This window comes from Schistocerca americana, chromosome 2, assembly GCF_021461395.2.
Source record: "Schistocerca americana isolate TAMUIC-IGC-003095 chromosome 2, iqSchAmer2.1, whole genome shotgun sequence".
Lineage (NCBI taxonomy): Eukaryota > Metazoa > Arthropoda > Insecta > Orthoptera > Acrididae > Schistocerca > Schistocerca americana.
This window is the reverse complement of record NC_060120.1, coordinates 275,106,918-275,179,006: the sequence shown is the minus strand read 5'-3', so window position 1 is coordinate 275,179,006 and position 72,089 is coordinate 275,106,918. Positions and strand designations below refer to the sequence as shown.

General features: G+C 40.3%; 1 protein-coding gene and 1 pseudogene across 1 annotated transcript; both read right to left on the bottom strand.

Moving 5' to 3' along the window:
* Positions 1 to 12,797: 12,797 nt before the first annotated feature.
* LOC124596444 lies at positions 12,798 to 14,526 on the bottom strand (annotated as a pseudogene).
* A 9,300-nt stretch (positions 14,527 to 23,826) lies between these two features.
* On the bottom strand, positions 23,827 to 52,037 carry LOC124595219. Its single transcript, XM_047133863.1, has 3 exons — positions 51,784 to 52,037; positions 51,538 to 51,673; positions 23,827 to 24,622 (listed from the first exon to the last, which is right to left on the bottom strand). The coding sequence occupies exons 1-3, from the start codon at positions 51,804 to 51,806 to the stop codon at positions 24,314 to 24,316; spliced, it is 468 nt and encodes a 155-aa protein (XP_046989819.1). The 5' UTR covers positions 51,807 to 52,037; the 3' UTR covers positions 23,827 to 24,313.
* Positions 52,038 to 72,089: the final 20,052 nt, after the last annotated feature.

Genomic DNA, 72,089 nt, shown 5'->3' with positions numbered 1-72,089 from the left:
AGAAGGAGACACCGACGACCCCATGGCTGCAGCCAGACCATTAATGGCCACTAGAAATAAGGAGACGGTCAACACCGAGCCCTGCGGGACCCCATTTTCCTGTATATAAGATGAACTAGAGGCGGCACTGACTTGCACCCGGAAAGAGCGGCGCAATAAAAAGGTTTGAAGAAAAGCCGGGAGCTGACCATGAAGACCCCACTCATGCAACGTAGCAAGGATGTGATGCCTCCATGTGGTGTCATACTCCTTCCGCAGATCAAAAAATACAGCAACGAGATGCTGACGTCAGGCAAAGGCCGTACGGATAGCAGATTCCAGCCGTACCAAATTGTCCGCAGCAGACCGGCCCCGACGGAAGCCACCCTGGGATGGAGCGAGGAGACCGCGCGACTCAAGGACCCAACACAAACGCCGCCCCACCATACGTTCGAGCAATTTGCACAAAACATTGGTGAGGGTAATGGGACGATAGCTGTCCACTGCCAGTGGGTCAGCACCGGGCTTCAAGATGGGGACAATAACACCCTCTCGCCATTGCGACGGGAACACGCCCTCGCTCCAAATGCGGCAATCGGCGAGGGCAGCGAGGAATTCCCTCTCGCTGAAAGGAGCATCGTATTTTTCAGAACGACGCGTGTGGAATGATAACGGCGTCTGCTCGGCTCGCCCCTTTAGAGAGCGAAAGGCGGGGGGGTAAGTGGCAGTCACAGAGCTCGTAGCAAAGTGCATGCAAGGTGTTCAGCAATGGCGGCAGCGTCCGTGCAAACAGCTCCGTCCAGGGAGATCCCAGGGACACCCATAGGGGTCCGGTATCCATAAATCCGTCGGATCCGGGACCACACGAGCGAGGGAGAGACACGGGAGCCCAAGGATGAGATATACCTCTCCCAGCACTCCTGCTTACGCCGTGCAATAAGACGACGGGCCAAGGCACGGAGCCTCTTAAAGGCGATGAGGGTCTCCAGAGATGGGTGCCGCCTATGACGCTGGAGAGCCCGCCTACGGTCGCGAATAGCCTCAGCAATCTCCGGCGACCACCAGGGTACAGCCTTCCTCCGGGGGAGACCAGAAGAGCGGGGGATGGCAGCCTCGGCCGCAGAAATGATTGACGTGGTCAAGACACGGACCACCTCGTCAATGTCACCCTGTGGGGGAGACGCAATGGTTGCAGCGGAAGTAAAAGCCGGCCAGTCAGCCCTGTTGAGAGCCCAGCGGGGCAGGCGCCCAGAAGAATGATACTGGGGCAGTGACAAATAGATGGGAAAATGGTCACTACCACACAGGTCAGGATGCACTCTCCAGTGGAGGGATGGGACAAGTCCGGGGCTGCAAAGAGAGAGATCGATGGCCGAGAATGAGCCATGGGCCACACTGAAATGCGTGAGAGCACCGGTGTTCAAGAGGCTAAGGTCGAGCTGAGCCAACACATGCTCCACAGCACGACCACGGTCATCAGAGACAGTCCCACCCCATAGAGGGTTGCGGGCATTGAAATCGCCCAGAAGCAGCAATGGTGGCGGGAGTTGAGCCAGCAGCGCAGCCAAGACATGTCGGGGCAGCTCCCCATCTGGAGGAACGTAAACAGAGCAAACAGTAATAGCCAGCGAGAGCTCAACCCTGGCAGCGGCTGCCTCTAAAGGTGTCAGAAGGGGTACTGGCGAGCTACAGACAGAGTGGTGAACAAAGAGGCAAACCCCACCAGACGCTCGTTGACAGGCAGCGCGGTTCTTATAGTATCCCCGATAACCACGAAGGGTGGGGGTCCGCATTGCTGGAAACCAAGTTTCCTGCAGAGCAATGCAGAGAACAGGGGAAACACTCAGAAGCATCCAGAGCTCAGGCAGGTGGCGGAAATAACCGCCGAGTTCCACTGGAGAATGGAAGCAGGAAGGGACTGGGAGGGCGTGGAGGCGACTAAGAGGCAGACGGCGCCTCAGAGCCAACTGCCGCCACCGGGGGAGAGAGAGCTGTGTCCATAGAAAAGGCCCCCGAGGGTTCTGTGAGGGCGAGATCCGCGGCAGAGGCGAAGATCTCCACCTCATCTCCGGAACCAGAACTATTTATAGCAGGCGGTACTGAAACCGCCGGAACGTCCTTCTTCTTGGACACGTTCCGTTCCCTCTTCTCGCGTCTGTCCTTAGGGTTAGAGGGCTGGGAGAGCTTCTCTGAAGGAGCGTTGGAAGCTGACGACGACGCAGAAGCCCTACGACCTGCAGGTGGCGGAACCTTCAGCCACTGGCAGACATCCGGCTGAGTAGGAGAAGAAACGGAGGAAGGGAGAGCCTCTAGGGACCCCTTCCACAAGAGAGGAACCGGCAGAGTCAATGCCGGCGGAGAAGAAGGGGGAGGGATCAAGCCCCCCGGTTTTGGAGCAGATGTCACTCCCGAAGCAAGCGTGGGGGGAGCGACAGAAGAGGGTTTGCCCCCAACTGCTAAGGGGGCAACAGAGGAAGGCTTGCCCCCAGACACGATGGGGGCAGACAGAGATGCACGGCCCCGAGGGCCCACTGAAGGCGGCACAGATGAGGCGACAACCGCCGCTCACGAGGGCGACGATAATGTGGCTGCAGCATAAGATGTTCGAAGGGAAGCAGGATACAACTTTTCAAATTTCAGTTTGGCCTCTTGATAAGTAAGCCGGTCCAGGGTCTTAAATTCCATTATCTTCCACTCCTTATGAAGAACGGGGCAATCCGGCGAGCAAGGAGAGTGGTGCTCCCCACAGTTGACACATAGGCGGAGTCGCACATGGAGAATCGGGATGAGAGGGGCGTCCGCAATCTCGACATGTGGCGCTGGATGGGCAACGGGAGGACATATGCCCAAACTTCCAGCACTGGAAGCACCGCATCGGGGGAGGCACGTATGGCTTGACGTCACAATGGTAAACCATTACCTTGACCTTCTCAGGCAAGACATCACCCTCGAAGGCCAAGATAAAGGCACCGGTGGCCACCCTGTTAGTCTTGGGTCCTCTGTGTACACGACAGACAAAATGTACACCACGTTGTTCCAAGTCGGCTCTCAGCTCGTCATCGGATTGTAACAATAGGTCACGATGGTAAATAATCCCCTGGACCATATTTAAGCTACTGTGGGGAGCGACGGTAACAGGGACGTCACCCAGCTTATCAGACAAGAGCAACGCTCGTGACTGGGCTGGGGAGGACGTCTTGAGGAGGATGGACCCATTCCTCATTTTAGACAACCCCGCCACTTCCCCAAACTTATCCTCCAGATGCTCCACAAAAAACAGAGGCTTCGTCATAAGAAAGGAGTCACCATCAGTCCTGCTGCAGACAAGGTATTGTGGGACATAAGGCTCCCGCTTGGCACTAGATCGGCGTCCCTCCCACGGCGCAGCCAACGAAGGGAACGACTGAGGGTCATATTGCGCAGCATCAAAGTCAACTCTGCCTCGCTTAGAGACGCTGGTGGCCGTGCGACCACCAGCTTGGTGTGATTTATTGTGCTTCATTGCGCCACATCCGCCCAGATGCCACCTACTCCGAACGAGGGCTCTCCCCAAGGGCGCCACCCAGCCAAAGCAACGGGTACCTGGCCAATATCCCGTTGCCTGGAGTCCCCGTGCCCCAGACAAGATAGGCACATACTCCTTGGCATGCGTGGGGAGGAAACAGCTCTGGCATCTGTAGCGCGATCCCTGCGTGGTCAGGGGGCTACCACCAAGAGGGTACATGACGACCCCACCACAACGGACTGGCTACCGTGCTGGATTTTAGGTGTTGAAAGGGTTCACTGTTGTCGGGGGCACTAAGAAGGGGATTGCGCACAAGATGAGAAGGAGGCAACCCAGAAGACATTGGGTGTAAATCCCGCCACACGACAATAGGTAGCAAGCAAGATGGTGGTGCATGATAGACCAAGAGAAAAACACCACGTAAGGTGTCCTTCCCCAAATGGCACACACTAACAACAGAAATTTGGAAAAAGGGAGGTCAAACCCAAGAGGGGACCATTACATTAAGGCCGAAACGTTGGAAACTCCTTTTAGTCGCCTCTTGCGACAGGCAGGAATACCGTGGGCCTATTCTTACCCCCGAACTCACAGGGGGTGTAGGTCAGTCGGTCCAGGGTCTTGTACTCCATGATTTTCCTTTCTTTCTGGAGAATCCTGCAGTCAGGCGAGCAAGGTGAATGGTGCTCTCCACAGTTGACACAGATGTGAGGCGGGGCACATGGAGTATTGGGATGTGATGAGCATCTGAAATCTCGGCATGTGATGCTGGAAGTACAGTGGGAAGACATATGGCTGAACTTCCAGCACTTAAAGCACCACATTGGGGGAGGGAAATAGGGCTTTACATCACATTGATAGACCATCACCTTGACCTTCTTGGTCAATGTATCTCCCTCAAAGGCCAAGATGAAGGCACCAATGGCAACATGATTATCATTTGGATCCCGGTGGACACACTGGACGAAATGTACACTTCACCGCTCTAAATTGGTGCACAGCTCATTGTCGGACTGCAAAAGAAGATCTCTGTGAAATATGATATCCTGGACCATATTTAAGCTCTTATAGGTCGTGATGGTTACAGAAACATCCCCCAGCTTGTCACAAGTAAGTAACTCCCGTGACTGGGTGGAGGATGCTGTTTTGATCAAGACTGACCCAGATCTCATTATGGACAAGCACTCCACCTCCGCGAACTTGTCCTTTAAATGCTCAACAAAAGACAGGTTTCGTTGCCACGAAAGATTCCCCATCAGCTCTCGAACATACAAGGCACTGGGGCGAATAAGATCTGCTGCCATCCTTAGCCTGACGTTCCTCCCATGGCTTGGCCAGGGAGGGGAACGATTTGGGGTCATACTTCTGTGTGTTGAATTGAGCTCATGATCGCGTAGAGACTGCTGGTGTTTCACCACCAGCAAGAGACAATGGACTATGCTTCATTGTGCGTCATCCGCCCTGATGACACCCACTCTGACCAGGAGCCCTCCCCATGGGCGCCACCCAGCCGCAGCAAAAGGCTACCTGGCATGATGGCCATTGCTGGGAGTCCCGATGCCCCAGGGGGATGGGCATCTACCCCTTGGCGTACATGGTGAGTTTGTAACAACAACAATGCTGTACTATTGTACATATAATAATTTTTTCTTCTGATTTTCGATAAATTAGTGTAATCGATGTTCTGATTTCATTTCTTTTTTGTCTAATGTCATTATGTTAAAGAAACTGTAAACAATTTTCGATGTGAATATTAATGTTTATGTCAAATTTCAAGCAATATTATAACAGAATTGAAATGTAAGAAACATTGAAACTATTGTAAGATGTTAAAATTGTAATTGTGCGTCTGGTCGATACATAGGCAATGTATTAGGATATGTAGAATGCAAAACCTCGGGTGAATACCCTGTCTGTAGGGGTGCGGTAAAAGGTGGATGGCAGGCGAGCGCGGGAAAATGCACACGGGCACTGCACGGCATAACGGGCTCAGCAGTAGTAGTCGGAGTTGGGCATTGGTCTGAGCAACACGTTCTGGATCGAGGAGGCTCTCCTGGAAGACGTAGTTTCATTGAGCCTCGGATATGCCGTTCCGACGCCTATACAGCATGGCAAAATTCCATAGGCACTAAATGGAAAAGTATTGCGACGCTATAAAGAAGTAAAGTGCCGATACATCAAGAGCCATTGCTGTGGTTGCATGCGTGCTCTGTGCCTCGCCGCCCGCCAACTGCCACATCGATACAAACAGGTTGAAACTTTTAGTACTGTATTCGTGTGGACCAGTGTTACTTTTGTTCCATACTGTTCAATAACAACTTAAATTTTACCAGAGCAGTCCTATCATTTAATTATCCTCACAACTAACCTAGACAGGGTCCTTTCCAAACGTTGCGCAATCCGAGTGTCCCGAAATGAAGAATTAAAGTTTATGTTAATAATAATTACCTGCAGACCTAGCTATGTTAGAATGATGTTTAAAGAACTTTTTTTGTTAATGAACTAATAGACGAATAACAAAGGTCTGACAAAGTTGGAAGATAATTTTGATATTGATTTAGTAATGAAGCTTAATTATTTCGAGACAGATATAATGGTATTTAAATGAGTAGGAAATAAGACAAAAAGAGTAGTAAATCATATATTGGAAATCTTGAGGGCATAATGATTTCAGTAATTAATTGTTTTAATACAGTGATCATAACAGTTTCAGGGCCCCCCCCCCCCCTCCCCTTTTTTTATTCATTTGAATTCTGAAGTGTTCTAAACTGATTTGACCAGCAAAGTCAAAGCCAAAATAGAAACCAAAATTTATCAGTGTTTTACCTTTATCAAAATTGACATTGTGTGTGTGTTTCGAAAGTGCTATTTCTAGGGTAACCTATGCCTGATTTTAATCAGATCAATAGACAGTACGGAGTTTTGTAGTAAACATTATAGTGTAATGTTATGTATTTATGGTTTATCCATATTAGTACAGAAAGTGAAATTATCAGTTCAGTAGATTTTCTGGTTCTAAAATTTACCATATTATGCAGTGTTATTACATGTTGTTTTGTATGAATGTACATCAACTTGTACAGGGAAGAAACTCAGTTAATGCCTAATTAGGCTGGCGACCATATTATTAGCAAATTGATAGCATATTCTGTGTTGTTTCTTGTCCATCCTGACATGTAGTTGCATTTCGGACTTGCTTGACGTATCATAGTTATTACAGAGTGGGTGTAAGTCTGATTTGCCTCCATTCAGGTACACGTGGTCAATTTCTATACAAAAATCCTTTCTCATAAGGTGAAGCCCGTCAACTTACCATAGTACAGGCTTTAATGAGTATCGTGCCCCAAAGCGCAGTGTTACAAGTTAACAGCACAGGCATCAGCAGAGCGATCCCTGTGTGGTCAGGTGGCCACAACCAACAGGGTACATGGCGGCCCCATCACAATGGACTGGCTACCGTGCTGGATATCAGGTGCAAAGAAATCCGTGGTCATTGTCAACACAGAAATCGACACTGCACAGTGCATCGTGGAAAATTCACCCAGGAAGGTGTCCCCACCCAAGAGATGGAGAATGGTTGGGACTGCAATGCGATAATGAGAAAGTGGGCTAAAGATCTCAATGCACAATGGACACGATGCACCTTGTAAGGGGCCCTTCCCCAATTGGCTTGCTCTTCGGGAATATTTTGAAGAATGTAGGTCAAACCCTACAGGGGACCATCACATGAAGGCTGAAACATGTGAAACTCCTTTTAGTCGCCTTATACGACAGGCAGGAATACCTCGGGCCTATTCTAGCTCCTGGACCCGCAGGGGGCGAAGGACAGGTATGTGGTCCAGTGATTGAAATGTACCATTCCCAGCATTCTTGCTTCCATCGTTTTATTAGGTAGTGGACCCAGACAGGAAGCTGCTAAAAGGCAATGAGGTGCTCCATCGACAGGTGCCGCTTATGGCATTGCAGAGCCCGCCTACGATCTCTAATAGCCTCTGCGATTTCTGATGACCACCAAGGTACTGTCTTCTGTCGGGGCTGTCCCGAGGAACAGGAGATTGCTAAATCAGCTGCCAAAAGAATAGCTGTAATTGTGTTCTGGACTGCCTAATCGAACTCTCCATGTGGCAGGGAGCCAATGGCGACAGCAGAAGTGAAAGGACTCCAGTCAACACTGTTGGGAGCCCATTTGGGCAGGCATCCAGGGAGTGATGCTCAGGGAGTGACAGGAAATGGTCACTACCACAAAGGTCATTGTGGCATCTCCAGTGTATGGATGGGAGAAGACAAGGGCTACAGATGGACAGTTCAATGATCAAGAAAGTTCTGTGCGACACACTGAAGCATGTGGGGGCATCAGCATTCAAGAGACAGAGGTCAAGTTGTGCCAAAAAGTTTTTGAGGTCTTTACCATGGCCAGTGATTATTGTTCCACTCCACAAACGATTGTGGGCATTGAAATCACCCAAGATTAGGAAAGGTGGGGGAAGCTGTAAACCGCTGTAGTCAATATGTTCTGAGACACTTCACCATTGGGAGGGAGGAAACATTGCAGATTGTAATATCCTGAAATGCACTTACCCAAACAGCCACAGCCTCTAAAGCAGTATTAAGAGGCACAAGTTCATTATGTAGTGTGTCCAGAACTTATGGGCAAACACTGCTCGACATCCACCATAGGTAGAACAATTCTTACAATATCCCCAGTATCCACGTATGGCCAGGGTCCAGGGTGATGTAAACCAAGTCTCCTAAAGGGCTATACAGAAGGCAAGGGAAGCTCAGCTGGGTTGTGGAAAACACTGCAACAATACCACTGAAGAATAATGTTGTCAGTGCACTGTGAGACCATGAAAGGATCCAGGAGGCAGGCATGCCCTAGGGTCACTTGCTGCCACTGATTGAGATGTTAGTGCATCAACACATAGAGGTTCTGGGTTTTGTTGTGTGGTACAACCTGGGGCCTCGAGGGGTAATGATGATAATTGTGAAGCCCTGCGACCAGCAGCTTGTGGCTCCTTCAGCCACTGGTTTGGTGAACAGTTGGAGACTGGGAGATACCTTGCAAGGAAATGTCCCAAGGGACCCTTTCCTGGACAGAGAAGCCAGAGGAAGGTGATTTGTCTCTGGCTGGGAAACTGGGAATAATGTCCCCAATGGGTGGGAAACCAATGAACCTAAAGTAGGTGTGGGGGAAGCAGCAAGAGGAGAGTCCGCAACCATCAGGGGGGCAGCCACGGTTGACCAGCCCTCAGAGCCCACTGTAGGAGGTATAACAGGTATGAGTGCAATTGGCGAAGGGGGCGACGTCATCATAGCTGTAGCAAACAACACTGTTACACATGATGTGTGCAACATCTTGTATTACTTCTTGGCCTCTTAGTAAGATTTTTTTTTTTTTAATCTCATTTTGTTTGCTTTTGTTCATTGCATCTGCTCGGGGCGGATGTCGTAAGACATCCTTTTAAGTTCGTTGTTGATCAATTAACTCAGTTTTTTTTTTTATTACAGAGGGCAGCTAACCCTCTGACCGAACACGCTGAGCTACCGTGCCGGCTGTAAGTTAGTTTGTCCAGAGTCTTATATTCTTGTAGTTTCTTCTCTCTCTGGAAAATGGTGTAATCTGGCAAACAGGGAGGAGTGGCTCTTTCCACAATTGATACAGACGGGGGGAGGGGTATATGGAGCATTCACATGCATCTGTCGTGCACAATCTCAACAGATGGGGGCTAGCATTGTAACATGTAGACATGTGCCTGAATTTCAAACACTTGAAGCACCACATGGTGGGGGGAAGGGAGGGTGACGTAGTTTCACACTGCGTCGGTATACCATCACAGCTATGTTTTCAGGGATTGAATCACCCTGAAAGGCCAAGATAAAGGTGCCGGTAGCAACCCTATTTTTCTTTGGCCCCTTGTGGACACAACAGACAAAGTGTACATCCCATTGCTTCAAGTTCGCACGTAGCTCTTCATCAGCTTGCAAGAGCAAGTTTCAGTGGAAAATGACACCCTAAACCATATTCAGACTACTATAGGAAATGACAGTCACCAGTATGTTGCCCAGCTTGTTACAAGTGAGTGGCACCCATGACTGGGCGGGGGATCCCCATCAGTCTTTGTGTAAACCAAGAATTGGGGGGAGTATTTCTCTGCTTATTGCTTAGCCCTATGTTCCTCCCACAGTGTGCCCAGGACAGAGAACATTTTAGGGTCATATCTCTCTGCATTAAATGAGGACTTTCCTTCCATAGAGACTGCTGGGGCCACATGACCACCAGTGGGAGATAACTTCATCTGCTTTGTCGGTTGCTCATATGCCATGGTGCCACCCACTCCAGATAGGGGCTCTCTCCATGGGCTCCACCCAGTCTCAGCAACGGCAAATCAGCCAGTAATCCGTTGCTCAGAGTCCCCATGACCCGGTCATGATGGGCACATACTCCCTGGCATACATGGAGAGCTTTCAGCTCAGGCACCAACAGTGTGATTCCTTTGTGATCAGGGGCCTACCACCATGCCGGTACTTGCCCCCCTCCCCCCCCCCCCCCCCCCCTCACCCACCCACCCACACACACACACACACACACACACACACACACACACACACACACACACACACACACAAAATGGGATGGCTACTGTGCTGGGTTTTGGGTGTACTCCCGTATTAAAGGGAAGGGTGCAAAGATGGAAAGGCACAAAGGTGGAGCATACATTGCACTGAGCGACCTCCCCTACATGATCCACACTTGTGGAGCATTTTGAAAATTTGTGGCAAGTCAAACCCAATAATGGGGACCATTAATGAAAAGTTGTAGAAAATGCCAGAAGTGGCAACTTGAGTACCAAATCATAAACCGGGTCCAAGAGGGGTCTGTATCAAGAAAAGTATCCAATGGAGAGGCAGAGAGATAGTGGAAGTATATACTTGCAGCACGGAAAGTAAGTAATCCTGCAGAGGCTGGGGCCCCATGGTAGTGAAGAACTTACTCACAAAATAGCTCTGAGTCACCTGGAGTGCAGAGAGAAAGGACAAGGGTCAAATTTACATTGGGATGGTGCTAGAAAAATGAGATCTTGAGTGATTTTTTATCCTGTAGGCAATATGGTGTGTGCTAAGGCAAATTTCTGTGGTTACTGTTTTGTCTCCTAACACTGGAGACCTCATCAGATGCTACAAGATCTCAGTTAGCAGTTCTAATTTTAAATAAGTTCAGTAAGTTGAATTGTTTAAACTTATAATACAACAGTCAGGTTATAATGTCTTCACAGAGCTTCCTAATATTCTGAGTCACACTGAAGTGCCATGAATCTTGTATAGTGGAAAAGTTATTGATGTTTGCTTTCAAAAATACAATAATAATAATTGCTGTCTGAGCAACACAGACAAATCGGCAGTAGATCATGCAGTGGGACAATTGAACCATCAACTATGTTTCTTCAATCCCAGAGTTTTATTAAGGTCCGATTATTACTATGCTAGTATGTACATAGAGGCCCTAGAAATTCAAAGCTACAACAACAATTTTAACAGAAAAGGAAGAGGACTGAAATTACACAAGCTAATGGCTTTAGTTTTATGTAAAGCAAACATCATCAATTCTTCTGCACTTAAGTTCCACAAAACACACTGGCATAATTCCGCAGTCTTAGGGATCACTCTGACAATGTCACAACCAGACTATTGCATGGATATGTATAAACAATTTGGCTTTCTGAGCTTGTTCCAGTTTGGAACCATCGAGTTTCTATAGCCTCTGATGATGCCTCCAGCACTAGAATACAAAATATGAGGCACAAAAACAGTGCACTGAATTTTATTTGATCCTGTAGGATCACACTGTTTGCCAGTAAATGTGCGGGGTATGTCCATATAATGGATAACACCAAAGATACAAAAAAATGGGGAGTGAAAGTCTGCACTGTGCATCAACTCATGTTTTATGACTGTGGGCAGCCACAAAATGCACGGTAAATTCTGTGCTGCCTCACTCCTTCCACAGTCCAAATGAATGCATATCACTCGTTGCAAAGAAAGGGTGGTAAAAATTAAGTACATACATGATTGGTAAAAGTGGACTGTATTTGTAGACTACATCGAGAAACGCAGTTACAGAAGTGTGCTTGCTGCTTGGCGGTCACGGCCCGTCTCCCCTTGTCCCGGCCAGTTCGGCTGTGCATTGTGTGGACAGGTGGGCAGAAAAAATCCTTACCTGCAGCGAGCGTCCGGTCGCTGCTGCACCAATAGAGAGCATTCCGCATATAAATTGCACTAAATACAAATAGCCACATCCAGCACAAACAAGGAAATAAAATGAAGAAATTGTCCACTGTAAACAAAAGAAACACTTCAGTTAGTAATTTGATATTGATGTGCACTAGAGTCTATGTTTCTTGTGGAACAACACAGATCTTCGACAGTGGTCGTTAATAAGTTCCCATTGCTGTGTGCACTGAAACAACTCATACCATACCATCAGGACCAGGATGTGCACCAACAATGACCCCAGACTGCCACACGACAGGTGGCACATTGTCTTCCTTCAGTAGAACCAATGTACCTGGCTGTAGATTGTCCTTTGTTGATCACCAGTCAGTTCTCTATTGTAGTTGTGATAGGTAATCCCTTGACCACCATTTCCAGATGTGCTGCTTGCACTGTTGGATGAGCTGCCATCTTGACAACCTGGATGATGGCTCTGAAAGCAAGCCTGGCTCTGGGACAGTTGTTTACGGTTCACCAATAAGAAAATGGCATGGAGTAAGGTACGAGAATTCATCTAGGTTGTCAGGAGGCTTGCTAACAGCAGCTGAGATTCTGTATGAAACAAACGAAGATGCTCGTTCATGACTATTAGTTTAGTGACATGACGCTTATGAAGAAGAGTCATGGGGTGCTTTTGTATGGAACATCAAGGTCTGAAGAAACTGATGGGATATAACTTCTCTGGAATATTACATTAATAATAAGCTTCTAAAATTTATCAGTAAAATGAAAAAGCTTCCGCTAATAAAAGTAATTTAAAATTGCTCTTAAAAGTATACAGTTCTATTAATGTAGAATGTTGAAGCATTGAAACAAACATGCACACTTCAGTACGCACCTGGACTCATTCCCATGGTATTTCTATTAAAGTTTTTTGGTTTTATAGCTGCAAGAGATTATTTATTGCTACTTTATAAACCAAATCAAATAACCAAGTCAAATAACATTCTCTCTCTGTGGTCATTTTTATTTAAAATTGCATAATATTCTGCAAGATGTATATGAATTGCAAGTACAATAATCACTAAAACTTGCAGCAGCATATTCTTCATGTAGATATCAATGATTTTACATATACTTTAATGAATCCTTCTTGTGTGCCAAGTCAAAACATGGATAATGAGCATATACTTGGTTACAAACAGTCTTCATTGTTATTTCTTCGAGGTTAGCTCACTCCAAAAATTCTTTGACATACAACTTTATTTCTTCATCTGTAGGTGGTGCCTTTGTCTTTTTTGAGAGGGGTTCGTCTTCAGATCAACCCGACATCACTCTTAAGAGAGGATTTCTGTTTTTTAGCTGAATATTTCTTCTCCGCCTTTTTGTTTGGAGTCTTTTTAGCATTGGCCTTCTTGGATGTCTTTTTTAGATTGGCTTCTGTGACCTTCCTTTGATTTTGATTTGGATTCTAAATCATCACTGCTAGCTTCTTTATCAGGTTCATCTTTTACATCTTCCTTATCCCTTTCCTTTTCTTTGTCTGTTACTTTATTTTCTGATTTCGGAAGGTCCTTTTTTCTTAATCCATGTTGTCTTCGCCATCCGATGAATCTCCCCTTAAGCTCTTTCTATGCGCTTTAGCCCTCTTTGAACGTGGTGTTCGTTTCTCTGTTTCATTTTCCGATTCTGAATATCTCTTGTTGTTGGCCTTTTGGGCTGTAGAGCGCTTTGGTCTGCTGTCAGGAACAGGTGCTCCAGGGCCTTTGGGCTCTAACAAAAATGTTAAAATTCTCTGTACAAGTTCATCACATTTTCCTTTTTTTTTTTTTTTTTTTTTTTTTTTTTCAACGTCTAAAATACAACAAATTGTTTTCAAGACACTCACTTCAATCTTGCTCAGAATGTGTTTCTCCTTTTCATACTGGTCCGACCATTTTTCAAAGTCAAACCAATAGAATTTCCGTATGTTGTTTCCCACAAGAGCGACCTTCCCAACTCTGTTGAACAGAATTCTGTGAAGCTGCTTTAGAGCATCAGCCTTGAATTTCTTGAGAAATGCATCAGTTCTTGGTATTTCACCCAGGGGAGTTCCTTTGCCTTTTGGTATTTCAATTGCCTCCGTTTCTTTAAGCTCATTGAATTCTTCTGTGAATCTTTCCACCTTTTCTCTCTCTTGCACCTGATATTTCCAGGGTTTGATACAGCAATGGAACTGTTTCATCCCCCGACTTGCCGTTTTCTCCGTCAAAATCCTCGTCATCCTCACCACCATCCTCTTCTTCACTTTCTTCTTTGTTGTGCACAGAAACAGACTTCGTTTTTTCTTGCTGCCAGAACCTTTCAACCTGAATGTTAAGGCTGGTATTGCATGCAAGGCACGACAATACTCTTCGAGTATTGGACTTAACTGAATGAAGAGGTATCTTTCCTGACACAATCCAACCAAATGATGTTTCCTGTAAGGTTGGGTGGTTATCTCTTTTCAGTTGACCAGGCTGCAGTGCATCTCTAAGCAGAAGAGCAATCTCAACAGGTTTGTTAAATGATGGGTCTGCTAACCTTACGTGCTTAGGAAGCTGCCAGGAGGTGGTTTCAAGAGATGTTGTTGGCAGTGGCCCTATTATACACGGCAGTAATGCACAGACAGCATGTGTGCTATAGTCAGCAACTCTTGAAGAAATGTACACACTGCAAATGTGCGACGATTCTGCCATTTGAACGTCGCTGATGCCACTTATTGGTATCGAATGCCGACTGAGCTTTAGTCCCATCCAATCTGCTAAGCTCCTAGATATAAAGTTCATTTGTGAGGCACTGTCAAGAAGTGCCCTGCATTTGTACAATTTCCCAATTTTGTTGGCGATGTTTACAAGTGCAGCAGATAATAATACTTATGCATGTTGGTGGTCTCCTTTCACTGTGCAGTATGTCTGCTGATGTTGTACATCCGTTTCTTGGTTTCTACTGTCACTATTACTGGCTTGTTCCTTGTGCAATAATGTGTTGTGGTGCTTGTTACAAATGCGGCAGTTGCCAGCACAGCATTCCTTCAGCTTCTGCTTCATGCCCAGACAGTTGAAACAAAGTTTTTGTCTGTTCATGAAGTCTATTCTGCTAGCAGTGTCACTCTCTTTGAACTTAAGATACCTACTTAGCTGATGCGTTGAGTTGTAGAACGTACAGTCGGGAGCAGTCGCGAGAAATGGATGTCAAGAACTGTTCCCTTCTGCCTTAGTATGCTTCGCTGCCGGCTGCTGGGACTGGGGCAGCATTTTGTCTGGATGAATAAGCTCTAATGTCTGCCACCAGATCTTTCAGACGCAGAAACGTGGTGTCAGCTGTTTTACATTCCCACTGTTTCCTCAGAGTCACACTAATATGATCCAACAAAATGTGCGAGGGCAGTATTTCATGTAATGGAATGCCAACCTGCATTATGTCAATCGCGTTCAGATTTCTCATTATCTGATTAATTAACATCCGTAGGTCCTTAGCAGATTCAACTTTGATGGTAGGCAGATTCAGAAGTTCTTTTACATGTAAATCAACAATTAACTTGGGATTGTTATACCTTTGAACGATCAAATCCCATGCAATCTTAAAGTTACCTTCTGTAACTGGCAAGTTTTCAACCAGCTTACTAGGTTCACCAGACACACATGACAATAAATAATAATATCGCTGGGCATCAGTTAAGGCTTCGTTGCTAATAATTAAGGCCTTAAAAGTATCGAAGAAGTGCATGAATTCTGCTAGTTACCATTGAATTATGGTAATGAAATTGCTGGGAGCTTTATTTCACGTGCACTGCATAAACTTGCAGACTTAGGTGGTAACACAACATTTGACTGGAGCAGTGTTGCTATCCTTGATTCTACATCTAAGCACAAGTCTTCAAACGACTGTCTGTCTGCATCATGAGACTCTTCTACATCGTTAATCTCTAACTGAGTTTGGATGTTGTTGTATTCATCCTTGCTTGTATTTAGCAGTGACTGCCTTACTCTGATGTCGTTGAGATTGGATCCTTCTTGAAAGCTATTAATAAATGTGGAGAGTCTAGTTACTCGTGACTTGATAACTGCTCTTTTCTTAACTAAATTTCATTTCTCGACAGGATCCATGCTTCAGGAAATTAGCACAAAGGATGATAGATTAAGGAAACAGAGCCAGGCTGCTCACAGAGCAGGACAATGGTACCTGTAGAGCGCTCACTGGGCTGCAGCTGCTGGCGGAGATAGTGACGGACGGCGCTTACTGATGCACTGGTGTCGTGTTGTCGGAACTGCTTGACTGTGTCACGACGTCTGCTGGGTTGAGGTGCACTACACTACACGATTCTCACAGCATTTGTACCGTGGAGAGCTCTAGCACAGATGTTTATCATTGCTGATGCTTAAGACACATGCGGAGCGTACGGTAATCTCGAAGAATCACACAAAAACCCACAATAACTGGATACTCGTAATTCGTGGTACATGCAAATCAAAACACATAACTTTTGTACTGGAATATGTTCGACTAGTTATATCTGGCCCAGAGGACCAAAATGTAGGCAGCTGCAAAACGCGCGGTAAATTCTGTGCTGCCTCGCTCCTTCCACAGTCCAAACGAATGCATATCACTCGTTGCAAAGGAAAGGTGGTAAAAATTAAGTACATACACGATTGGTAAAAGTGGACTGTATTTGTAGACTACATTGAGGAAAACAGTTACAGAAGCGTGCGCATTGCTTGGCGGTCACGCCCTGTCTCCCCTTGTCCCAGCCAGTTCGGCCGTGCATTGTGTGGACGGGCGGGCAGAAAAAATCCTTACCTGCAGCGAGTGTCCGGTCGCTGCTGCACCCTTGTGGCACGTTGCACCAATAGAGAACAATGACACACTCATATCCTCCTGTCAGAATGTACCACAGCTTAGTGATACCTATCAGTTTGGGCAATCAGTTTCCATCCTCAGCTCATCCAATGGCGGTGTTTTTGTTCCCATGCTAACAGCTGTGTCCTGTGATACGTGGTAGCAAAGTACACACATGGGCCAGTGGCTTCTATAATGTTTGGTGAGGTGGTGGCTCTTAATGGCATGTTTGCTCATCTGTTCTTGTTACCCAGCATTGAGCAGACATGTAAATGTGATACAATGCAAAATGGCAGGTGCCTGTGACAGCTGATACAACCTCTATCATCAGCATGTGGCCACGGCAGCTGATTCTCAAAGGAAGCTTTTCTTCTCAGTCATTCTAATCACAGTACACCCTTACTTAGATGCACATGGAAAGGCCAGTGCCTGCAGGACCTTGGAGATGGCATCGCCAATGCATTGGGCACCAGCAGCCTGTCTATAGTCAAATGTGGTACTATTATGAATATGAAACTTCCTGGCAGATTAAAACTGTGTCCCACATTGGAACGAAAACATGGAACCTTTCCCCGGCAAACATCTGCCAGGAAGTTTCAAAGCGCTCTCTCTCTCTATCTCTCTCTCTCTAGTTCCACAGCTGTCTCTAATTCAGTTGTTCAGGAGTGTATAGTCAAACAGGTATCACATCATCAGATAGTGTGACATTTCCTCTACTGAGCAGTTTAGTTGATTTTAAATACCACATTTATTTACCTCTTTCCATAATTTCAGCATGTGTGTGACAATCCAAAGGAAGAACTATAGCGAAACTGCAATGCTCATATACATATGGCTCTACTTCCAATGAGAATTGGACTATGAGGTTTTGACATCAAGGGAACAAGGCGTAATTAGTTATAAGCTGGTAGAGACTTGGAGATATTTGTGAAGAATGAAATATTGGGCTCGGAGTCAGCAAAAAATTGGGAACAGTTGAATTTGATGGTAGCCTTGCCATCTTTGTGTGTAATGCAGGTGTCCATCTTTGTGTGTAATGCAGGTGTCAAGAAAAGTGGCAGAGAAATGAATGTGGTAATCAGCACCTAAGTTATTTGTGTATTTTTTTTGCATTTTTCCACTGCCTTGAATCCTTGCTCCACCCATGTGCATCAACACAGAAAAGTTTCCTTATCCCAAGCCAGAACCCAGTCCCACATACTGTTCCTGCAATGTTGTTTGGCTCATGGAATCCCCCCAAATGGCCTTACGATCAAATTACCCATCTTTGGCTGCCATCCTTCCTTCCACAATGACCTCCATCTGTTCCTTTTGCCCCACTCACAAATTCAATCATGCAGGACTTGTTAAAGATCTTCTCTTCTTCTCCAGACCCCTACAATTGGAACAATTTTTCATCACCAAACCTACCAATCAGACTCAACCAAAGACCAATATTGAACCTTGTCTGACTCAGTTCACTCCTCCATCTAACAGTGATCAACCCCCCAGCACCATTAACTTTCCAGAATTTCTTAATCTTGAACCTTGCCTCCTCATCATTCCCTAATTCCCTAGACATGCAAACTAATGTTACATTTGCAGAAAGAACCACAATCCATCACCTAAAAACTGATCCTGACCTTACAATTCTGCTTGTTGACAAAGGCTCCACCTCTGTTGTATTGAACCACAAAGATTATCTAGCAGAAGGACTCCACCAGCTATCAGATTCATCCACCTACAAACCCTACCATGATGACTCCATTCCAGAAATCTAGCAGGGCCTCCAGTCTCTCCTCAAATCCTTAGGCCCATCCCAGAACTTCTCCCCAGAGACCATCTCTCTCCTCTCCCTACCACTCCCCACACTCTACTTTCTACATGCTTCCTAAAGTCCACAAACCCAACCACCCAGGATACCCCATAGTGGCTGGTTACTGTGCCCCACTGAGAGAATCTCTGCTCTCATATAGCAACACCTTTAGCCTATTACCCGAAATCTATCCTTCTATATAATAGATACCGACCATTTCCTCCACTGACTCTCCACAGTTCCTGTTCCCTTACCAAACAGTGCCCTGCTCGATACCATTGATGCCACTGCCCTTTACACAAACATCCGTAATACCTATGGCCTTACTGCAATTGAACAATACCTTTCCCAACACCCAATGGATTCCAAACCTACAACCTCTTCCTAGCCACCATGACCAACTATACCTTTGAAGGCATTACCTACAAACAAATCTGGGGTGTTGCTATGGGCACCCACATGGCACCATCCTATGTCAACCTACTCATGGGCAATCTAGGGGAATCCTTCCTAAACACTCTGAACTCCAAACCCCTCACCTGGTTCAGATTCATTGACAACACCTTTGTGATCTGGATCGAGGGTGAGGACACACTATCCACATTCCTCCAGAACCTCAACACCTTCTCCCCCATTTGCTTCACCTGGTCTTAATCCAGCAAACTCCCTTCCTAGATGTTGATCTCCATCTCATCAGTACCTCCATCCATATCAAACCTACCGACATCAGCAATACCTCCACTTCTATGGCTGCTATCCATTCCATGCCAAGAAGGTCCTTCCATACAGTCTAGCCACCCAGTGACAAGCAGTCCCTCTTGAAATATTACCAAGGGTCTCACTGAGGCCTTTACATACTGTAATTACCAACCCAACCTTGTACAAAAATGAATCTCCAGTGCCTTATCTTTCCAGTCACTCACCACCTCCCAAAGCCCCACTGTCCGGCCACACAGGAGCATTTTCCTCGTGACTCACTACCACCAAGGATTGGAGCAACTGAATTACATTCTCCGCCAGTGTTCTGACTACTTCTCGTCGTGCCCTAAAATGAGAAATGTTTTATCCACTATCCTTCCCAGCTCTCCCACAGGGGTAGTCCACCACCTACCAAAACTACACAATATCCTCATCCATCCTACACAACTCCTGCTCCCAACCCCTTGCCTCATATCCCCATAATAGACCTGTCCCATACATCTTCCCATCACCACCTCCTCCAGTCCGGTCCAACCATCACCTCTCCCATCAAAGGCAGGGCTACATGTGAAACCAGTCATGTGTTTTACAAGCTAAGCTGCAACCACTGTGCTGCATTCTATGTGAGTACAACGACCAACAAGCTGTCTGGCCATATGAATGGCCAACAAACTATGGCCTAGAGCTAATTGAACCACCCTGTTGCTGAGCAGGCCACCCAACACGGCGTTCTTCATTTCAATGAATGCTTCACAGCCTGTGCCATTTGGATCCTTCCCACCAACATCAGTTATTCTGAACTGCACAGGTGGAAACTCTCCCTGCAATACATCCTACGTTCCCATAAGCCTCCCAGTCCCAACCTTTGTTACTCATTCTCCTTACCCACCTAGCCCCTTCCCTGTTCCCATTCCAGCACTACACAGCCCTCTACTCCACCAACACACCCAATCTTTTTACTTCTATCATTTTCCGCTACCCCTCTCTCTTCCACCCTCCATCTAACCTCCCGACTGCACCTACTGCCTTACCCTCTCTCCACATCACCCCTGGACACTCCCAGTAGCAGCACTTTACTGTCCCCTACCACTAGGCAGCTATCCCTCCCCCTCCCCGCCCCAGCCTCCTCGTTACACCCTACTTGGTTGCCTCTCCCATCATGTGCTGTTGCTCATAGCCTGGCTTCAGTTACCACAGACTGTGGTCGTGTGTGTGTGTGTGTGTGTGTATGTGTGTGTGTGTGTGTGTGTGTGTGTGTGTGTGTGTGTTCAACAAAAGCATTGTTTCTAGAATGAAATTTTCACTCTACAGCGAAGTGTGCACTGATATGAAACTTCCTGGCAGATTAGAACCATGTGCCGGACCGAGACTCGAACTTGGTCTCGGTCCGGCACACAGTTTTAATCTGCCAGAAAGTTTCAAAAGCATTGTTGGCCAAAAACTCATTTTGTGACAGTATTTTGTTGTGCCTATTTGTGACGTAGCATCTCCACTATATGGTGAGTAGGAACTATCCTTTTCATAATATTGTTACATTCCATTCTGGATTTTCCATTGTTTGATTGCACCTTATTTATGTTCATATAGCTACCCACTGCTGCTTCTAGTGTTTGCACTCTATTCAGCTTCCTGGGAATGCTTGTCTTTTCCACTCCTTTGTTGGATTTTGGATGTGACATGTCTCTGTCACATTTTATTTGATCAGTGGTTGACACTCAGCAGTAAAAGGGAACTATGTTGCATCTATGTGCAAACTGGTTAACTATGTGAATGCACAGACAAAAAAGGCGACAAGCCATTTTTACAGTTAACAGGAGACAAGAACATTAATACCGTCATCAGTAAAGTCAATTAGTAGTGGTCTGTAAGTTGTTCCAAGCACACAAAAATATTTCTTCTTTTTATGACAGTCAAGTATTTTAATTTCTCTGATAAGACAAAAATTTACACAGACATATTACATACAAAAAATAACAACTATTTTGTAACTTATTACTGACTACTTCAACATCTCATATGAAATGCCAGCACTCACAATTAAAAAATATAATTGCTAGAATTATTATTATTCTTAGACTTATGGTTATGGCTATTAAGGTTATGGCTTTTTAACTCTTTTCAAAATATTAATTTCCTGTTGTTGCACTTGATGAAATTTTGACTATTTGTTACTTTTTTGGTATATTTTTATCTGGCCATGTAAAAACCTCCCACACCCAATATAATTTCATTTATGTGGTACACAAAAATAGCACAACACATCTGTTTGGAGCAGTGCTTCCTCAGTTATCATTTCTGACAGCATTTATTTTATTTTCTGGTTTACATATGCCAATTAAAATCAGCAGTAAAGTCACTTGGAAAGATATGGATGAGAAATTTGACAACAGCTACAAAGTGCCCATCCCAACATACCAGAAGCGATATAGGACATGAATGAGATTCTGTGCAAAGCACCTTTGAAAAGAGATACTGTTGGTAGATTTCTGGCTTGTAAGACAACGTCAAGGAGTGAAATGCCCATATAAAGAAGACATCACATCACAAGAATTATTGGAACTCTGGGAAAAGCTGAGCTTCCCTTTTATTTCAACAAAGAAAATTTATGCAAAGGTTCACAAATTCACAAAAGTGTTCAAAAATTTTAGAAAGCGGAGGAATGAAGTGTTTGAAACAATCTTACTCATATTTTTGATATTACAAAAACTGAGTGGAAACTGGCTTTGCAGTGAAGACAGAGAACTTCACAGAAAACAAACTGAAACAGGAGGCCTAGTGGGATACACTACTGACATCATAGTCCTTGTTGCCAACAAAATCAAGGTCACCACCGTCAAGTACCTATTCAATGAAGACATTTTGGCAGGATATGAAGACTTACAAAACTGCTATTCTGGCTTAGAAAAGGCACCAACACATGAAAGCCCAGAATGGAGATATGACATCAGATTTCTTTTTCAGCTCTGTGAAGTGTTCACCTATCATGAGGAGAAAAATAGGCCTCTGATCAAATGACAGAAGCTACCTGAAGCTACCTCCCCTTCATTGTGCCAGGTGGAATTGAAGGGCAATATTTACACTAGCTGCTTAGTTTTATCCTTCTGAAAAGGAGAGATCAGCTCAAAGTTACTTGTGACTTCACTGTAACTGCATGGGAAATGGTATGGTTTTCAAACCAGCACTGTTTAGAGGACACATACAGTTAACTTTATGCTGCTGGATCTAAACTGAAGTGCTCTAAGGCTCTAAAATCTTTTTCCATTCACTAGAAAAATTAATGATCCGTGCCTGATGTGCTTCACTCAAATGTGGTGACTGAGTGAGCTGTAAAGCTAATGGAAAAGCTTCACAGCACAGCAGAAGTGACAAATATCTTAACAACAAGTTCATAAAAAGTAATTCATAAATTTCAAACTTTCTGGTAATTTATTGTATACCATACTCCACTTACAAATGAAAGTTGTTTAAATTTGTTTTAGATACTCCCATGTAAAGCTATGTTTTGTTTAGTGTGGGAGGTTTTTTTTCACAATTTAACAAAATGGGTGACATTTTTGAGAGTTTTAGGCAGAAGTTCATTATGTGCAACCATAGAATTTTAAATTTGGAAATTCATACCCCTAATGTTTTTGCTACATCTTCACTGTTCACAAACTGCCATGATTGCCTGGTAGTGACGGAAAATATCCACTGGGCTGTGAAAGGTAACTTCAAGGGCACTCTAGGTGTGTCACTGTTCACTGGGCTCCTCACTGTTATGATGTCTCTCAAATTAGGCACCTTACATAGAGATTAATGTTTGTTGTGTACTTCAGTAATAGATTACAAGTGTAAAGTGCGAACTAAGAGAGGATTTTAGATAGACTTTAATAACTGCCTCAAAAACAGCTACTGATAGAGCATGTACAAGTTCAGCATTCAAAGATTGCAGCCCATAATGCCTTTTATCTCTCCCTATCAATAACAAAATTTTTATGGCTGCAAATCTGTATGACTGCAGTTAGACATGCAGAGAACATGGCTACTTTTTTCTGCAGACCATCAAGATAAACCACCCACTTGAGAGCGATGTGAACTGCTCTTGCAGAAACTGTCATGGATAGAAGCAAGACTGCAGCACAAGCACACTCCAACATTCATGCAACAAATGCATTCATGAAAGAAACATGTACTGTATATAAGAAAACTGTAATCATGTAGTAGATAAATGTATATTTTGTTTGAGAAATGTCAACAAATTATAGTTCCATATGCCAAAAAATAAATTCACTGTGGTTTCAACAAAGGTGGGTAACTGAAAATACTTTCAACTTTGTTAAAAAAATAATCTTTAAAATTATTTAAGCTGCAATAAGTGGAATTAAATGAAGAAATTTTCCACAAACAGATTACAACTTATGGATAATCAGGAAACATGCTCATATATAAGCATATTCCCTAACGTTTACATGCTATGTGATCATCCATTATCTGTTTAACCACACTCCAGACATATATGTAGCCACATTTTTCTGGCTTCTAAGACAGGAGTGAAGTATTTCCATTACCTTTTCCAATTAACCACCCACTTCTTCAATTTTATACAATACAGAGCCCATTAGTGTTCCTCTGTGCTTGTGTGTAATTCAGTTCATTTACTATCAGGCCCTGGACACCAATGAGACAAGTGAAGCAATTTTTACCAACTAATTCTTCATATTTTACTTAGTGTGGTACTTTGCATTGGGATAATACAATTAAGAACACATGGATATACAGACATTGATAAAAAAATGAGCCATCTGCGTGCTGCATGTGTTTCACACAAAAAATATGACTAGACTTTATTTGAAAATGACATTGTGCTCTCCGTATTTTACATGATGGGCTAACATTGGTTTGGACAAAGACACGACATTAACAATAGACTTTTCAAAAACTAGTGCACAAACACACATTAATACATATATTATACATTGTGAATGACACAACATCTCATTTCTTCATACCGTTTGGCAGTATTAAACAAGTTAGAGGGATAATGAATACACCAATATTTTCTAAGGGTCTTCTAAATATTTCTGTATTTTTGCGAGATTCTTAGTTAAAACTTTGCTCTATGTTATAATTTAATAAAAATGCATAAGGTCAAATTTGTCAGTGGGTGCTTAAATGTATTCTCCAGTAAGAGACAGAAGCTGAAAAAATTGTTACTTACATATTCACGTGAAAACTATTTAAGAACTACAAAATTTGTTCCTGCTGCAGCAACATCAAGTTTGTGAACACTAGCATTAATAAAGAGGGATTCCACCTCTCTGTAACCGTTCCATGTACAGAGCAAACAATAGTTTATTGTTTTCATAATAGTACGGATTATCAGTAGCGGTGAGAGATGGTGCATACTGGCTGAGTACGTGCTCTGACATCCATGGGTATTCCTGGCTTGTGGCGCAATTGTTTTCTATGAAGTTGCCATCAACACTGTGAAAATTAGTGCCACTATTCTTGTCTGTGGCACATGTGGGACCCAGTGAACGTGTTGACTGCAGCCGTTCATCTTTCATACTTTGCAAACCATTCCACTCTTCCACTGTTCCATCCTGAAATGTAAATATACAGTTAACAGTTGACAAGCACCACACAAAAGTGATGGTAACAGATAAGAAAAAAGTTATGTATAGACATTTATTTTCATGATAAGCTCACAAGGCCAAATGCTAGTCACAATGACACAATGGCAGAAAGGAACTGTCATATTTGGACATGTCCACAACCATAGTGTGAATGAAGAGCTGCTTGAATTGTTAAGAGTATCAATGTGGACTGGTCTAAGTGGCTACATGGGATGGTGAAGCACTTGCGGCAAATAATCTATACTACTATACAGGATTAGTAAGCAGAAAAGGTAGATGCTTTGAGAAGTAATAGTATTTGTGATTCTCCAAATGGACATATGACCTACTCCGAATGGTTTCCTAGATAGGACACGTTCAATGTACGTTGTTATTTATTTTCTGTATTAATCAGTACATTGTCATTGTTCACAAAATACCACAGTTGTGAAAAGGAATTTGAGAGGAACAATGTGGTACAGGGAACTTGTGGTCTATAAAGTCAGGAACTACTTTGAATCGGCCTACAAAAATTAACTGCGCTACAGTGCATGCATGCCGAGTGAGATTTTCAACAGTCTCTCGCTCCCTTCGTGCAAACTACTCATCCTGGAGAAGTAAATGAATAGGACCTTTTTTGCAGGAAATCTAATATGGTTTCACTTTGTACTGTGAGATGTTTTCACTGGAGGCCGTAGTTTTCGAGTCATTCAAGAAAAATGTACAAAACTAACATTCAACGTTTTCTATTTCGGAAACCACTGAGATAAGGCATACGTCCATATGAAGTTTTTTGTTCAAAAACACCGATATCTATCACCCTTCCCCTCACAGCATGTACCTTTCCTCTTGACTCTTCCTGTATGAAGACAAGAAGTTGTTTGTCATTTTACAAAAAAATCTTGAGAAGGTCTTGACCGATTTATGTCAAATTTTTACACAATATGCTAATAAACAATCAGACGGATGTAGGCTATATTCGCTTTTAAACAACAATGAACAGGTGTCCTGTTAAAAACAACTGCAAGAGAGAGAATGTTGTGCTGTGCTGTAAAACGGGTGGTTTAGTTTTCTTTCTTGCAGTGAGTTTTACCTACAATAGTAGGGCATTTAAACCACTAGACAAATTGTTTCTCCCATATACATGCCTTCTACTTGTATAAAATTGTACACAAAAATTGTATACACAACAATGCACTCTTTCGTTTTCTTCCTCGTAGTCGGTTTTAAGAGAAACATGAAAGTTGTATTCATTGTTTATCGGTTTACGATTGGAAGACTATTAAGGAATCTGAATTGTCCTTAACTTTGTAATCCTACCCACTCACAGATCAAAACTACACGAGACACGGTCATTGGAGCTACCACCCTCACAGGTTCCTTTCATACCTTGTATACAAACAATTCAAACTCATTTACCCACTAATTTTAAGTGACTTCATCTGCCAATCAAGGTTGTTTTTGCAATAACAATAAACAAGGCTCAAGGTCACTGGGGGGAAGGGGGAAGAGAAGATGGACAGAGAAGGGAGGAGGATATATGGACACACAGAGGGGGGAGGAGGAGGTGGGCAGAGAGACAGAGAGAGAGAGGGAGGAGGACAACAAAGTGGACAGAGAGAGAGCAGGAGGAGGAGATTAGGGTGTACATACAGGGGTAGGCAAAATAATGTGAACAGTGGTAGTAATTGGAAGGTTTTGTTTGACGGTCAACAATGCAGGTAAGGCACGTGTCACTCTGGACTGTGTGTGTTCAGTATGGACTAAGCATCAGTGCAGTTGTTTACAAGTAGTGCACACTTTGTATTTTCATTCAGAGACCAAGATTGACATGTAATGAAAGACCTAACAGAGTTCCAAAGAGGACAGATTGTGGGGGCTGATTAGCTGGAGCATCAGTAACCAAGACAGCCAACTGTTTCAACAGTTATGAAAGCCTACACAAAACATTAAAAGACATCATCATGTAAACATAATTGTGAGCACACAGCAAAAGTAAATGACAGAATCGTCGTACGCTAACACGAATTGTGTCAAAACAACACAAAATCATGGCCATCTTTGAGAGCCCAAATCTATCAACACTCTCTGCCTAGAACTCCATAAAGTGAATATTCATGGACAAGCTACTATACCAAAACCATTAGTGACAACAAACAACAGAAAGAAGCATAACACATGGTGTTATGCTTCCTGAATGGCTGATCAGTGGGAACATGTCACATGGTCCGACGAGTCAACGTTTTCATTATTTCCAACATCAGGCCACATTTACACCTGGACAATGCCAAAAGAAGCCAACAATCCTGATTGCTTGATTCCAATGGTTAAGCATGGAGGTGGATGTGATGGTGTGGGCAGCCATATCATGGTATTCTGCTGGTCCTATCATTATTCTCAAAGGCCATGTTACAGAGAAGAATTATGTGAACATTTTAGGTGATCAGGTGCACCCCACGATTCAAATGTTGTTCCCAACAATGATGTCATATTTCAGGACAATAATGCACCTATTCACACAGCCAGGACAATACAATTGTGGTATGAGGAGCATGCAACTGAACTGTAGTCTTCCCCAGCCAGTGCAGCCCCTGGATTTGGACATTATCGAGCCCTTATGGGCAGTATTGGAGCACAGACTCCAGAGCAGATTTCCACCTCCCTCGTCACTACAGGAGTTAGAAGTTCTGATCAAAGAGTGGCATAACATTCCACTGGGGACTATACAATCATTACATGCCAGTATTCCACGAAGAATTGCAGCTGTATTATGGGCAAATGGGGGTCCAACCCGTTATTAATAAACTATTCCCAAGTAAGTACAGGTGTTCACATTATTTTGCCTATCCCCTGTACAATTCCAATACATATTCAGCAATTATAAATCACTGTGGACTTTGCTAGTGCAGTATAAGATGAGTGACCATAAGAAGATCCTAACCTACAGTGATCCGAGATAAATGTCACACCTTGCCAATGACAATCAGTTTCACACCAGACAGGAATTCCTGCCATCAGTGAATGGAGGTCATCTCAGGCAGTTTCTGAGCAAATACTGCAAAGAGGAACTGTGTGTGACTGACATTTGGAGTCTGGTATCTCACAAGGAGCCATTACTCACAGCACCAGATAAAGATGCACGTCTTCAATAGAGCAATCAATACGGAAACTGCACAGCACCTGTACGGAGGCGCACACTGTGGTGCAACAAATCACACTCTAGCCTCTTTTCAAATGATGGAAAGCACTAAGTGCACCAATGGCCCAATGTCATCGTTTACAATATACCACAGTTGTGGAAAGGAATTTGAGAGGAACAATTTTGTTCAGGGAACTTGTGGTCTATCAAGTCAGGAAACTACTTTGAACTAGCCAGCAAAAATTAACTGTGCTACAGTGCATGCACACCGAGTGATGTAGGTGTAGTTCCAGCCAGAGGTGCATCTATGACATTTTGGTGGTGACATCATGACTGCGGCATACTTGTACAGGTTCTCTGAGAACTCAAACCAAGATGTTTATTCCAATACTCTTGGTGGCCATGTACTCTCCTCTCTTTTACATTTTTATCATGACCACTTAAGTAATCTCATCTTCTAAGATGACAACAGCCAATTCATAGTGTTACACACACATGTTCCTAGCTCGATGAACACTTACGCACAGACTGCTCCTCCACTTGCCCACTAAATCACCTGATATTAATTACACAGAAAATGTCTGGGACTATTTGGAACATCAGATGGAACATAGAACTCAACATCCTCATTTTTGGTCAATGAGTGGCTTCAGCTCAATATAACATACTACTTCATCAAATTGTGACTATTATCAAGGCCAGAGGTGGTGTTAAATGGTATATATGGCTGAAGTTTAAAGGAATAGTTGACCATACACTGGATAGATTTGTACCAGTAGAATAGTTGATAGTGGATGGGAACATCATAGTATAGTCACTTGAAGACAATTCTAAAGAAGCAGAGATTACGGCATAAAAGAAAGTGTAGGACTATAGATAGATAGATAGATAGATAGATACACTAAATGAAAGATGTTTGGCTGTCAAGAGAATGCATGATTACCGTAGCAGAATACTGTCAAATGATATTTCACAAAACCCAAAGAAATTCTGGTCATATGTAAAGGCTGTTAGAGGCACCAAAGTTAGTGTCCAGTCCCTAGTGGATGAGGCAGGAACCGAAATTGAGGGTGGTAAAGCAAAAGCAGTGTTCAAATGTTCCTTTACAAAGGAAAACCCAAACAAATGCCCCAATTTAATCCTTATACCACTGAAAAGATGAGTGAAATAAACATTAGTGTCAGTGGTGTTGACAAACAGGTGAATTCATTAAAACCGAAGAAAGCTCCTTGGCCCAATGGAGTCCCTATCGCAGTCTATACTAAATTTGTGGCTGAGGCAGCCCTTCTTCTAACTATAATCTATCACAGATCTCTTGAACAGAAAACCATGCCCTGTTCTTGGAAAAAAGCACAGGTCACACCCACTTGTAATGTGGGTAGGAAAAGTGATCTGCAAAACTACCATCCAATATCCTTGACATCAATTCATTGTAGAATTTTATAACATATTTTGAGCTCAAACATAATGAGGTATCTTGAACAGAATGGCCAAAAACATCAACCATGTGAAACCCAACTAACACTTATCTCACATGACATACTGAAAGCTTTGGATGAAGGCAGTCAGGTAGCTGCGGTATTTCTTAATTTCCGCAAAGCATTTGACTCAGTACCACATCTATGCACATTGTCAAAAGTACAACCATATGGATATGATCTATCAAGTGAAATTTGTGAACAGATTGAGGACTTTTTGGTAGTAAGGACACGGCACGTTTTTATCTTGGATGGAGAGTCACTGTCAAATGTAGAAGTAACTTTGGATGTGCCCCAGGGGAAGTGTGTTGGGATCCTTGCTGTTCATGTCATATATTAATGACCTTACAGACAATATTAATAGTAACCTTAGAGTTTCTAGAGATGATGCAGTTATCTATAATGAAGTACTGTCTGAAAGAAGCTGCATAAATATTCAGTCAGATCTTGAAAAGGTTTCAAATTGGTGCAAAGGCTGGCAACACTTTAAATCTTCAAAAATATAAAACTGTGCACACCACAAACCAAAAAAAATATCAACGGGTCACTGTTGGAATCAGCCAACTCATACAAATACATGGGTGTAACACTTTGTAGGGATATGAAATGGAATGATAACATAGGCTCAGTCACGGGTAAGGCAGATGGCAGACTTTGGTTTCTTGGTACAATGCCGGCGAAGTGCAATCAGTCAACAAAGGAGATCGCTTAAAAATCACTCAATCACTCATGTGACCAAATCTAGAATATTGCTCAACTATGTAGGACTCTTACCAAAAAAAGGACTATCAAGGGATATCGAACGTATACAGAAAAGCGCAGCATGAATGTTCACAGGTTTATTTGACCCGTGGGAGAGTGTCACAGAGAGAAAGAAGAAATTGAACTGGCAGACTCTTGAAGACATATGTAAACTATCCCAAGAAAGTGTACTAACAAAGTTTCAGGAACCGGCTTTAAATGATGACTCTAGGAGTATACTATAACCACCTACATACCACTAACATAGGGATCGTGAGAATAAGATAGGGATAATTACTGCATGCACAGAGCCATTCAAACAATCATTCTTCCCATGTCCCTTCCGCGAGTGGAACAGGAAGAAACCCCAATAAGTGGTACAATGGGACTCAGTCCCTGCTGTGCATTTCATGGTGGTTTGCAGAGTATAGATGAAGATGTAGTATCAATGTGGACTGTTCAAAGTAACTACAAGGATTTGTGAAGCACTTGCAGCCAAGTAATGTATACTACCACACAGGGTGAGTAGGAGGAAGGTATGTGCTTTGAGAGGAGATAGTATTGGTGATTCTGAACAAAAAACTTCAACTGGACATATGCCCTATTCTGAATGGTGTCCTACAGAGGACACATTTAATGTACATTGTTATTTATTTTCAATATTAATCAATACATTGCCATTGTTTACAACATACCACACTAATGAAAAGGAATTCAAGATGAACAATTTGGTATAGGACACATGATGTCTAGTGAGTAGGGAAATTTCCTCAAACTGGCCAACAAAAATTACCTACACTACAGTGCATGCACAGCAAGTGATAATTTCAATAGTATACCACTCTCTTCATGCAAACTACTCGTCCTAGAGAAAAAAATTAATGGGAGCATTGTTGCAGGAAATTTAATATGGTTTCAGTTTTTACTGCGAAATGTTTTCACTAGAGGCCGTGGTTTTCGAGTCATTCAAGAAAAATATACAAAACCGACATCAAGGTGTTCCATCTTGGAAATCATTCGGAATAGGGCAGATGTCTATATGAAGTTTTTTGTTCAGAAACACCAATACTATCACATCCTCCCCTCACAGCATGTACCTTTCCTCTTGACTCACCCTGTATGAAGCCAAGAAGTTGTTTGTCAGTGTTACGAAAAAATCTTGAGAAGTTCTTGACCACTTCCTTCAAATTTTTACACAATACTCAAATAATGGACAGACATAGGCTACACATCTTTTAAATATAAATAATACGTAACTGGCAAACACTGTTAGCAAAAATCTCAAAAAGTTCTCGACTTATTTACATCAAATTTTTATACAGTACTCTACAGACATTCAGATAGACACAGATTATATACACTTTTAAACAACATTACACAGGTTTCCTGTTAAAACCAACAGCTTATCAACTTATGATTAGAAGACTACTAAGGAATCTGAATCGTTTGTCACTTTATAATCCCACTTGTTCAAAGATTGAAACTATGTGAGACACGGTCACTGGAGCTACCATCCTCACAGGTCCAGTAGCTGAGAGGTCCCTGTCATACCTTGTATACCAATGATCCCAACCAAATCACTACTCATTTTAAGGTGAGATCAGACCCCAATTTAAAAAGTTCTTTTTTTTCTACTATTTAAAAATTCAAACTTCCTGAACAAATTGGTGCATAATTTTTATAAAAAAATCTATGTAAGTGTATTTTTAATATTTTTTTTAACTTTTACTTGACATATCATCATGTCCACACTGATCTCAACATCCTTTCAGATTAGTATGCAAATCCTGGAAACTACATGCTCTAGAAGGCTGTTTTCTATGTTCTCCTTGGATTTGTTTATCACCAATTGGCTGTACTGATTCTTAAATATTCTTTGCTCATATGCTTGTAAATCATAGAAAACAAAACAATTATTTTAATATTTGGTAGCTTGCTGTTGTGTGCTGTTGCTCTCCGTTATCATTTAAAATGACAAAACTACAATGTATCTTCAAGAGATGCCAGAACAGAGGAAACAGGTACTATATAACTACATCAGTTGTGGATAGTAGTGAAATAATGCAAAATAATAGTTGTATTGGTGAGAAGACTGTTGATATTCCTTCCAGCACATCAACAAAAACAAAACAAAAAATAAATAAATAAATAAAAATAAAAAATCTGCAAGCTCACTGTGTATGAGATATATTACCCTCCCATGAAGGAAATGGAGTAAATATAATTACAGATTCGAATATTTCAACATCATTGTTGAAGAGACTGTAGCATGCAAGTCATGTGTCGAAGATATAGTGCTTTCTGAAGCTGTAACTGCCAGAAATGGATTAGTCTCTAAACTTAAAACTACATGCACACATTGTGGTATTGGTCATTTCTAACTTTTGTCAAATGCTCAATTAATGAACTATATGAAGCCAATGTGAGGTTATTTATGGACTTAGGTGCATTGGGAAATGTAGCAGTGATGGTATACTACTTTGTGCTCTCCTGGATCTACCAACCACACCCACAGAATATGAGAAGTATACTGAAATTATTGGCAACTGCATAGACTCCAGTGAAACTGCAGCTGCAGAAGCAGTCAACGAGAACGGTGGAGTAACAGATATTAATGCAGCATTTGACAGGTCATGGCAAAAAAGGATTCACACTTCCAAAAATAGATTTGCTACTGCAACAAGTATTGATACTAGTAAGGTGTGAGACTTTGAAGTTCTCACTAAATATTGCCAAAGATGCAACTTAGTAGGTGATAATGAAGAGAAAAAGAGTGCTCACAGGTCCTCATGTATAAAGAACTATGAGGGCTCAAGAGGCAGTATGGAGGTAGCAGCAGCTATGGCTACTTTTCATCACTCACAATCAGATCGAGGAGTTTGATATATGAAATATCAGGGAGATGGAGACTGTACATCCTTCAACACTGTTTTAAAAAGCAAACTCTATATTGAACCTATTACAAATCTTGAGTGTGCAAGCCATGTAATGAAAAGGATGAGAGCCCACCTTCATTAGGTGAAAAAGAAACTTGGCAACACCAAATTATCAGATGGAAACAGTATCAAATATGCTGGAAGGCTTACTGATGAAGTTATTTATCAATACTGTGGCAAAGCCATTAGAGAAAGGAAAAAAAAAAAAACATGATTTGGAATGCACGAAAAGAGCAGAGTGTGCAACATATTTTCACAGGCTGTCCACAGATACTAACCATGTACATAACTTGTGCCCACCTGCACCAGACAAATGGTGCACATATAGAAAACCAGAGGCAGTAGGCAAACTACATGGATTCAAAAATAAACATTCAGTACCTGAAGCAGTAATGAAGACCATTAAGCCTATATTCAGAATGTTAGCAAATCCTGACTTGTTAAGGAAATGGCTCCATGGTAAGACACAGAATGTTAATGAGGCATTTAACAATACCGTGGGGACCCAGATTCCAAAAAACGTCTTTGCAGGCATAAAACATTTAAGATAAGGTGTATGTGGTGCAGTTACCTCATTCTTGGGGATTTGTGCCACTCCAGTACCACATATTTTGCTTATTGACACAGCCAGACAAATGAAAATGTGCCTCATTGCTGAAGAACACTAAGGCGTCATGAGACAGCTCATCCTTACCCTCTCGATGTTTTCACGTATTATGGTGGTTCTTGAAGGTCCTGCTTTCTTTTTCTGCACACTTCCAGTATCCATAGAGGTGTCTACCCATATAACAATAGATTTACCATCAGGAACATGCCTGCAGGCATGATGTTGAATTGTTCCCCGAATACGTGCTGAATTCTGATGACCCAACGTCTATTCGAAAAGTAAGCCGCAACAGTGAACGTGCGCTCCTCTCTTGCCCACTGCATGATCGCTACTAAACTAAACTTAAGGGAAAGAAAAGGTTACAGTCTCGCACTTTTGACTGCACCGAAACCCACGCAACAACGAGTAACAGCCACTATGTGCTGCGCATTTCAAATACGGAAGTCCCCACGCTGCACCCTGTGTATCAGTGAACTAAATACATTCAGATGTTCAATTGATAAAAATTTGGTAGTGATATCTTCAATAGTTTGAGCAATAATGGGTTAAATGTTGGCAGAAATTTGCATTGTCAATATAGGGGGTCTGATCTCACCTTAGCGACTTCAATTGCGAATCAAGATTTTATTTGCAGTAATAATAAACAAGGCTCACCGTCAGACACATTGGCAAGGGGGGGGGGAGGGGGGATGGAGGATATGGACATAGAAAGGGGGAAGGAGATGGGTAGAGAGAGAAGGGGGTGGGGGAGGAGATTAGGACTTATATACAATTCCAATACATATTCAGCAATTGCAAAGCATTGCGGGCTTTGCTAGTGCAGTATAAGAATAGTGACCATAAATAGATCCTAACCTACAGTGATCCAAGATAGGTGTCACACCTTGCCAATGAAAATCACTTTCAGACCAGACAGGAATTCCTGCCATCAGTGAATTTAGGTCATCTCAAGCAGTTTCCAAGCAAATACTTTGAAGGGAAACTGCATGTGACTGACATTTGGAGCCTGGTATCTCACAAAGGGCCATTACTCACAGCAGCACATAAAGATACAGGCCTCACATAGGCCAATCAACACAGAAACTGAACAGAAGCTTTCTGGAGGCACATACTGTCGTGCACAGCAAATCACACTCTCGCCTCTTTTCAAATGATGCAAAGCACTGAGTGCACCGATGGCCCACTGAGGGACTTAACTCACAGTGCTAGGAAGGTGTAGTACAGGCCGAGGTGCTTCTATGATGTTTTGGGGATGTTTTCAATATCATGACTGGGGCTCATTTGCACAGTTTTTTTGTGAACATGAACCAACATGTTTATTCCATTATTTTCTGTGGTCAGGTACTACCCTCTTTCTACAGTTTTATGGTGAGTACACTGTGGATAATCTCATCTTCGAAGATGACAACAGCCAAACTCACAGGGTTGTACACACAAGTTCCTGGCTTGATAAACACTCCAACACAGACTGCTCCTCCACTTGGTCATTAAATCACCCAATATGGTTCACACAGAAATTGTCTGGGACTATTTGGGAGCTCTGTCGATGAGTGGCATCAGTTAGGTATGATGTGCCTTAAGAAACTTCCGGATTCTCTTTTCCGCCAAATTGTGACTGTTATCAAGGCTAGAGGCAGTGTTACACGGTATTTAGAGCGATGTCTCCTAACTTTTTGACTAGTGTGTTTATTTCACATACATTAAAAATGTTTAATGTAAATTCTCCAAAATAATAAAGCATATGTCTTTGAGAAGCAATATCCCGTAACACATGACAAAAGAAACAAAGCACTCTTACATCACCAAACTCATTTAACCTTTAACTACACGGGTGGGGTCTCAGCAGACCCCATGCTACATTTTTGGTTTATAATTTCCACTGTTGGCGCACTACAGACTCGTCATTGTAGGTATTCTTAGTGTGCCACTGACGCTTGCAATAAGTGGACGTGCGCCGTGCTCTCGCAACAGTAAGTGCCTGTTTTTCATTGTTGGGGTACCTGTAGACCCCACGCGTGCTTTTACGTAGTATTTATTTACAATATGCTAATACAGTAACTTCCTCTTATTTCAGTATATTTACAACAATGACTCGCTTTCTTCGTGATGAGGATATTGCACGATTGTTGGTAGAAGGCCCTGACTCAGAAGTTGAAGACACAGAACTAAACGACCCAGATGAAGATGTTGATGACATCAGTGATCATAATTACGATACACAGTGAACGCCTTTCTGGTTCAGAGATGGAGCTAAGTGAAGGCTCTTCTTCTAGTGAAGAAGACGAAGAAAGGTCAGGGAACTATTTTTACGGTAAGAACAGATTCAAATGGAGTAAATCTGCCCCACATTCATCTCATGTACGACAGCACAATATTGTACGAGAACGCGCGGGACTAAAAGGACCTGCTGCTTGTAAACGTGAAATGTCGCCTGTAGAGAGTTAACTATTATTTACCAATGATGTGATTGAGAATATCGTGCACTGCACCAACAAAAAACTTGAGGACAAATATTCACCTCCATTATTACGGCTGTATTATGCCAACAACATTGCTTGCTGTTAAGTTACGAGCTTACCTTGGATTACTTCTGTTTACGTCGATATTCAAGTCAAATCATGAAAATGTTAGATCGCAATGGGCGATTGATTTTACTGGAAGAGACATTTTTTGAGGTGTAACGGGGATAAACAGATTTTCATTCATTCATTTCAATGTAACCTTTGATGACATTAGCACACGAGCAGAAAGAAAATCTACAGATAAACTGGCTTTGATACAAGGAATTTTTGAAAAGTTTATCAGCAATTGTAGTGTGAACTATTCTTGTTCAGAATATTTATGTGTTGATGAAATGTTGGTAAAATTTCGAGGAAGGTGCTCATTCAGAATGTTTATCAAAAGTAAACCTGGAAAATATGGCCTGAAAATGCAGTATATTTGCGATGCGAAAACTCATTACTTATGTAATGCGTTTATATACTCTGTAAAACCGCTTACCCAAAAAAATATCCCTTTCGCAGTGCCAATGCAGGACATGCTAAGACTTGTAGAGCCACTTTATGGAACTAATAGGAATATCACTGGAGACAGTATGGAGTGTAGCCATGTATGGAAGTGAAACATGGACAATAAATAGTTTGGACAAGAAGAGAATAGAAGCTTTCGGAATGTGGTGCTACAGAAGAATGTTGAAGATTACGTGGGTAGATCACATAACTAATGAGGAGGTATTGAATAGAATTGGGGAGAAGAGGAGTTTGTGGCACAACTTCACAAGAAGAAAGGACTGGTTGCTAGGACATGTTCTGAGGCATCAAGGGATCACAAATTTAGCATTGGAGGGCAGCGTGGAGGATAAAAATCGTAGAGGGAGACCAAGAGATGAATACACTAAGCAGATTCCGAAGGATGTAGGTTGCAGTAGGTACTGGGAGATGAAGGAGCTTGCACAGGATAGATTAGCATGGAGAGCTGCATCAAACCAGTCTCAGGACTGAAGACCACAACAACAACAACAGTTGGTTTACGTCTGTTGAGTTAGTAGATGCATTATTGAAACAAGGACTAACATACGTGGGTACTGTACGAAAAAACAAACAAGAAATTCCTCGTCAGTTTTTGCCTGATAAAAGAAGAGCCACTGAATCATCATTATTTGGATTTGTCCGGGACAAGACCTCGGCATCATTCGTTCCAAAGAAGTATATAAGTGTAGTTTTACCATCTTCCATGCATCACGAAGTGTCTGTAAATCAACAATCGAAGAAACCTGCAATTATAGACTTTTGCAATGTGACTAAGGGAGGACGTGATGCCCTGGATTTGAAATGGTCAAATTACTCTTGCTCACGTAGAACAAGAAGATGGCCGAACACAACCTTTGCTGCAATGCTGAATATTTCTCTTGCTAACGGATAAGTTCTTTGCGTTGGTTCTAATCCAAATAAAAAAGTCCAGAAGAGAATACATAAAGCCCACTGCAATGAGTCTTGTAAAACCATACGTTTGCAGGAGATTAGAAAATAACCCAAAGCTGGCCAAAGATGTATGCGAAATTATGTGCAAATTGGTTGGCAGAGAACAAATGTTTTCAACGCCTAATGAAGATGAGCCTGATCCTAGTGCTTCTAAAAAGCGAAGGTGTTATATTTGCCCAAGGTCGAAAGATAAAAAGAGCTTTCTAACATGTAACACTTGCAAACAATTTATTTGTAGGCCTCATTCAAAGGCAATCAATTTTTGTTTGTCCTGTGAAGCCAAAGCAAACGAATGATTTTGTAGGCACATAATGTGGTGTCATTTTTTTTGTCTTGTTAGTTTTTTCTGTTTTATACCTTTCATTTGATTTTATGCTCCAATTCTGTACAAAATAAAAAAAAAAGTTTAGTTAGAAGTTAGGATTTGTTGATTTTTATGTCATTTTAATTGAGCTATACAAACAGAAAACCAAAATGACATGTTTTTGTAAATGGTTTAAAGTTTCTGAAAAGGCTGATTAATATAAGCACAATAAATGACTGAAATAATAAATACGTTGGCTTTTATTATGTAAATATAAAAATAGCCAAGTTATTTCCAGTAATTACTTGCAAGCACACCTAAACACTGTTGGGGTACTTCTAGACCCCACACGTGACTATACATTACCAGGAACAGTGCGTGTACTTGAAGGTTAAATCTTTCTAAGATCTATCAGTGCTCTGCAGGGAAATGTATCTTGGCTTATTGTGAAACAATCAAAATTTGAGGACAAAAACAAAACAAAAATGATAACCTACACTCATCTACAGCGACTCTTAAGAATTTATGAGTGGTTTTTCAGGCTGAAGGGATGGCTGGGGAGGAAGAGCATCACACTGAGGGATGGCAAGATGTGCAGATGGGCAGCAGGTGAAGAGGTAATGCGAGGCAATAGAAGAGACCTCAATAGCAGTGTAAAATGAGGACGGAATAAACTAAGAACCACTAAAATGGACAGAGGACAGCTCAGGAAGGGGATTCGTGGAGATATTTCCATATTTGCAAGAATGGAGGATATGCTGTAGGGACAGTCCCCCCCCCCCCCCAACACACACACACACACACGCACACGCACACACACACACACACACACACACACACACACACAGTTCAAAGCAGCCGTGTGCAAGAGCAAGCATTGAAATGACGCAGGTGCTGAAGCACCTGTCTCCCATCAGCATCATTGTGTGCAGTATGTTTTGCAATTAGTAAGCTTAATGCGAAGTTGGCTACAGTTTGGCAGTGGCCATTCACATGGGTAGAAAGCTAGTTAGTTGTCACACCTTTGCAGAACTCACAGAGTAATTGCAACACACTGCAATCACATGACTCTACTTTCAAATGGATAGGAAATGCTTGTTACTGAACAGCAATAGGCTGTTTTGGATGATTTTATGGTGCAGACTTTGCACTATAAACTGACCACAAAAAAAAGAAATGACGTGTCAGGTGGAATTATTGGGGACTTGGGTGGCATAAGAAAAGACTAGGATAACACATAGGTTGCATTCGTAACAAAATACTGCTTTACGTGACTGATTTGTTCGCTGTAGGGGGATTAAGGAATGGGGCTATTAGGTCATCAGTCGCTCCTTCATGAAACAAGTCCATGGAGTCCAGTGTTGCTAACTAAAAGTAAAAGCCATTTAAGAGTGCTGGAAAACATTAGGATAGAGATGTCAGGAACACAAACTCTACTAAGAGTTAAAAGCAATTTCATGAAATGTAAAAAGAGGTACAAAACCAAGATGGTGAATTAGGTTATAGGCAACTGGGAGGCTTATCTGTGGTGATAGTAAGTCCCCTCCCCCTCATCCCCCACTCATGCACAACCCCCAACTGGCATGAATAGAACAATGATCTAATCATTAATACGTTTCTAAACAGATTCTGTATTATGGTGGTAGAATTTTGGGTAGGATAACTCTCATGTCACAGCATTTTGGAAAGTAGACGGAGCTATGGTGAACAGTGGTTGAGTTTTTCAAGGTCAGCATGATGAGAGGGGGTACACTTGGTGGCTGCTTCACAGTGTAAATAAATTTGGCGTCACAAGAAAAAATGGTGTGAGAAATATATTCTAGAGTTTCTAGGCAGGAAATTGTTCATAAAGGCAAGGTTATCAGTACATTTGTGGAACTCCTGCTTTCCACTGCACATGTGGCACCTATAGGTACCTGGGGGCTTTATGAGGTAATGGGTGACAGCAGTCAAACTGGAGGTACTGTTGCTGGTTGGCACAACTGATATGGATGGATGTTTCTTGGAGTCTTCTCGTAGGTTGATATCAACATTTAGTAAGGATGATGTGAAGTGAGTTTAGGAGTAGCTGCTGCAGTTGTGAAGAGAGGAGCAGAGTCAGTCCTTCCAAATTTCACAGAAGCTCTCCTGTGAAACTCGCAAGACTAGCACTCCTGAAAGAAGGCAGGACATGATGTAATGACAGAAGTACAGCTGTGAGGATGGCTTGTGAGTCGTGCTTGGGTAGCTCAGTTGGTAGAGAACTTGCCCGCGAAAGGAAAAGGTCCCAAGTTTGACTCTCGGTCCAACACACACTTTTAATCTGCGAGGAAGAGTGAAAATCTCATTCTCATGGAGATGCTTTAAAAAAGTCACCCAAGTCACAAGACATTGCACCAGAATTATCCTTCTGTCATTTTATCTCAAGGAGGAGAATTAATCTCAATATTAATAATTTACGGTGACAGACAGAAGTCTGACTGCTAAGGACTTTACACCTGTCACACTGGCCAAAGATTTTGAGGTAAATGACTTCAGGATGTTGTCCAGCTGCTGCTCTTTGTTTATTGATAAGTTCTTTTAATTTTTACATTTCAGTGTAAAGTGTTTTAAAGATATAAAGTACCACAAAAATTCCAGCCAATTTGACCAGCCATTGGAGACAACCAAGATAAAGTGCTGCGGAAACTCAACGAAAGGGATCCTTTTGTGGCAGGACAAAGCACCTTTGCTCACGTTCCAACTTCAGTCACCAGACTGAAGTTCCTGTACAGTGAACTGGTCAGCCATCCCCTCTGTTCACTCCACATACCCCTTTCAAAATCCTGACATGTTTCATCCTCTGAAGAAACACCCGATACCTTATCATTTTGATAACAATGAAGATTTTCTGAGAGATTAAATCTGTACGACATATTGGGACTCGAGCTGAGAACCTTCCCTGTTTTGCGCACATCTCTTAATGAAGGAGTCATGACTTGTGATCCATCTCAGAGCCTCACTTTTCCAGTACCTATAAAACACAGTAAGCATCTAGAGGTGTTTTTGAAGGACATATTAGTTCCCTAAAATAGAGCTGTAAGGTAGTAAAGATACAACCAAATGTCGCTTTACATGATTGGGAAGCTGAATGAGATATGTTTAAATCCATGTCTTTCTCATAATACATAAGTAGTCTATCCTCCAATATCTTTTTCCATATACTGCTCATGATGTCACTCCTTAATTCTGCAAAAAATGGTCTCATGCTCCATCAAAAGGTGTTTATACAATTCCTTCCAAGAGTGGTGCATCATACATTGGGCAGACAGCGTTAAGATGTGCTGGACCAAAATGATACACCAACTCCTTACAGACAGATAAACTGGATGCAGTATAAAAACTGCACTGAACTGGCCATTCTATGGTGTATAACAGTACCAATACCATCACATCAACTTCAGGTCCACCTCTTTAGCTGAGAAGTCAGCATGTCTGACTGTCATGATTCCTGGCTGTATCAGAGATTTTCTCTGCTCGGGGAATGGGTTTTGCGTTATCCTCATCATCAACCAATCATCACCAAGATGCAAATCAATAAATTTGGCGTCAACTGAAAAGACTTGCAACTTGGTGGTCGAACTTCCCAGGTGGTGACTCCTGGCCATCAATACCATACGATCATTTCATCAACTTCATAATTTTTACTGCTAAAGAAACAGCGGAATTTTGTCTGTAAAAGGGGCTAAATGAATCAAGTCACTGCTTTCTGTCTGCGCATATTCTGAGTAAAGTCTTCATTCTGATTAGCACTAACACAGGTTGCTGCAACACTTTTTTCATCCAAGTTTTGATTTACAGACCTACAAATGTTTTGAGTTTCTGACCATGGGATCCGTAACCTGGCCAGTCAGGAAAGCTATGCATGCTGAACTCCACTGGCACCCAGAAAACATCCGTAGAAGACATTAATATTTCAAAAGTGGGTGCTAGTGCTGTATAATCAGTCTGTTAACTCACTCAAAAAATGGGCAGAAAATGCATATCAGTAACTGAAGTCTCAACAGAGGGAGGAAAAAGCAGATGAAACTTTCCTTGATGTCTTCCTAAGACAGTCTGCATTCCTTCCTAATTAAGTACGTAAGTGTAGACTAGATACAGCTTAAATTCAAAGAAATAGTATTGATAGCAATTGAGAGTTTCATACCAAGTAAATCATCAAGACACAGAACAGGTCAGGACACTGTTGCAGAAGCAATGAAAGAATCGTCCCAGATTCAAACGAATGCAAAATCTCCAAGGTTGGCCATGTTTAACAGGAGCTCGAAATTTAGTGTGTACTTCAAAGCACGGTGCTTTTAATACTTTCCACAACAAAACTATGTCTCAAAATTGGCACAAAATCCAAAGACATGGTCCTATGTAAAGTACACCAGCAGCAAGACAATATCAATACCTTCACTGTATGATAGAAATGGTAATGTTGCTAATAATAGTTCCACTAAAGTGGGGTTACTAAACACAATTTTTCAAAATTCCCTCACCAAAGAAGATGCAGTAAATGTTCCAGAATTCATATCAAGAACAGCTGGCATCATGAGCAACTTAGAAGAAGATACCTCATTGTAGCAAAGCCACTTAAATAATTTAATAAAGGCAAATCTTCTGCTGGAGAATTTATACCAATTATAAGGAGCAGTCAAATGCAAATGAGACAGGTGGAAAAAAGTACATAAACTGTTTATTACTTCAAAAGTAATCACAGTAACTGTTAATGCATTAACCGCACTGTGAGACAAGACGGTCAATGTCTTCAATGAAAAATGTTTGCAGCTGCCCATGGAACCACCATTGTTTTCAGGGATGCACATCTTCGTCTAAAGCAAGTTGATGGCCATGAATATCTTTTTTCAGGGCTCCAAAAATATGGAAATTATATGGGGAGAGATCACCACACGGTTGTTTCAACTATGCTGCAGACATTTCGCTGGATAGCCCTTACACATCCTCCATACAGTCCTGATTTCTCCGCATGCGATTTCTATGTTTCTTGTGCCCCGAAGAAATACAGTCACGGCCATCGATTTGTTATGGATGAAGGGTTGCACGCCAGCGTACAATCATGACTCCACAGGTAACCACAAACGTTTGTCCACCAAGGCACCGACACGATCTTGTATCACAGTGGGATAAATGTGTTAACAGTTATAGCGATTTCTTTTGAAATAATAAACATTTTACTTACCTTTTTCCATGTGTTTTGTTTTCATAGCTCATAGCAAGTGACGAAAAGTCACTGAGTGAAATGGAAGTGATATCTGGTGTTCTCCAAGAAAGTGTTATAGCCTGTCTGCTGTTCCCAATCTATATAAACAATTTAGGAGACAGTGTGAGCAGCCCTCTTAGATTGTTTGTAGATAACGCTGCTATTTACCATCCAAAAAACCCTTCAGAACATCAAAGCCAATTGCAAAATGATGTCTGTACTGCGTAAAAAGTGGCAATTGATTCTTAAATAAAGAGAAGTGTGAGGTCATCCCCATGACAAATAAAAGGATACGTTACTTTCAGTTACATCATAAATCACACATATCTACAGGTTATAGTTTCAACTAAATATGTAGGGATTACAATTAAGAACAATTTTAATTGGAAGCATCACACAGAAAATTTTGTGGAGAAGACAAACCAAAAATGGCATTTTATTGGTAAAACACTTATAATGTGCAACAAATCTACCAAAGAGATTGCCTACAGTACACCTGTCTGTCCTCTTATGGATTATCAGTGTGAGGTATGGGATCCTTACCAGATAGGACTGATAGAGGAAATCAAAAAAGTTTAATGATGGGCAGTTGATTTTTAATTATCATGAAACAGAAAACAGAGTGTCACTGATGTGATAGGTGAACTGGAGTGGCAAATATTAACAAAGAGGTATTTTATATTGTGGTGAGAGAGATCTTTTCATGAAATTTCAATCACCAACAGTCTCCTCTGAATGAGAAAATATCTTGTTGCCTCTCCCCTACATAGGGAGACATGACCATTTTAATAAAATTTGTCATGAAAACTATTAAATGTATCTTGGACTGAAGCCTAAAGCCCACATTACTTTCTAGCTTCTGTTACACAAGGCCAATCTTGGAGATTTTGTGTTCTTTTGAATCTGGGTTGATTATTTCATTGCTTCTGCAACAGTGTCCTCACCTGTTTGTGTACCATGGAGGATCTGTTCTGTTTCTTATTGATTTATTTGGTATGAACCACAGATTCTGCATTGGGGGTGTGGCAGGTTTGAAAATTTAAAATGGAAACGGGTAGACTGAAGTTAAATATATCGGGTATTAACGAAGTTTGGTGGCAAGAGCAACAGGACTTCTGGTCAGGTGAATATAGGACTATAAATACAAAATCAAATACATCATGCAGAAGTATGCCTAAAAATTAATAAGAAAATAGGATTGTGGGTAAACTACTATGAACAGCATAGTGAATCCATTATCATAGTCAAGACAGACACAAAGCCCACACCCAGCATGGTAGTACAGTTTAAATATCAATAGTTCTACAGATGCCAGAGATTGAAGAAATGTATGATGAGACAAAAGAAATTATTGAGATAGTTATGAGAGATGAAAAATTAATTGTGATGGAGGACTGGAATTCGATAATAGGAATGGGAAGAGACGGAAAATAGTAGGTGAATATGCGATGGTGGAAAGGAATCAAAGAGGAAGCCACCTAGTAAAATTTTGCTCAGAGCATAATGTAATCATCGTTAACTCTTGGTTTAACAACAATGAAAGAAGGCTGTATATGTGGAAGAGACCAGGAGACACAAGATCTCAGACTGATTACATATTGGTAAGACTGAGATTTTGGAACTAGATTTCAAACTGAAAGGCATTTCTTGGGGCAGATGTGAACTCTGATCACAATTTATTGGTTATGAACTGTAGATTAAAACTGATGACTGGAAAGTTGCACAAGTCACACCAATACCCAAGAAAGGAAAATGGAATAATCCACTGAATTACAGACCCATATCGCTAACGTTGATTTGCATTCAGATTTTGGAACAATAACTTTGTTCAAACACTACAAATTACCTTGTAGAAAACAGTTTTTACTGACAAACAGCCAACATGGATTCCGAAAACATAGTTCATGTAAAACACAAATAACTCTGTATTCACACGAAGTAATGAGTGCTATTGACAGGGGATGTCAAATTGATTACATGTTTCTAGATTTCCAAAAGGCTTTTGGCACCATTACTCACAAGTGACTTATGGAGTATGCCTATGGAGTATCATCTCAGTTGTGTGACTGGATTCGTGATTTCCTGTCAGAAAAATCACAGTTCATAGTAACTAACAGGAAGTCATTGACTAAAACCAAACTAATATCTGGCATTCCACAGGAAGTGTTATAGGCCCTAAGCTGTTCCTGATACACACAAATGATTTAGGAGATGATCTGAACAGGTCTCATATGATTGTTTGCAGATGATACTGTCATTTAACATCTTGTGAAGTCATCAGATAATCAAAACCAATTACAGACTTATTTAGACAAGATATCTGTATGGTGCAAAAAGTAGCAACTGACTCTAAACAATGAGGAGTGTTAAGTCATCCACATGAGTACTAAAAGTAATCCACAATTTCAGTTACACAATAAATCACACAAATTAACTGTAAATTCAACTAAATACTTACGGATTCAATTACAAATAACTTAAATCGGAATGATCACATAGATAATGCTGTGGTGAAAGCAAACCAAAGACTGCAATTTACTGGCATAACACTTAAAAAATGCAATAGGTCTACTAAAGAGACTGCTTGTCTGCCCTCTTCTGCAGTACTGTTGTGTAGGGTGTGATCTGCATCAGATAGAACTGCCAGAGGACATCGCAAAAGTTAAAAGAAAGGCAATTCATTTCGTATTCCTGTGAAGTGGGGGGAGACAGTGCCACAGATGCAATGTTCAAACTTGGGTGGCAATCACAAAAAAGGGCATTTTTCAGTGCTGCAAGATGGTCTCAAGAAATTTAAATCACCAACTTTCTTCCCAAATTGTGAAAATATTTTGTTGGCATCCACCTACAAAGGGAGAAATGATCATCATCACAAAATAAAAGAATCAGAGCTCACACGGGAAGAATTAAGTGTTTGTTTTTCCTGTGTGCTGTTCGAGATTGGAATGATAAAGAAATAGCTTGAAGGTGGTTTGATGAATCCTCTGCCAGGCATTTAATTGTGAATTGCAGAATAACCACGGAAACATAGATGTAGACCAAATTGAAAAAAGGTAGGGTATGCAGAGATGGGATCTGAATAATTTGAAAGAACTGGATGTTGTTGAGAGTTTCCAAGGGAGCATTAGGCAACAACTGACAAACAGGGGAAAGGAATACAATAGAAGAGCAGTGTGTAGCTTTGAGATATGAAATAGTGAAGACAGCAGAGGATCAAATATAAAAAGAAAAGAGCTTGTAGAAATCCATGGATATGACAGGTGATACTGAATATAATTGAAGAAAGGAGAAAATATAAAACTTCAGCAAATAAAGTGGGCAAAAGGGAGTACAGATGCCTAAAAAATGAGACTGGCAGAAAGTACAAAACAGCTAAGCAGGAATGGCTCAAGGACAAATGCAAGGCTATAGAAGCATATTTAACAAGGGAAAGTAGATACCACCTATAGGAAGATGTACAAGACATGTGAAATAACCTCAGACTTCAAGAAGAATGTGATAACCCCAATTCCAGTTCTCAAAAAAGCAGGTGTTGACAGCAGTGAATATTATCAAACCTCAGGGAAGATCCAGAGAAATGCGAGAATGGGCGAGGCAATACTGACCCTACAACTTCTCTTGAATATAGGTTAAGGAAAAGCAAACCTGTATTTATAGCATTTGTAGACTTAACAGCAAGCATTTGACAATGTTTTTTACAACTTGTGCAGATATCAGATGGCAGTTATAAGAGTCAAAAAGCATGAAAGGGGAGCAATGGTTGAGAATGGAGTGAGACAGGATTGCAGCCCATCCCCAATGTTATTCAATCTGTACACTGAGCAAGCTCTGAAGGAAAGCAAGGAGAAATTTGGAAAGGGAATTCAAGTTCAGGGAGAAGAAATAAAAACTTTTTGATTTATCACTTACATTGTATTTCTGTCAGAGACAGGAAAGGACTTGGATTAGCAGTTGAAAGAAATAGATAGTGTCTTGAAAGGAGGATATAAGACGAATATCAACAAAAGCAAAACAAGGGTAGTGTAATGTAGCTGAATTAAATCAAATGATGCTGAGGGAATTATACTTGGAAATAAGATGATAAAAGTAGTAGATGAATTTTGCTATCTGGACAGTAAAATAACCGATAATGGCCTAAACAAAGAAGATATAAAATGTAGACTGACAGAGTATTTCTGAAGGAGAGAAATTTGTTAACATTGAATATAAATTTAAGTGCTAGTCAGCCATTTCTGAAGGTACTAATCTGGAGTGAGAAGTGGATGATAAACTGTTCAGACAAGAAGAGAATGGAAGTTTTTGAAATGTGGTGCTATAACAGAGAGCTGAAGATTAAGTGGATAGGTCACATAACTAATGAGGAGATACTGAATAGAACCAAGGAGAAAAGAAATTTATAGCACGTACTGACAAAAAGAAGGGATCGGTTGACAGGTCTCATTTTGAGACATCAAGGGACTGTCAATTTAATACTGGAGGGAAGCGTAGGAGGAAAAATTGTAGAGGAACACCAAGAGAAAAATACAGTAAGCAGGTTAAAATGGGTGTATATTGCAGTAATAATTCAGAGAGAACAGGGATTGCACACGATAGAGTAGCATGGAGAGCTGTATCAAACCAGAACCAGTCTTCGGACTGAAGACCACAACATCAACAATAATAAAAATAAGAGATTTAATAGTTAATTTTTCCTGCTCGCTATCTGAAAGTGGAACAACAGAGAAATAAAATGAATACCAATGAAAGTTCTCATGTAGATCTTAAGTTATGACAATTGTGTGCTAAAAACTTTATAGATCAATACAAAGTGGAGCCTTGGTATCTATAAAAATGTGGGCAAATTTTTGGCACTCATATGGTGAGTGCTTCCTGAACCTATGTAAACCTAAGGTTCTGGTGTCTTGCGAGGCACCAAATTGAAGACTTATACTGCATATAGTGAAAGAGGGAAAACATCATCTGGTAAGTCACAACACAGACGAGTGTATGGGTTCAGTGATCACGACAGATGGTTATTGAAGAGGGCTGCAAAAATCGCTGCTGAATTGAATGTTGCACTTGTGAACGCTGTCAGTACCAAAAGAACATGAAGGGAGCACCATTAGCAGGTACTTGCAGGGTGAGCTGGAATCCAAAATCACTTGTCAGTGATGCAAATGCCAGTAACAGGAAAACCTGATGCCGAAGACATAAAATCTGAACTATTGAGCAATAGAAGGAAGTAAATTGGTTGGATGAGTCTTCTTCCACACTATTTCCAATTTTTGGTCAAGTGGTTACAGTGTACTTACAGTGTCGGCAGCTGTTCACCTACATGCTGATGTTGGCAATTCATTTTCGGCGGTCATAGTCAATCGGGTAATGGGATAAAGTAGCCAATGAGAATTGCTGAATGACTTGTTTCTATGCGAGATATGAATTGACTGCTCCTGTTTCTGTTGTAAATAGTGTGAGAATGGTGATTACTGATCTGGCTATTATGTTACTGGTTTTCGTATGTATTCTTAGTAATCGTTTCTCGGAGAATGACAGAATTTATTGGGATATTGTTTCATACTCCAATGTTATGATTTGATCATGAGTTGGTGAACCCAACGAATGTGACAGAAAAACTGACTGTGGTAGTGGGTTGATCAGTATCATAGGCCAATCATTGTTTAGAGAACTTTGTGGGGTATATTCGAAATGTCATTTCCAAGATTGTAGTTATGCAGGAGCCGAAGAGTACAGTTTTTTTATCAATGCAATTACATTATACTATCAAAAATTGACTGTTTACACTGTATTCTGTTTTATATGACAACATACTGCAATATATATTATACTGTGCTGCCATGTAGTTTCATACAGTCCACATCATGATGAAGCTTATGGAACACTATTTTCATTGGTTCCACCAACTTGTCTAATCTGATGGATAAGCCTGACATCGTAAGTGCACTTTTAAGCAACAAATTTATGTTACAAGAGCAAAACATGATGGGGTTCAGTGACAATTTGGGTAGCCATATTGAGGTATCCCATGAGACCCATTGTTACTCCAGAAGGTAGTGTTACTCCCAAGGATTATGTAACCACTTTGACTGATCAGATCCACCCACATGGTCCAATGTTTGTTGCCCAATGGTGACAATGCGTGCACAGATGAGACGGTCCCTGTTCACACAGCTTCCATCATCCAGGACTGATTCGGTGAGCACATGGATGAATTGTCGCATCTCTCCTGACCGCCACAGTCACCAGATCTCAATATTATTGAGTCTCTGTCACAACACAAACCCTACAAGACACTAATGGGGACTCACACAAACAGGGACAATTAAATGAACTAACAAACCACATCTCCAAGGTGTAACACACCTTCTGTAAACAAATAAGACCTTACATGCACCATAGCAGATATCAAAGAGATGACTGGGTTAGTCCAGATGAGCACTCCAGTGCTACACACTTCACCAACATCAACACCGAGGGCATACCACACAAATATAGAAACATTTAACATAGGTCAAACAAGAGAGATATATTATCATAAAATCATGGCCGGTTATTGTACTGCATTAAAGCTGTTGCTATAATAATGCAGATGTTTTTAAAACACGGCATACATTAAATATGAGTAAACACATGATAAAACAAAAGAAGAGATGCAATACAGAGCATACACAACACATTCAATAGTAATCATTCATCATAAATATAGAAAAAGATAGATTGCTACTTACCGTAATGATAAAATGCTAAATCGCAGACAGGCACAATTAAAGGATACTTACACATAAGTTTTCAGCCACATCCTTTGACGGAAAAAGAGAAACACATGCCACTGATTCACACAAGCAAGCACACTTCACGCACACCACTGCCACCTCTGGCATTCTGGCCCAACTTGCCAGAGTTTGCAATCATGTGTGTGTAAATGAATGGTGTGTGTTTCTCGTTTTCTGATGAAGGCTGTGGCCGAAGGCTTATGTGCAAGTGTCTTTTAGTTGTGCCTTTCAGCAACTTAGCACGTTATCTTTACTGAAAGTAGCATTCATACACAGTTGATATTCCTACCTAGAGTTTCCATTGATTGTAATCATATATCACATAGTACACAGAGACAATGTAGAATGCATAACATAGTGTAGCCGGTTATTTACCAGTCAACATGGTAACCCTGTGAAACACTAACCTAGAATTAAGTAGACTAGCATATCAACATACCTCAGATATTAACTTTGGGAGGCAATGCACTGGGATGTCAGGCTCGAGGTCATATTCTGAGACCTCTTCCCTGGGTAGTGCAGGTGAAAGGACCTCTACTACTCAATCTGCCCTATCCTCTTTTATCACTCTTCTTAAACAAATTTTTTTTATTTTCTTTTATATATATCCTATGTCCAATACGATGCACAACAGTTTTATAAGTATAATACCACCATCACTTACAGAAAGAAAGAGGACAAAAGATCTCCATGGGGCACCACTCCCATGAAGTGCTGTATGGGCAATGGAGCCTGCGGCCTCGGCTGTATAGCACGTAAGGTGTCCATTTGGGACAGTCGATTCTGACTAAGTGCACTCAGTGGAGCATAATGGACTACACAAAACTTATTAAAAAGAAATAATCCAACTGCAGCATAAAAAAGAAACAAAGTCTATTTTGGAGCTATGGATGCACGATTGCTGAATATATACACTTCCACCATTTTTGACTCAACTTGCAACTATTATGCAGGAAGTATAACGTAAGATTCCCTTGTCAACCGTACAAGACCTGCATTTATACATTTTGAGACAACTGGAAGCTGTTCTGAAGGCTAATGGTTTTCCTATACTGTGCAAGGCATAGTACTGTGTTGTGCTTTCAGCGTTCCCATATTTTTCACCATCCCCTGTAGTTTCAACTTACCAAAGGGGACATGACAAGCACTAGAAATCACTCCTACAGATGGAAATATGAATGCAATATAAGCGAAGTTGAGCAACACTTCTGTACAAGTCAATGACAAAAACACAGAGTTCTGACTGGAAATTACTAGTTTCTTGAAGTGCTTTGTCAACCACAGAATTGAAAATATATATTTTTTTTCTTGTCTTGCCATGTATGATATTACATTGGCAAATATAGTGCCATACAAAATTCTGCCTTTTATTGATATCTGCTTCACACGTCAGTAATTCAGAGAACCACGTTACCTGCTGAACATATTATGCAATTTTAACAGAACTACACAAAGAGGCTGATCTACCTCCAATGCACTAAACATGCCACAGTTGCACCGGGTACCATATCATTTGCTTCCTAATCCATTGTCCACAATAAGTCTGTTAAAAACAGCAAGCAAAATGATAATCACCTCTACTGCATAGTTTCTTTCTCTGTTATCTGCTAATATGAATACACAAACAATGATCTCGTATTCAATACATAGATAATACATGCAAGTCATTAAAATAAGCACGAACTAGCAGCAATCACAGAAATTTGAGTTCAATGGATTAGCACCTGCTTAAAAATGGCATGTTCAGAATGTTGTTCGCAAGTGCTGTAAATAGTCCCATTGATGTGCAAGTTGTTAATTCTTTTAGATAATGGCATAAAATCACAGCATTCCTCTTCACAGTTATTTCGACCACGTTTCCTGTAATGAAAACGCTTGCAATACAAAATAAGCACAAAATAGCAAGAAACACATATTATATTATCACATTATAAGAAAATTATTAATAATGTTATTAATAATAAACTTACCTGCTGCTAAGATCTTGTGACATTGTGAGTGACGATGACAACAAAAACAAAAATATATCAAACACGTAACTAACCTATCTAGCTGTCATAACAAACAAATGTTCGATCATTCCCCTATGCTACCAAAGTTCTTGCACTGACTAAGTCCAAAGATATTAATGAGTACTTTATGGGACATTGTAGCCGGTTGTGGCAGTGATACACTTTTGTACTTGGTTGTCGTACAGTCTAGCACAACAGTCGCGACACTCCTCGTTTTTGTTAGCCATAGTGACCACAGCGCGCCAAACGGCCAGGTAGTTACACTACCGGGTTCGGCGAGGTCTTGTGAAAGCGGCAGCGAATCGTAATATTTTATATTGGTATGTAGAATGTTTTTTACAAGTGGAAGCGTCTCTAGCGCAATACATTTGAGCAACAACAGGAATAAGATACCACATTTGGCTTTTTTTAGGTTTCCTAACGACCTTAGGGGGTGTGAACCGCTACATTACACAACAATTTAAGTACGATTTTCTTGTAACCTTCTGGAGAATGTCGTGTTCTATAAGAACAAAAAATAGCTAGTGAACGGCAAAAGACCTGACCTTTTGCAGAAAGGCGTCGTATATCTCTTTAAAAACGTGAAGTTTTCTTCGCTACACTTCTAGTCAAATCAGTGAATGTGGAACATAGGCAACATGTACGGAATGCAATACCTACGTTATTTAACATAGCAGACGAGCTTACCAGACCTGTAACTGAAGAAAAAACCACACAGACGTCATAATAAAAGATCGAAAGTAATAAAACTGTTTCCAACACAGAAGAATCGAATTTCACAATTATTGCTGAATCTGAGCCATAAACGGCACGAATCTACAAAAGTAATTACATTTACAAAAATATTGTGTATTAGAAAGTCGAGTGAAGAGTAAGACTGTGTGAAATGTTAGGCACCATAAAAAGTTGATAAGTGTTAAGGAAAGTGCCAGTCATAATAAGAACAGACAACAAAAGAAATATATTCTTCTCATGCATGAAATATGTTTTTATAGTCTCTTGTGTTCAGTGGAGTAAGCTGCAATTATATAAAATTATTCGAAAGTATTTCTCCATCATTCAGTTGTAACTTACGTCACTGAATCAAGGAGATTCGGGTGTTTTTACATGTATTTCATGATCAATGTTTGGAATGCATAAATTTACTAATTATTTTGATAATTAAATAGAAAAATGATTAAAAAAACTTTAATTTTACTGCTGCTTTCTCGTCGCTTCGGGCGTTAGTGTAGCACCAACAGCCAGATGGTAACGATTTTCACAGCAGTGAATGTCGCGATTGTATATGTTAGATTGTGGTTGTCATGAAAACGTCAAGACGTGCACGTAAATTCTCTTACATGTTTAGTTTTGTTATCTTTCCCGTAATAATTCAAGTTCAGTGCATTAACATTAACTTTCTTTTATCGAGCGTTCTAGTATGCATTTGTGAAGTACAAAACGTTAATTCTGTACGTTCTAAAGCTATGCACAGTTATTTACATGGATAACCTAAGAGACCACAAAGTTGTGGTTGAGGTGTTCAGTCCACAAGCCTGTTCACATGCAATGATCTGTCTACATTAGTGTCTGTGCACACAACGTCTGCATAGACAGATTACAGTGTGTGGACAGAACATTTGTGCAGATATATGTGCCCAAGCCTGGAATTTGTGGTTGGAGGCTTGAGCAAAACGGCCCAAATCTGTAGGCACCAGTTACATCTGTGCAGATAAGTTATTGCGTGTGGATGGATCACTGCAAAACTGGCACATAAGACGTGTTTATGTCAGCAGTCTAGTGTTTCTCGTCTGCATGTGAGCAGTAAAATTTAAAATTCCAGATTCACATTAGTGGTCTAGAGCAGTATTCCACAACCTTTTATTACACACGGTACATCAAGAAGAGCCTAGACTTAAGAAAGCACACCAAATTGTTTGTCTCCTGTAATAAAAAAGAAAGAATAAATAAATTAATAAGTATTACTAAATATTATTGACTATTCATATGAAGACACATTTTTGTAGGCTATAATACGATTGCGTTATTAAAATGTTCTGTGCTTATTTGTATCTTTTGGCCATCGGACTTCGCTTACATTTTAATTGTAGCTGCAGGTGGCAGACTCCGAAACCACTGTCCTTGTTGTAATGAAGAAAATCCTCTTTTTATGTTCTTCACTTACTTCAATAAACAAAAAATATACTTGAAACTGTTGTTCAGTATAATATTATTCACCCATGCATATAATACATATAGCTCGCAATACTTCATATCTAAAATCGTACATCTTCATCATCCTGCTATGTACGAGAGAGTGCAGGAGTAAAAACAAAAAAAAAAAAAAAACTCTACAAAATTCGAATTTTATTTCTTTCACTTGTCTGCGCCTTACTGCACATTCATAATTAACGTCTTTGCCAACTCTCTGGTCGCTCACTGTTTATTTTTTTTATTTTTTTAATAAATCTTAATTTTAGGGCATCCAGTGGGCCTTTCATGATGTACCTACACAATTGCCCCCACACTGTACGTTGATATCATGGGAGATGTGCAGTGGTTTTTTTTGTTTGTTTGTTTGCATTTACATTTGCCAATAGGAGTTGATGCCCTTTATTGTCAGCTTCCTTTTTTATTTAATGGAATGGATACGTCATCTTATCCTATTTGTGTTAGAATTCTACGAGAAATTAAAAGGTTATATGCATAATATGACAGTCCATTACATATTGAATTTAGCGCACGTAATGTTCAGTTTGTTTCATTCTCGCTGCCTGGTTTGGCGCTGGCGCACTGGTCGATTTGGCAGATAAGAGCTAGACACAAACAGTCAACATGCTAGAAGCTACTGTCGCATGTCCGTGCACTCGCTATCATAGTGTTGATTTCACATTGAGTATCACACCTTCACCTGAGTGTCATATATTGAAGAATTGCTGTCGCGTTTGTCTTCATTCTTGGTGCAGTGAATGTGTGCTTATTGATCAAAATCCGATGCTGTGGCAGAAGATCTCCATTTTTCTGGCCCGGGCGTCATTATTACCCATCGTACACGCATTTTCAGCGGAGAGATCCCTGACCAGTAGCATCCATCGATGAGGTAAATACTGGCTCAAACAATAATAGTTCAGTTGTCAATGTGTCAAGCATTGTGAGCTAAGATACTCAGAAATTGTTTTGTTGCACACGCATGTTCATGTCACCACACTTGACAGTGCACTTGTTGAAAAAAAAATGGTTCAAAAGGACATCACACACATCTATACCCGAGGCAGGAATCGAACCTGCGACCGCAGCGGTCGTGCTGTTCCACACTGTAGCGCCTAGAACTGCTGGGCCACATGGGTCGGCCACTTGTTGAATGATTCATATAGCCATACAAAACATTGTATAAAATGCTTGTCTTTAAAGTTCATTTCTTCATATAGAATTTGGTTTCCAATGAAAATTCATACAAGTATTAAGTTACATCAATATACATAACATGACTGACATTCCATCCATCGCTTATAATATGAACATAAATTTTTTAATTTTTAAAATATCATAAAATTTTCATTAAATGTGTTATGTTACTAAAGTTTGTTTGTTAGTTTCAACTTCTCTTCGTTCACATCAAATGTACAAATTAATTACATGTCACATTATTATGACACAATAGAGGCATATGATACATTTATGTTTCATTTTATAAATAGGCTTCAATCACTTATGGGAGCTTATTTCTTCCTTAGGTAGAAGAGGAAGAAAAACATTGGAAATAGGACTAAAACATTGGACATTGCTGGCCTATCTACACTTGGTGCCGCCTCCTTTGTTTGGGAGGGAAGAAGGGAAATACTCATCTACTGGTTCAAGGATTTATGAGGAAATGTTACTTGTACAATGATGTACTAGTTGCCAAGAACTTTTGTTTCAATGAAATAAAGTGTACCGATAAATCACTCAAGTAGTATCATATTGTTTCTTCATGTGTTAGTGTTATTTACTTCAATTCAAGTGTAGCTTAGTGTGAAACATGACGTTTTAACCATCATAGACTTATCTTTCTCAAATATCTGGAAATGTCAATATTCAAGCTTTCATGTGACACGATAAAAATTAACTGGTTTTTGTAATATCTCATGTGTAAATGTTTATGTGTACTCTACAGCGAATAGATACTGATAACTGTCGTGGAGACACACTGCGACAATGCATATTTCATTTTTCATTTGCCTTGTGACCTTTGTATACATATCCTTGTGACTAAATTGTTTACTCGAGGTGCAACCCGTTTCTTCATTTGGTACCTGCTACTCTCGAGGTAATTCTCTTCTTCTGCACCATGACGATGCAGTGGGCAATGGAAAAAAATCTTAAAACTAATTGCATTTCGTAGCTTAGTGGCCACTGATATATTGGGTCATTGTATATGTCTGCAGATATTTCCATATTTTGTGTAAATTATAGACATTCGATTATTCTGTTACCCATTATGATCATTTACTCTGCAAAGAAAATTATTTGACATTTCTCACGATATTTTGTCATTAGCCCTTAGCTTACACATCTCGTATAGTTTTTCATAATCCTTCCTTTTGGTTTTAAATATGTTGTACATAGCTTAGTATTTAATTAAATCTCTGTGTACATATATCAATAGGTTCCTTAGTTCTTAGATAATAGATGTATTTGCGTAGTATTTCCGTTTACTTTGTATTTAAGTTATGTACATATTGCATTCCTATTTTGGTTGTGCCTTCTGCCAGTCTGTCGCACATGTGCACAAGTAAATGTCTCCTCTCCTGCTACAGACATCAGCATGTATTGTTGAGTGTGGACAGCTGAGCCATAAGCTCATTTCGTTTATATTTTCGCTTTGCATGAAGTGGTGTGTTACTTGTCATTGCTGTTAATTTTTATGCCTAAATGTATAAATCAAAAGAATTACTTATGCCTATACACATTACTTTATCTTAAAATACATTACTGAAGAAAAATTACACTTAGAATTATGTAAACTATGTACAATTATCTTGCAATAAAAATATTGACCACACTTCATCATTCTATGAAGGCTTTTATATCTTTGTGAAGGTGGAGACCCTTGTCTCTTCCCGATTTCTCATAAACTATCCTGTACATCCCATCATATGGTATTATGGAAATTACATATGGTCCTGAATAGAGTATTTGCCACTTCTTATTCAGTTTTTTCTAAATTTTGTCGATTCAGTGTGCATCCGTAAGATGACTCATTGCCCTTCAAAAAACTGTGTAACACGTTTCAGTTTCGTATTTTAAATTTTCCGTCTATACTCGGCCCTGTTTTGTAGTGTATCTATGGCTTGTTTGATTTTGGATTGTAGTGTCATTTCTGTAGTGGGTACCTTTGATGTGGGCGACTCCCACTCATTCGTTTGTTTTGTCCGAACACAAATTCATCAGGTGTGAAACCTGTTGAAGAATGTGGTAGGTTATTGACCACTTGCATGAAATGAGTTAACTATTATACCCATCGAGTGCGTTTGTGAGTTGTATATGTCCTAATAAACAGGTTAAATTCCTTGAAGACGTTCTACTGGGCTTGCTTGTGGGTGAAAAAGGCTTAGTAATATGTGCTTTATGCCCTGTAAGGTCATAAACTGTTTCCACTTTTGCCCAACGAAATATGAAGCATTGTCAGTTAGTAGTACCTTTGTTTTACTTACTCCTCTCAAATAGTCTCCCTCAATTCTTATTCTGATATTTGTGGCTGTTGCATTTTTAATGGCGTACATTTTGATATCTTCTGAGCAAATATCACATAATGCTACTACGTATCTTACTCCTCCTTTACTTCTTGGATATGGACCAGCTATATCCAGGGATACTATATCTAGACGATTTTTTGTAAGTATTGGGTGTAGCTCAATATGTTTTGACACATTGGAAATTTTGACATACCGGTATTGCACATTTTCTTAATACCTGTAGGACTCGCCTTCTCAAATTTGGAAAATGACAAAGTGTTGCAATTTTTCAGTACATTTGCCTACTCCAAAATGTCCCCATACTTCATGTGTGTGTCTTATAAATTCGTCGATATAATCTGCCAGAACACACACACACACGCACACACACACACACACACATACACGGCATTGATCAGATTTTTTATGTTTCCTATGAAACAAAACGCCCTTGTACTCCTGATACCATTTACCTACCTTTCCACCTTCATCTTGCTTAAGGTTTTGCATGAATTTACTCCATCTGCGATCTTGCTGTTGTATAATTTTCATTTTCTTACAAAACTTATAATAATCAAACTGTTGAGCTGTACCTTGCATTAATAACGTTCTGATTTCTGCATCCTACTCTGTTAATTCAACAAATTCCTCTAAACCTTGGGGTAACCTGGACAAGGCATTCGCAATAACATTCTGACTGTCCTTAATATAAATGATTACAAAATTGAGTTCTTGTAAATATACACACCGCCTAGCTAATCGACGGTGTAATAGTTTCCATGTTAAAAGAAATGACAATGCCTGATTGTCACAATAAACTTTGGTATTCTTGCCCCACAGAAAATATTCAATCTTTTTAAATGCCCATATTACAACTAAACATTCCAGTTCTGACACAGAGTAAGATATTTCTGCTTCTTATAATATGCAACTAGAATAACTGGTGACCTTGGGTTCGTCACCTTCTTCCTCTCGCATCTGCAGTAAGCATGCCACTGGCCCTTGAGATGAGGCATCTGTGCTTAGTCAAAAATCCTTGGACATGTCAGGGTAGCTAAGAATGTTTGCATTAACTAATGTCTGCTTAATGTTATTAAAGTCCTCGTGACACTTATTGTCACATAACCGACGCCTATTTTTGCGTAAGAGGTTGAGTAATGCATCTCTGTTTATCAGTTGTTGTGGTACAAACTTAGGAAAAAACGAACTAGTCCTAAAGAAGCTTTTAGTTGTTTTTTATTCCTTGGAGCTGGACAATTGCGTATGGCATCAAGTTTCTTCGGATCAGGTCATATACCTTGTTCTGACACAAGATGTCCTAAAAATTTGACTTGCTGCTTACCAAAACTAGACTTTTTTAAATTGGCTGTTACTCTGTAATATGCAAATCGTTGAAGCACCTGTTCAATGAGCCTGATATGTTCTAAACAAGCGGGTGTGGCTATTAGCATGTCGTCTACATAAACAGTGGCTTTGCAAAGCAATTATGGTCCTAAAATCTTGTCCAATGCAGATATAAACACTCCTTCAGTAATTGTCAGTCCAAAAGGTAGAACACGGAATTTGTAACTTCTGCCGCCACAAACAAACGCTTTATATTTTCAGCTTTCTTTGTGGGGTTTTATTTGCCAGTAGGACATCTTGACGTCGAGTACACTGAAATATTTTGTATTGTAAAACTTTAGAAGCTGTTCGTCCACTTTGTCTGGTCATATGTATACTGGGTACTATAATCTTATTGCTACTTCTAGCATTGAGAACTAATCTTACAGAACCGTCTGGTTTGTTTACTGGTATAATATTGGACTTCAGTGGGGTGCACATGAAGGTTGTATAATTCCCCAATCAATCATACGATCGATCCCTTCCCTTACTACCTCTCGTTTTGCCCATAGAATGGGATGTCACATTACACAACATTTTTCACATGGATGGACGTCAAAGTTATATTCATAGTCGTTGATTACTCCTGGCTCCTTACTGAAAATATTGGCATATTTAAATAACAAGTTAGAAAGTTCTGTCATTGCATCTCATTTAGTACCTGTGATTCACTTAGTTTCTGCTCTACCATTTCGCAATTAACCTCAGTGTTTGCTTCCTGTTCAGTATCAAATTTGTTTGTGAAATATACAGCTGGAAAGGAATATTGTACCACTACATTTGACTCTGGTTTGTTTTTGTTAGTTTTATCAGGTATTCTGACTAAATCAACAGAAAGGATCTGATGATTTACAAGAAAAGTGGCATTTACCATTACCTATGTCAACCTGCATTTTGCATGTTCTAAACGTGTCCATGCAAATAAGACAATTAGCTAAAAGTTTGTCTATTATAAGAAAGTTACACTTCACAGTAAAATGTTCAGTTTGTAATTTAATAAGTGCCTGATGTTTAACCAATTTAGTCTTACTGCCTGTAGCACTTTGCACCTTGCAATTTTGAACAAGAAATGTTGTGAACTTGCCTCTCTTCTTCAATTCACAACAAAATGCGTTTGACTTTATGTTTGTAATTGAACCTATATCTAAAGTTAACTGTGTGTCAATGGCAAATATTTTCACCTTAATGATTGTATTTGTTCTTCCTTGACTTTATCTACTATATCTAACTCAAGCTGATACAAATCATCCTTGTTGTCACCTTGTTTGTCAAACCTTATAAAACATGTCTGTAGTTCTGCCCTGCCCCCACTCCCTGAGAGGTCAATAGCCTGAGGCTTAACTACGACTGGTTGGTGCTTTTCGATGCCTTAGTGTGGATACTTCGCCAATTTGTGTCGTTAGCTACTGTGCAGTTATTTCGCTGCCCAAAGGTCAGCTGCAGTACAGTGTAAGGCACGGCATTGTTGCTGCGCGTCAGCCACTGCTGCGGCTGACTGTTTCTATTCATGTTCGGCATAGGGCCTTGTGATGGTGAATTGTAATTCGCTTGTGCATTGAAATTACCCCCGTTGTTTTGGAAATTTCTTTTAAATCGTTTAATTTTTCCATTCCCATTACTGTACTCATTACCTCTGGGTAAGTAATTTTGCTTTTGTGAGTACCATCCTTGCTGTGTATTTAGATCACATTTTACTGAGTGATTTAGGCAACTATTTTGTTGTTGCGTCTGATTTTCTGTCTATCTTTTGGGTACAGGTCTTTCCTCATAGATGAAGCCGGTAGAATCAAGCACTGACAGAAAACATTCGGTGTCATGCTCTGATGTTGTGACTAATTTTTCTCTAATGTTCAATGGTAAACGACTTTTCAAAATTTTTAGCACTTCTACCTGTGATAACTGGGTTCGTCCAGTAGTGTGTCTTGTCCAGGTATTTTTCAAAGTATCCACGCAGACTACTGTATTTGACACTGAATGGTGCAGAGTTGAAAACCTCGCATCTGAGTCTTTCTTGCACTGCCTCAGACCAGCATTTGCCGAGGAAAGCTCGTTCAAATTGGATATAAGTGCTGCAAAGTTTGCCCACTTCAGTTGCCCATGAAACACATTACCTTGATTATATCCCACGACAAACCTAATTTTCTGTGCTTCCATCTAGCTGCGTGGAAATACATGACAAAAAGTACTATGGAATTCATTCTTTTACCTTCGATAATGAATGTAGGAAACTGTCGGTGTCTCAGCAAACCTTCGTCTGCAAAAATGGTTGATAGACACATGGCATTTTCGGTTGTATTTAGGTGGCTATTGTAGTTACCTGTAATTCTGCCTGGTAATTGTTCAGGTATTGGAGTTGTGGGTATGTTTAAATTTTGTACTCTACAACTGTCACTGGTATCCACTGTGGGACTCGTGACAATTTGTGGATAAATACCAACAGGTTGTGGTTTGTTCACTGTAGCCAGTGTATTATTTAGATGCATATTTCGAGACCCACTAATATTTTCTTCTAAAAGATTGCGGATCCTATTTTCCGTGGCTTGTAGATTAATGCCTTTTCTACTACATCTGTGTACAACCTACAATCTGTTACTAACTTCTCTGCAATGGTATTAGCCTTATCTAAAGCATCTGCTTCAGCTTGACTAATGATATCGCTCAAATTTTCATTGATCTTCTCTCTCTCCTTCTGAGCACATGCTGAGTCAACGTCTTGTTACCTTTAAAGTAAGCTCATCTTGAGTTAGATGTACACCTTTATAGTCTTTATTTAGTCTCTTAACAACAGTGGTTACTGTCGAACACAACTGGTTTTATGTGGCTTTAATGTTTGTGTTTGCGTCTGTGATTTTCTTTATCTGTTGTATTAGATCATTATGGTTGTTAAAAGAATCTACCTTCTGTTTTATCCACGTAATGTTACTGTTAATTTTTTTCTGGTGTTTTCTCCATGCTTTACCTGTGTTTTCATATCATTCAACTTTTCATTGATTTCAGTGAGAATATTTTTGGCTGTCATCGAATTTCTATGAGACTGTGTCTTGTAAATCCTTGAATAGTTGTTTCTGTTCTTGTTTCATTGTATTTAGACCTTGTGTGACTGTGTTCAGATTGTGTGTCAAACTATCCATTTTGGTATTCTTATCTTGCTTCATATCACTGAAACTGGTGTTCATATTACGTTTCATATCGTCAAATCTCACGTTTATTTAGATAAAAACTGCCATAGTAGTGCTTCAGTTGTACCACTCTGGTTGCTTTCAGCTGTACTTTCCTATTTAATGTTTGTGTTGCGATCAAGTGGTGTTTGTAGCATGTCAAAATTCTCATTGGAACCGCCTTACAATGTTTCATCCATGAGAGGTATTTTGCTCTGGGGGCTGCATTTCATTCTGTCGTCAGTTGTAAACATTGTGTCATCAAGGTTGTTCTACTGTGGAGTATCGGTATCATTTGTCACTCCTGTGACACTCATCTCTGATCTACTTAAATTTTCTTTAGTAGGCATGCATGGCGCCTGAACTTCAATTGATCGATCTCGCAATTCTACGCCATCTTGGCTGATTGCGTTTTCGCTACTGTTATCAACAATGGGCATATATTTTTCGGCCATGTTGCATGAATATGCAAAAAAATAAAAGTTTCACAAAAATGTTAAAAATTTCATATGCTAACCGTTATACTTGACAAATGCAATCAACGTGATGTCAAAGCCTGTTTTACATCTGTTACGATGTGCAAAGTACTGAGTCACAATTCTTAATGTCTTATTGACAATATGTTTCAACCTGAAAAAAATCTGTAAATTTTTCGCAAATAAAATTCAAGGAAGAAAATAATGAGGAAAAGTTTTCTATCCACATCAAAAGAGGTGCTACCAAGTGTAACTATGCAAACAACTTGCATAGCCATCCTACCTTTGCTGTGGTGAACAAAACAGATTACTATGGAAAATTTTACGTGTCCTGCATCCAATTCTTATTCCTTTCCTAAATTTCTCCTCAATTTTTGCGTTTTTGTTTTCCTTGCTCTCTGTCATGATTCATGCAAACAGAAAATACAGGCAATTAGTTTTTATGACTTATTACAATGTCATAGAAATTTCTTACTATAAGAATAGTTAATAAACACTACTCACCACCAGTGCCCTGATGTCCAGACACACAGGTCGACAGCTGTAATAAAAAAGAAAGAATAAATAAATTAATAAATACTACTGACTATGTGTATGAAGACACATTTTTGTAGGCTATAATACCATTACATTATTAAAATGTTCTGTGCTTATTTGTGTATTTTGCCCATTGGAATTCGCTACATTTTAATTGCAGCTGCAGGCGGCGGACTCCGGGAACACCGGCGCTTGTCGTAATCGAGAAAATCCTCCCTGTATGTTCTTCACTTATTTCAATAAATAAAAAAATACTTGATACTGTTGTTCAATATAATATTATTCACACACACATATGATACATAGATCTAAAATCTCACATTTTCATTGTCTTTCTACATACGAGAGAGTATAAAAGTAAAAACAAAAAACTGTATAAAAGTAGAATGTTTTTTCTATCATTTGTCTTCACCTTACCGTGCTTTCATAATTAACGTCTTTGCCAATTCTCTGGTCGCTCAGTTTTTCATTTTTTGTTTTTTTAATAAATCTAAATTTTACGGCACCCTGGAGGCCTTTCATCATATACCTACACACCCCTCTAGATAGTGTGAATTGAAATATAATTATGAGCTATTATGTGGTTATGCCTCCCTTTAGTATTCAACCCAGAGGTTGCTTTGCAGCAGTATGTCATTCCCATTATAAAGACTCCATTCATACTAGGCTAATTACTGTTTAGCTCTACAGGGCCTTTATACTGAAATGTTTCCCCACACCACCTAGTATTGTCTTTCTATGTGTGTGAGTAACTGTATGTTCACTGTTGTGGGTAAATACATACAGCGTACACAGGGTGGTGTGTGAAACTGATAGCGATTACACGCTTCTGCTGTTGTAGAAATCTGCTCCGGATGCTGCAGATACCGTGTTGAGCTGAAAGTGGTAACCAAAGTACGGAGAAATATTCTTCAGGGCTCTGTTGGATAGCAATCAGATTGTTTTCAGTTCTGAGAAATGTCCAGTTACTATTGTGGATTTGAATGATCCATGAAGCGACTTCTTTTCCGAAGAAAACATCGAACTATTTCACTAGAACTGAATGCTCCCGTCGGAACTGTTCTCAAGCTGGTGTTTATTAGTAAATCACAATAGCAGTATATCGCTGGGTGTATAATAAGACGTACCTTCTTGAAATGAACAATATTTTATTGTTCTATTAACTGATTTCCTTCCATATACGCATATATTTTACAATGTGAATCAAAAACTCGCAATGGCGTCGATTTTTTACATCACAAGAATGGCTCTCCTCTCCTAAAATTACTCTTAACAAGAACAACCAACGCTATATCCTAAGAATAATTATGTGAGCGCTGACCACCACAGAGTAATAAACAATATCTTTGTCTCTCTCTCGCACTGTCACAGCAAGTTACGCTGCATGATACATCATACCATCTTCTGTTGCGTTCCTCTTCACATCCATGTATGTAGTACATGCCCCATCATTCATGACCTGCTGTGTGTATGACATCCTAGTTATCCCCACGATTCCTTCCCTTAATAGTTCCTTATGCCATTCTTACAACGATGTTTTGTGTCTTAAAACGGATCCTACAAGTTTTCGTCTTTCTCTTTGGATGTGCCTCCATGGAGATCTGGTGGAGATCTTCCAGGTGATCTTCATCATCCTTTTGCAGCAAAAAATCTCCTTGTCTTCTAGACATGTTCTCCCTTGTTTTGCAATTCTCTAAGTTTCATAGCGATATGGGGCTGCATTCCAAACAAGTGCTTTCATAATCCCTTTCCTTATTTCCAGATTTAGGTTCCTGCTGATGAGTAAGTTCTTTCTTAAACCAAATGCAGTTTTCGCCTGTTGTATTCTGCTCACAGTTTCTTTCTGGCGTCTACCATCCCTTCTAATCCTGCCTCAGATTCAAATTGTTTATTAGTCGTTTAGCATTTGAACACATAACAGACTTCATCAACATTCTTGCTTATTAATATTACAAAATACATATTTACATCTTTTACACTGTTATATTCTGCATTTCTAAAAATTCTTCTAAAGAATACAATGAGTTTGCTATCAAGAAGCTGTCCTGTTTTTCCTTAAATGCTTTGATTGGCATGCTTCAGACATGTTGATGCAGTTTGTTATATGTTTTGATTGCATGTAGGCATGACTATTGTTTGTTTTTGCTAGTCTGTTTTGTGGTAAGAGCAGAGTAGTAGTCGTTCTTGTATCATAATCATGTCCTTGATTTGTTATGCTTAAATCTGGTAGTTCAGTGAGTATGTAATTAAAACTTTCTAGGTTATTTTAAATTAATTATAGTTAATATCTTATACTTAGTTAACAAATGCTTGCAATGAGTTCTGCTATCTGCTCTCGGCATTGCTCTAATTACTTTCTTCTGAATTAAAAGAATTTCATTTATTTTTTCAGTGTTTCCCCAGATATTAACCCGTGTTATATAATAGATTGAAAAAAGACAAAATATTCTGTCCTTACATATCCAAATTGACATATGACATCAGTCTCTTTAGCGAGTGTATTACACCTAACTGTATTACCTGTATTACACCTAACTGTTACTTGTTCTACATAGGTGTTCCATGTTATTTTGTTGTCAAGAGCAATGCCTAAAAATTTTAGATTTTGTTTTTCTATTTTTGCAATCTTTGATAGACCGAAAAATATATCCTATGTCATATTTACATATAACAGTAAACCATTTGCACTGAGCCAGGATTCTGCACTACCTTTCATCAAATTCATCCTTTTGACAAAGTCTTCAAATATATAGTTTACAGACAGAAAAGTAGTATCATCTGCATACATATAAATCTTTACATCTGTATTTTCTGGTACCAGGAATGGAAGAGGCCCTAATTTTAATCTCTGTGGCACTCCGTGTTGAACCTCAAGTGGTAGTTTTATTTCAGTCAATACTGAGAAGTCCAGTTGATGCAAATGTTTCGTAATAATACATTAACTACCATCTCAGAGATCGCTGGGTATTCGTTTCTTATTGTCAACATCTGCTTTTTTGATTGATGTATGATTTCATGAGTGTTAGATTTTTGTCACAAATTCTATAGTATTCTAGTTTGGAGTGCAGAACAGGTAGTCAACATAATGGAAGGCCTTTCTCAGATCATACAATGTTACCTGTGTATGAGCCTGGTCCTACAATGCTGATAAAATGTATCTAACTAAGAGTTCTACAGCTTGCCTCCATGATCTCTCTTTCCTGTAACCAAACTGTGATGCACTTAACATCTTGCTCAGTTTTAGGTATTCATGAATTTGTTTATACATGACAACTTCAAAGGCTTTGGCTAGTACTGGGATTAGTGAAATTGGCCTCTACTTTAGAGGTTCAGATTTGCTTCCCTGCTTAAATACCAGAGTTACTTTGGATAATTTGAGAGGATCAGGAAAAACACCCTCAGTAAGACATAAGCTTGTAGAGCATATTAATGGAGCTACAGTGTAATACATTATTTCTTTCAGTAGGTTATTTATCATATTTAAAATATCTGCACTGTATTAATTATTCAAGTCTTTGACAATTTCAAGAACTTCCTCTTGATTTACCTCCCTAAAGTCGCTTCCCAAATAGGTAAATTCCCCTGTCATTTCTAACTCCTCTCTTCAAATTCTTATTCTTCAAGGGTCATATTCTTATTCAGCCCTGCCCTGTTTATTATCATATCATAATGATTAGAGAAAATTCTTTCCATTGCGCTGAGGACCTTCTTTAGATCGTCTTTTGCCTCCATTATCACAGCAATATCTTTTGCATAACGCAGAATGTATATCTTTTGCACATTAATTTTGATCCCCAACTCAGCAATTTCAAGAACTTTTGTCTATAGCTTCCTGGATGTGAGTATTTAATATAGGTAGGGAAAAAGCATATCACTGTCTCACCTCTTTCCTAATTTGTTGCTGAAGAAAGTTCCTATTCTCAGCTACTTCTTCTTTTATAGAAGCTGTGTATGACCCGCATGTCTTCCAATTTTAGATCTGCTTTCTTCAGCACTCTGAACATCTCTTGCCAGATAAAATTCCAAGACTAACAAGGCAACGTAAGTTTGTTTACATCGTTGTGTAATTAATTATTATTATTATTATTGTCATTATACCGCAGGAATAGACTCAATCATTTATTAACAACTTACTAACTTTGATTTACAGCAGAAAAAACACATTTCCAATATGAATGTTAAAGTAAATAACACATCTCATATCTTCAGTGGCTGATTTGGCTGAACTGTTGACAGTGGAAGCCTCATTTCTTCGATGTATTGTAGTCTCTCTCTTTCTCTCTCTCATTGGTATTTTGATTTCAGTCAATACTGAGGAGTCCAGTTGATGCAAATGTTTCGTAATGATACATTAACTACCTATAGGAGATCGCTGGGTATTCACTTCTTATTGTCAACAAAATGTACCCAAAGACACTTTAGAAAAATTTGATTTCAATGTTCTGTCTGCTTTCAAATCTGCCAGTTTCTCCACTAAGCATAAATCTAAGTTATTCAGAAGATATTTCGACTCCACAAATGAATCGTGAACCCAGTCAAAATCTTCAATACTCTTTCCGAAACGCAATTTTGTCATATGATGACATGATGGAGACCGAGACTGTTGTTTGAAGACAAATGTTGATGGTGTTTGGACAGGAACCAGCCACAAATTTACTTTCAGTTCCTTTATTTATTCAAAGGAAACCGTTACTGGTTTAGAATCGTTGTGATTCATCCTCAGATGGTTTACACGCTTTCTTTATGATATTTGGTGTGTTTTTATAGATTAATTGTCCTAAAATATAAATAAAACATAATTATAAACACTCCACATACAGATGGTTGCATTACAGATTCTCGTTGCATGTGACTTACGTCCAACCGATGTAAATGCATTCCCACTGCATCCTCGTTGTTGCACACGTAAATAGTTGTCACTGTATAGTTTAGATTTGTCGCTGAGATCATTTCCTCATTTCTCCTAGTCAAGTTGTGCCACAAACTTCTCTTCTCCCCAGTCCTATTCAACACCTCCTCATTAGTTATGTGATCTACCCATCTAATCTTCAGCATTCTTCTGTAGCACCACATTTCGAAAGCTTCTATTCTCTTCTTGTCTAAACTATTTATCGTCCATGTTTCACTTCCATATATGGCTACACTCCATACAAATACTTTCAGAAACGACTTCCTGACACTTAAATCTATACTCGATGTTAACAAATTTCTCTTCTTCAGAAATGCTTTCCTTCCCATTGCCAGTCTACATTTTATATACTCTCTACTTCGACTATCATCAGTTATTTTGCTCCCCAAACAGCAAACCTCCTTTACTACTTTAAGTGTCTCATTTCCTAATCTAATACCCTCAGCATCACCCGACTTAATTCGACTACATTCCATTATCCTCGTTATGCTTTTGTTGATGTTCATCTTATATCCTCCCTTCAAGACACCATCCATTCCGTTCAACTGCTCTTCCAAGTCCTTTGCTGTCTCTGACAGAATTACAATGTCATCGGCGAACCTCAAAGATTTTATTTCTTCTCCATGGATTTTAATACCTACTCCGAATTTTTCTTTTGTTTCCTTTACTGCTTGCTCAATATACAGATTGAATAACATCGGGGAGAGAATACAACCTTGTCTTACTCCCTTCCCAACCACAGCTTCCCTTTCATGTCCCTCGACTCTTATAACTGCCATCTGCTTTCTGTACAAATTGTAAATAGCCTGCCGCTCCCTGTATTTTGCCTCTGCCACCTTCAGAGTTTGAAAGAGAGTGTTCCAGTCAACATTGTCAAAAGCTTTCTCTAAGTCTACAAATGCTAGAAATGTAGGTTTGCCTTTCCGTAATCTTTCTTCTAAGATAAGTCGTAAGGTCAGTATCGCCTCACGTGTTCCAGTGTTTCTACAGAGTCCAAACTGATCTTCCCTGAGGTCGGCTTCTACTAGTTTTTCCATTCGTCTGTAAAGAATTCGTGTTAGTATTTTGCAGCTGTGGCTTATTAAACTGATTGTTCGGTAATTTTCACATCTGTCAACACCTGCTTTCTTTGGGATTGGGATTATTATATTCTTCTTGAAGTCTGAGGGAATTTCGCCAGTCTCATACATCTTGCTCACCAGATGGTAGATTTTTGTCAGGACTGGCTCTCCCAAGGCCGTCAGTAGCTCTAATGGAATGTTGTCTACTCCCGGGGCCTTGTTTCGACTCAGGTCTCTCAGTGCTCTGTCGAACTCTTCACGCAGTATCATATCTCCCATTTCATCTTCATCTACATCCTCTTCCATTTCCATAATATTGTCCTCAAGTACATCGCCCTTGTATAGACCCTCTATATACTCCTTCCACCTTTCTGCTTTCCCTTCTTTGCTTAGAACTGGGTTTCCATCTGAGCTCTTGATATTCATGCTAGTGGTTCTCTTTTCTCCAAAGGTCTCTTTAATTTTCCTGTAGGCAGTATCTATCTTACCCCTAGTGAGATAAGCCTCTACATCCTTACATTTATCCTCTAGCCATCCCTGCTTAGCCATTTTGCACTTCCTGTCGATCTCATTTTTGAGACGTTTGTATTCCTTTTTGCCTGATTCATTTGCTGCATTTTTATATTTTCTCCTTTCATCAATTAAATTCAATATTTCTTCTGTAACCCAAGGATTTCCACTAGCCCTCGTCTTTTTACCTACTTGATCCTCTGCTGTCTTCACTACTTCATCCCTCAAAGCTACCCATTCTTCTTCTACTGTATTTCTTTCCCCCATTCCTGCCATTTGTTCCCTTATGCTCTTCCTGAAACTCTGTACAACCTCTGGTTTAGTCAGTTTATCCAGGTCCCATCTCCTTAAATTCCCACGTTTTTGCAGTTTCTTCAGTTTTAATCTACAGTTCATAATCAACAGATTGTGGTCAGAGTCCACATCTGCCCCTGGAAATGTCTTACAATTTAAAACCTGGTTCCTAAATCTCTGTCTTACCATTATATAATCTATCTGATACCTTTTAGTATTTCCAGGGTTCTTCCATGTATACAACCTTCTTTCATGATTCTTAAACCAAGTGTTAGCTATGATTAAGTCATGCTCTGCACAAAATTCTACCAGGCGGCTTCCTCTTTCATTTCTCACCCCCAATCCATATTCACCTACTACGTTTCTTTCTCTCCCTTTTCCTACTACCTAATTCCAGTAACCCATGACTATTAAACTTTCGTCTCCCTTCACTATCTGAATAATTTCTTTTATTTCATCATACATTTCTTCAATTTCTTCATCATCTGCAGAGCTAGTTGGCACTGGTACTACTGTAGTAGGCGTGGGCTTAGTGTCTATCTTGGCCACAATAATGCATTCACTATGCTGTTGGTAGTAGCTTACCCATATTTCTATTTTCTTATTCATTGTTAAACCTACTCCTGCATTACCCCTATTTGACTTTGTATTTATAACCCTGTATTCGCCTGACCAAAAGTCTTGTTCCTCCTGCCACCGAACTTCACTAATTCCCACTATATCTAACTTTAACCTATCCATTTCCCTTTTTAAATTTTCTAACCTACCTGCCCGATTAAGGGATCTGACATTCCACGCTCCGATCCGTAGAATGCCAGTTTTCTTTCTCCTGATAACGACGTCCTCTTGAGTAGTCCCCACCCGGAGATCCGAATGGGGGACTAATTTACCTCCAGAATATTTTACCCAAGAGGACGCCATCATCATTAACCATACAGTAAAGCTGCATGCCCTCGGGAAAAATTACAGCTGTAGTTTCCCCTTGCTTTCAATATGGAATCTAAAGCCCTAATGAAGACTGAGACGGAAGTATTAAGACCAAAACGGACAACTTTATATTAGTAACATTTTCCTGCAAATAGAAATACAGTATACTATCGAGACTCTTTATGCAGTGGGATTTCCCAATAGCCCACCATGAGGTCTAAGCTAGTAAAATATCACATATTGTGGAACTTTTGCAACAGATCGTCTAAATTATCTGGACTATCTACTTCTCTTTTGAAAACCATGTTTAGTGTTTGTGCATTGGTTATTACTCGCACACCTCCATCTTTTTTGTTTACAATAATGAGAGGGCTATTATACTGACTATTGCTCCATTCGATAATTCCCCAGTCAATCATTTTGTCGATTTCCGCCTGCATGGCTTCTCCCTTTGCTAGAGGTACTGGATAAAGTCTCACGAAAAATGGTTCATGTTCCATTGCTTCAATATAGTACTCAAAACTCTTTGCTAGTCTCAGTTTATCTAAAAACACGTCCTGATTATCAGTCAGACTGTTAAACAGATCGGCTTTCTGTTCTTGTATCGCTTTAATAATTTCTTTAAAAGTTTCGACTTTTGGATCATCCTTCTTTACATGGTACATTTCATATAAATTGGACAAACCATCACATCCAGGGTCTAATTCTAACATCAATGAAACAACTTTGGAGCCGGCCGAAGTGGCCGTGCGGTTAAAGGCGCTGCAGTCTGGAACCGCAAGACCGCTACGGTCGCAGGTTCGAATCCTGCCTCGGGCATGGATGTTTGTGATGTCCTTAGGTTAGTTAGGTTTAACTAGTTCTAAGTTCTAGGGGACTAATGACCTCAGCAGTTGAGTCCCATAGTGCTCAGAGCCATTTGAACGATTTGAACAACTTTGGAGATATGTGAAATTTCGTTTTCCTCAAATCTAACTTCCAGAATTCCAGATTTATTATTAATTTTGACAATGCCATTACTGCAATCAATGAACCACTTTTCCTTACCAAGCCAATAAAGACCTAAAATCATTTCAGTATTCAATTCAGGCATGATTAGGAAGTCGTGTTCAAATTTTCGCCCATTAATTTCAACTTCTACCATCACTTTTCTTCAAATAGGCTTGCTGGATTTGCCAGTTGCTTCTACATTTTCATACCATTTACTGATATCATAACCAACCCAGGTTTATAGGAAATGTGTTCAAAGAAATATTGTGAAGTAGCACTAATTTGGGATCCAGTGTCTAAAAGTACTTGCAATTTAATACTGTGAA

Excerpts from the sequence above, each read along its gene's own strand:
- LOC124595219 (XM_047133863.1), bottom strand. The coding sequence starts at position 51,806 with ATGTCACAAGATCTTAGCAGCAG. Across the intron at positions 51,674-51,783 it reads TCACAAGATCTTAGCAGCAG|GAAACGTGGTCGAAATAACT; the intron begins GTAAGTTTATTA and ends TTTTCATTACAG. Across the intron at positions 24,623-51,537 it reads AACATGCCATTTTTAAGCAG|GATGGAACAGTGGAAGAGTG; the intron begins GTGCTAATCCAT and ends TTTACATTTCAG.